Source organism: Podarcis cretensis, assembly GCF_951804945.1.
Source record: "Podarcis cretensis genome assembly, chromosome: 6".
NCBI classification, from domain to species: Eukaryota; Metazoa; Chordata; class Lepidosauria; order Squamata; family Lacertidae; genus Podarcis; species Podarcis cretensis.
The window spans coordinates 93,679,242-93,751,330 of NC_137175.1; positions in this window are offsets into that span (position 1 = coordinate 93,679,242).

Below are 72,089 nucleotides of genomic sequence, written 5' to 3' on the forward strand. Positions count from 1 at the left end.
GATGATAAAAACACATCTGTTTCCCTCGAAAAACCTTTCAGGGGATGGTTTGCAACACTTCAGCACCATTTTTGAGTGAATTGCAGAACGTCAGATTTTTGCTGTAATTGTGACCGCGCGGCTTAGGGATTTTTGCAAAAAAAAGTTGTTCAGATGTCGAGGGCTAATTCTGTTTCCGATGATAAAAACGCATCTGTTTCCACCGAAAAACCTTTCAGGGGATGGTTTGCAACAGTTTGGCACCATTTTTGAGTGAATTGCAGAACGTCAGAAATTTTGAATAAATTGTGACCGCGCGGCTTAGGGATTTTTGAAAAAAAAAGTTGTTCATACTTCAAGGGCTAATTCTGTTTCCGATGATAAAAACACATCTGTTTCCCTCGAAAAACCTTTCAGATGATGGTTTGCAACACTTCAGCACCATTTTTGAGTGAATTGCAGAACGTCATATTTTTGCTTAAATTGTGACCGCGCGGCTTAGGGATTTTTGCAAAAAAAAGTTGTTCAGACGTCGAGGGCTACTTTTGTTTCCGATGATAAAAACGCATCTGTTTCCACCGGAAAACCTTTCAGGGGATCGTTTGCAAGACTTCAGCACCATTTTTGAGTGAATTGCAGAATGTCAGATTTTTGCTGTAATTGTGACCGCGCGGCTTAGGGATTTTTGAAAAAAAAAGTTCTTCAGACGTCGAAGGATAATTCTATTTACGATTAAAAAAACGCATCTGTTTCCACCGAAAAACCTTTGAGGGGATCGTTTTCAACAGTATGGCACCATTTTTGAGTGAATTGCAGAAAGTCAGATTTTTGCTGTAATTGTGACCGCGCGGCTTAGGGATTTTTGAAAAAAAAGTTCTTCAGACGTCGAGGGATAATTCTATTTACGATTAAAAAAACGCATCTGTTTCCCTCGAAAAACCTTTCAGGGGATGGTTTGCAACACTTCAGCACCATTTTTGAGTGAATTGCAGAACGTCAGAAATTTTGAAGAAATTGTGACCGCGCGGATTAGTGATTTTTGCAAAAAAAAGTTGTTCAGATGTCGAGGGCTAATTCTGTTTCCGATGATAAAAACACATCTGTTTCCACCGAAAAACCTTTCAGGGGATCGTTTGCAACAGTTTGGCACCATTTTTGAGTGAATTGCAGAACGTCAGAAATTTTGAAGAAATTGTGACCGCGCGGCTTAGTGATTTTTGAAAAAAAAGGTTGTTCATACTTCAAGGGCTAATTCTGTTTCCGATGATAAAAACACATCTGTTTCCCTCGAAAAACCTTTCAGGGGATGGTTTGCAACACTTCAGCACCATTTTTCAGTGAATTGCAGAACGTCATATTTTTGCTGAAATTGTGACCGCGCGGCTTAGGGATTTTTGAAAAAAAAAGTTCTTCAGACGTCGAGGGATAATTCTATTTACGATTAAAAAAACGCATCTGTTTCCACCGAAAAACCTTTCAGGGGATCGTTTGCAAGACTTCAGCACCATTTTTGAGTGAATTGCAGAATGTCAGATTTTTGCTGTAATTGTGACCGCGCGGCTTAGTGATTTTTGAAAAAAAAAGTTCTTCAGACGTCGAGGGATAATTCTATTTACGATTAAAAAAACGCATCTGTTTCCACCGAAAAACCTTTCAGGGGATCGTTTGCAACAGTTTGGCACCATTTTTGAGTGAATTGCAGAACGTCAGAAATTTTGAAGAAATTGTGACCGCGCGGCTTAGGGATTTTTGCAAAAAAAGTTCTTCAGATGTCGAGGGCTAATTCTGTTTCCGATGATAAAAACGCATTTGTTTCCACCGAAAAACCTTTCAGGGGATCGTTTGCAAGACTTCAGCACCATTTTTGAGTGAATTGCAGAACGTCAGATTTTTGCTGTAATTGTGACCGCGCGGCTTAGGGATTTTTGAAAAAAAAAGTTCTTCAGACGTCGAGGGATAATTCTATTTACGATTAAAAAAACGCATCTGTTTCCACCGAAAAACCTTTCAGGGGATCGTTTGCAACAGTTTGGCACCATTTTTGAGTGAATTGCAGAACGTCAGATTTTTGCTGAAAATGTGATCGCGCGCCTTAGGGATTTTTGCAAAAAATAGTTGTTCAGATGTTGAGGGCTAATTTTGTTTCCGATGATAAAAACGCATCTGTTTCCACCAAACAACCTTTCAGGTGATCGTTTGCAACAGTTCAGCACCATTTTTGAATGTATTTCAGAATGTCAGATTTTTGCAGAAATTGTGACCGCGCGGCTTAGGGATTTTTGCAAAAAAAAGTTGTTCAGATGTCGAGGGCTAATTCTGTTTCCGATGATAAAAACGCATCTGTTTCCACCGAAAAACCTTTCAGGGGATCGTTTGCAACAGTTTGGCACCATTTTTGTGTGAATAGCAGAACGTAAGAAATTTTGAAGAAATTGTGACCGCGCGGCTTAGTGATTTTTGAAAAAAAAAGTTGTTCATACTTCAAGGGCTAATTCTGATTCCGATGATAAAAACACATCTGTTTCCCTCGAAAAACCTTTCAGGGGATGATTTGCAACACTTCAGCACCATTTTTGAGTGAATTGCAGAACGTCATATTTTTGCTGAAATTGTGACCGCGCGGCTTAGGGATTTTTGCAAAAAAAAGTTGTTCAGACGTCGAGGGCTACTTTTGTTTCCGATGATAAAAACGCATCTGTTTCCACCGGAAAACCTTTCAGGGGATCGTTTGCAAGACTTCAGCACCATTTTTGAGTGAAAAGCAGAAAGTCAGATTTTTACTGTAATTGTGACCGCGCGGCTTAGGGATTTTTGAAAAAAAAGTTCTTCAGACGTCGAGGGATAATTCTATTTACGATTAAAAAAACGCATCTGTTTCCACCGAAAAACCTTTCAGGGGATCGTTTGCAACAGTTTGGCACCATTTTTGAGTGAATTGCAGAACGTCAGAAATTTTGAAGAAATTGTGACCGCGCGGCTTAGGGATTTTTGAAAAAAAAAGTTCTTCAGACGTCGAAGGATAATTCTATTTACGATTAAAAAAAACGCATCCGTTTCCACCGAAAAACCTTTGAGGGGATCGTTTGCAACAGTATGTCACCATTTTTGAGTGAATTGCAGAACGTCAGAAATTTTGAAGAAATTGTGACCGCGCGGCTTAGGGATTTTTGCAAAAAAAAGTTGTTCAGATGTCGAGGGCTAATTCTGTTTCCGATGATAAAAACACATCTGTTTCCACCGAAAAACCTTTCAGGGGATCGTTTGCAACAGTTTGGCACCATTTTTGAGTGAATTGCAGAAAGTCAGATTTTTGCTGTAATTGTGACCGCGCGGCTTAGGGATTTTTGAAAAAAAAGTTCTTCAGACGTTGAGGGATAATTCTATTTACGATTAAAAAAACGCATCTGTTTCCCTCGAAAAACCTTTCAGGGGATGGTTTGCAACACTTCAGCACCATTTTTGAGTGAATTGCAGAACGTCAGAAATTTTGAAGAAATTGTGACCGCGCGGCTTAGTGATTTTTGCAAAAAAAAGTTGTTCAGATGTCGAGGGCTAATTCTGTTTCCGATGATAAAAACACATCTGTTTCCACCGAAAAACCTTTCAGGGGATCGTTTGCAACACTTCAGCACCATTTTTGAGTGAATTGCAGAAAATCAGATTTTTGCTGTAATTGTGACCGCGCGGCTTAGGGATTTTTGAAAAAAAAGTTCTTCAGACGTCGAGGGATAATTCTATTTACGATTAAAAAAACGCATCTGTTTCCACCGAAAAACCTTTCAGGGGATCGTTTGCAACAGTTTGGCACCATTTTTGAGTGAATTGCAGAACGTCAGAAATTTTGAAGAAATTGTGACCGCGCGGCTTAGTGATTTTTGAAAAAAAAAGTTGTTCATACTTCAAGGGCTAATTCTGTTTCCGATGATAAAAACACATCTGTTTCCCTCGAAAAACCTTTCAGGGGATGGTTTGCAACACTTCAGCACCATTTTTGAGTGAATTGCAGAACGTCATATTTTTGCTGAAATTGTGACCGCGCGGCTTAGGGATTTTTGAAAAAAAAAGTTGTTCAGATGTCGAGGGCTAATTCTATTTACGATTAAAAAAACGCATCTGTTTCCACCGAAAAACCTTTCAGGGGATCGTTTGCAAGACTTCAGCACCATTTTTGAGTGAATTGCAGAATGTCAGATTTTTGCTGTAATTGTGACCGCGCGGCTTAGGGATTTTTGAAAAAAAAAGTTCTTCAGACGTCGAGGGATAATTCTATTTACGATTAAAAAAACGCATCTGTTTCCACCGAAAAACCTTTCAGGGGATCGTTTGCAACAGTTTGGCACCATTTTTGAGTGAATTGCAGAACGTCAGAAATTTTGAAGAAATTGTGACCGCGCGGCTTAGGGATTTTTGCAAAAAAAGTTCTTCAGATGTCGAGGGCTAATTCTGTTTCCGATGATAAAAACGCATTTGTTTCCACCGAAAAACCTTTCAGGGGATCGTTTGCAAGACTTCAGCACCATTTTTGAGTGAATTGCAGAACGTCAGATTTTTGCTGTAATTGTGACCGCGCGGCTTAGGGATTTTTGAAAAAAAAAGTTCTTCAGACGTCGAGGGATAATTCTATTTACGATTAAAAAAACGCAACTGTTTCCACCGAAAAACATTTCAGGGGATCGTTTGCAACAGTTTGGCACCATTTTTGAGTGAATTGCAGAACGTCATATTTTTGCTGAAATTGTGACCGCGCGGCTTAGTGATTTTTGAAAAAAAAAGTTGTTCATACTTCAAGGGCTAATTCTGTTTCCGATGATAAAAACACATCTGTTTCCCTCGAAAAACCTTTCAGGGGATGGTTTGCAACACTTCAGCACCATTTTTGAGTGAATTGCAGAACGTCATATTTTTGCTGAAATTGTGACCGCGCGGCTTAGGGATTTTTGCAAAAAAAAGTTGTTCAGACGTCGAGGGCTACTTTTGTTTCCGATGATAAAAACGCATCTGTTTCCACCGAAAAACCTTTCAGGGGATCGTTTGCAAGACTTCAGCACCATTTTTGAGTGAATTGCAGAATGTCAGATTTTTGCTGTAATTGTGACCGAGCGGCTTAGGGATTTTTGAAAAAAAAAGTTCTTCAGACGTCGAGGGATAATTCTATTTACGATTAAAAAAACGCATCTGTTTCCAACAAAAAACCTTTCAGGGGATCGTTTGCAACAGTTTGGCACCATTTTTGAGTGAATTGCAGAACGTCAGAAATTTTGAAGAAATTGTGACCGCGCGGCTTAGGGATTTTTGAAAAAAAAAGTTGTTCAGATGTCGAGGGCTAATTCTGTTTCCGATGATAAAAACACATCTGTTTCCACCGAAAAACCTTTCAGGGGATCGTTTGCAACAGTTTGGCACCATTTTTGAGTGAATTGCAGAACGTCAGAAATTTTGAAGAAATTGTGACCGCGCGGCTTAGGGATTTTTGCAAAAAAAAGTTGTTCAGATGTCGAGGGCTAATTCTGTTTCCGATGATAAAAACACATCTGTTTCCACCGAAAAACCTTTCAGGGGATCGTTTGCAACAGTTTGGCACCATTTTTGAGTGAATTGCAGAACGTCAGAAATTTTGAAGAAATTGTGACCGCGCGGCTTAGGGATTTTTGCAAAAAAAGTTCTTCAGACTTCGAGGGCTAATTCTGTTTCCGATGATAAAAACGGATCTGTTTCCACCGAAAAAACTTTCAGGGGATCGTTTGCAACAGTTTGGCACCATTTTTGAGTGAATTGCAGAACGTCAGAAATTTTGAAGAAATTGTGATTGCGCGCCTTAGGGATTTTTGCAAAAAATAGTTGTTCAGATGTTGAGGGCTAATTCTGTTTCCGATGATAAAAACGCATCTGTTTCCACCGAAAAACCTTTCAGGGGATCGTTTGCAACAGTTTGGCACCATTTTTGAGTGAATTGCAGAACGTTAGAAATTTTGAAGAAATTGTGACCGTGCGGCTTAGGGATTTTTGCAAAAAAAAGTTGTTCAGATGTCGAGGGCTAATTCTGTTTCCGATGATAAAAACACATCTGTTTCCACCGAAAAACCTTTCAGGGGATCGTTTGCAACAGTTTGGCACCATTTTTGAGTGAATTGCAGAACGTCAGAAATTTTGAAGAAATTGTGACCGCGCGGCTTAGGGATTTTTGCAAAAAAAGTTCTTCAGACTTCGAGGGCTAATTCTGTTTCCGATGATAAAAATGGATCTGTTTCCACCGAAAAACCTTTCAGGGGATCGTTTGCAACCGTTTGGCACCATTTTTGAGTGAATTGCAGAACGTCAGAAATTTTGAAGAAATTGTGACCGCGCGGCTTAGTGATTTTTGAAAAAAAAAGTTGTTCATACTTCAAGGGCTAATTCTGTTTCCAATGATAAAAACACATCTGTTTCCCTCGAAAAACCTTTCAGGGGATGGTTTGCAACACTTCAGCACCATTTTTGAGTGAATTGCAGAACGTCATATTTTTGCTGAAATTGTGACCGCGCAGCTTAGGGATTTTTGCAAAAAAAAGTTGTTCATACTTCAAGGGCTAATTCTGTTTCCGATGATAAAAACGCATCTGTTTCCACCGAAAAACCTTTCAGGGGATCGTTTGCAACAGTTTGGCACCATTTTTGAGTGAATTGCAGAACGTCAGAAATTTTGAAGAAATTGTGACCGCGCGGCTTAGTGATTTTTGAAAAAAAAAGTTGTTCATACTTCAAGGGCTAATTCTGTTTCCGATGATAAAAACACATCTGTTTCCACCAAAAAACCTTTCAGGGGATCGTTTGCAACAGTTTGGCACCATTTTTGAGTGAATTGCAGAACGTCAGAAATTTTGAAGAAATTGTGACCGCGCGGCTTAGTGATTTTTGAAAAAAAAAGTTTTTCAGATGTCGAGGGCTAATTCTGTTTCCGATGATAAAAACACATCTGTTTCCACCGAAAAACCTTTCAGGGGATCGTTTGCAACAGTTCAGCACCATTTTTGAATGAATTGCAGAACGTCAGATTTTTGCTGAAAATGTGATCGCGCGCCTTAGGGATTTTTGCAAAAAATAGTTGTTCAGATGTTGAGGGCTAATTCTGTTTCCGATGATAAAAACGCATCTGTTTCCACCAAACAACCTTTCAGGTGATCGTTTGCAACAGTTCAGCACCATTTTTGAATGTATTTCAGATGTCAGATTTTTGCAGAAATTGTGACCGCGCGGCTTAGGGATTTTTGCAAAAAAAAGTTGTTCAGATGTCGAGGGCTAATTCTGTTTCCGATGATAAAAACGCATCTGTTTCCACCGAAAAACCTTTCAGGGGATCGTTTGCAACAGTTTGGCACCATTTTTAAGTGAATTGCAGAACGTCAGAAATTTTGAATAAATTGTGAGCGCGCGGCTTAGTGATTTTTGAAAAAAAAAGTTGTTCATACTTCAAGGGCTAATTCTGTTTCCGATGATAAAAACACATCTGTTTCCCTCGAAAAACCTTTCAGGGGATGGTTTGAAACACTTCAGCACCATTTTTGAGTGAATTGAAGAACGTCAGAAATTTTGAAGAAATTGTGACCGCGCGGCTTAGTGATTTTTGAAAAAAAAAGTTGTTCAGATGTCGAGGGCTAATTCTGTTTCCGATGATAAAAACACATCTGTTTCCACCGAAAAACCTTTCAGGGGATCGTTTGCAACAGTTTGGCACCATTTTTGAGTGAATTGCAGAATGTCAGATTTTTGCTGTAATTGTGACCGCGCGGCTGAGGGATTTTTGAAAAAAAAGTTCTTCAGACGTGGAGGGATATTTCTATTTACGATTAAAAAAACGCATCTGTTTCCAACAAAAAACCTTTCACGGGATCGTTTGCAACAGTTTGGCACCATTTTTGAGTGAATTGCAGAACGTCAGAAATTTTGAAGAAATTGTGACCACGCGGCTTACGGATTTTTGCAAAAAAAAGTTGTTCAGATGTCGAGGGCTAATTATGTTTCCGATGATAAAAACGCATCTGTTTCCACCGAAAAACCTTTCAGGGGATCGTTTGCAACAGTTCAGCACCATTTTTGAATGAATTGCAGAACGTCAGATTTTTGCTGAAAACGTGATTGCGCGCCTTAGGGATTTTTGCAAAAAAAAGTTGTTCAGATGTCGAGGGCTAATTATGTTTCCAATGATAAAAACGCATCTGTTTCCACCGAAAAACCTTTCAGGGGATCGTTTGCAACAGTTCAGCACCATTTTTGAATGAATTGCAGAACGTCAGATTTTTGCTGAAAACGTGATTGCGCGCCTTAGGGATTTTTGCAAAAAAAAGTTGTTCAGACGTCGAGGGCTACTTTTGTTTCCGATGATAAAAACGCATCTGTTTCCACCGAAAAACCTTTCAGGGGATCGTTTGCAACAGTTCAGCACCATTTTTGAATGAATTGCAGAACGTCAGATTTTTGCTGAAAATGTGATCGCGCGCCTTAGGGATTTTTGCAAAAAATAGTTGTTCAGATGTTGAGGGCTAATTCTGTTTCCGATGATAAAAACACATCTTTTTCCACCGAAAAACCTTTCAGGGGATCGTTTGCAACAGTTTGGCACCATTTTTGAGTGAATTGCAGAACGTCAGAAATTTTGAAGAAATTGTGACCGTGCGGCTTAGTGATTTTTGCAAAAAAAAGTTGTTCAGATGTCGAGGGCTAATTATGTTTCCGATGATAAAAACGCATCTGTTTCCACCGAAAAACCTTTCAGGGGATCGTTTGCAACAGTTCAGCACCATTTTTGAATGAATTGCAGAACGTCAGATTTTTGCTGAAAATGTGATCGCGCGCCTTAGGGATTTTTGCAAAAAATAGTTGTTCAGATGTTGAGGGCTAATTCTGTTTCCGATGATCAAAACCCATCTGTTTCCACCAAACAACCTTTCAGGTGATCGTTTGCAACAGTTCAGCACCATTTTTGAATGTATTTCAGAATGTCAGATTTTTGCAGAAATTGTGACCGCGCGGCTTAGGGATTTTTGCAAAAAAAAGTTGTTCAGATGTCGAGGGCTAATTCTGTTTCCGATGATAAAAACGCATCTGTTTCCACCGAAAAACCTTTCAGGGGATCGTTTGCAACAGTTTGGCACCATTTTTGAGTGAATTGCAGAACGTCAGAAATTTTGAATAAATTGTGACCGCGCGGCTTAGTGATTTTTGAAAAAAAAAGTTGTTCATACTTCAAGGGCTAATTCTGTTTCCGATGATAAAAACACATCTGTTTCCCTTGAAAAACCTTTCAGGGGATGGTTTGCAACACTTCAGCACCATTTTTGAGTGAATTGCAGAACGTCATATTTTTGCTGAAATTGTGACCGTGCGGCTTAGGGATTTTTGCAAAAAAAAGTTGTTCAGACGTCGAGGGCTACTTTTCTTTCCGATGATAAAAACGCATCTGTTTCCACCGAAAAACCTTTCAGGGGATCGTTTGCAAGACTTCAGCACCATTTTTGAGTGAATTGCAGAATGTCAGATTTTTGCTGTAATTGTGTCCGAGCGGCTTAGGGATTTTTGAAAAAAAAAGTTGTTCAGACGTCGAGGGATAATTCTATTTACGATTAAAAAAACGCATCTGTTTCCAACAAAAAACCTTTCAGGGGATCGTTTGCAACAGTTTGGCACCATTTTTGAGTGAATTGCAGAACGTCAGAAATTTTGAAGAAATTGTGACCGCGCGGCTTAGTGATTTTTGCAAAAAAAAGTTGTTCAGATGTCGAGGGCTAATTCTGTTTCCGATGATAAAAACACATCTGTTTCCACCGAAAAACCTTTCAGGGGATCGTTTGCAACAGTTTGGCACCATTTTTGAGTGAATTGCAGAACGTCAGAAATTTTGAAGAAATTGTGACCGCGCGGCTTAGGGATTTTTGAAAAAAAAAGTTGTTCATACTTCAAGGGCTAATTCTGTTTCCGATGATAAAAACACATCTGTTTCCCTTGAAAAACCTTTCAGGGGATGGTTTGCAACACTTCAGCACCATTTTTGAGTGAATTGCAGAACGTCATATTTTTGCTGAAATTGTGACCGCGCGGCTTAGGGATTTTTGCGAAAAAAAGTTGTTCAGACGTCGAGGGCTACTTTTCTTTCCGATGATAAAAACGCATCTGTTTCCACCGAAAAACCTTTCAGGGGATCGTTTGCAAGACTTCAGCACCATTTTTGAGTGAATTGCAGAATGTCAGATTTTTGCTGTAATTGTGTCCGAGCGGCTTAGGGATTTTTGAAAAAAAAAGTTGTTCAGACGTCGAGGGATAATTCTATTTACGATTAAAAAAACGCATCTGTTTCCAACAAAAAACCTTTCAGGGGATCGTTTGCAACAGTTTGGCACCATTTTTGAGTGAATTGCAGAACGTCAGAAATTTTGAAGAAATTGTGACCGCACGGCTTAGGGATTTTTGAAAAAAAAAGTTGTTCATACTTCAAGGGCTAATTCTGTTTCCGATGATAAAAACACATCTGTTTCCCTTGAAAAACCTTTCAGGGGATGGTTTGCAACACTTCAGCACCATTTTTGAGTGAATTGCAGAACGTCATATTTTTGCTGAAATTGTGACCGCGCGGCTTAGGGATTTTTGAAAAAAAAGTTCTTCAGACGTCGAGGGATAATTCTATTTACGATTAAAAGAACGCATCTGTTTCCACCCTAAAACCTTTCAGGGGATCGTTTGCAACAGTTTGGCACCATTTTTGAGTGAATTGCAGAACGTCAGAAATTTTGAAGAAATTGTGTCCGCGCGGCTTAGGGATTTTTGCAAAAAAAGTTGTTCAGATGTCGAGGGCTAATTCTGTTTCCGATGATAAAAACGCATCTGTTTCCACCGAAAAACCTTTCAGGGGATCGTTTGCAACAGTTTGGCACCATTTTTGAGTGAATTGCAGAACGTCAGAAATTTTGAAGAAATTGTGACCGCGCGGCTTAGGGATTTTTGCAAAAAAAAGTTGTTCAGACGTCGAGGGCTACTTTTGTTTCCGATGATAAAAACGCATCTGTTTCCACCGAAAAACCTTTCAGGGGATCGTTTGCAACAGTTCAGCACCATTTTTGAATGAATTGCAGAACGTCAGATTTTTGCTGAAAATGTGATCGCGAGCCTTAGGGATTTTTGCAAAAAATAGTTGTTCAGATGTTGAGGGCTAATTCTGTTTCCGATGATAAAAACGCATCTGTTTCCACCAAACAACCTTTCAGGTGATCGTTTGCAACAGTTCAGCACCATTTTTGAATGTATTTCAGAACGTCAGATTTTTGCAGAAATTGTGACCGCCGCGGCTTAGGGATTTTTGAAAAAAAAAGTTCTTAAGACGTCGAGGGATAATTCTATTTACGATTAAAAAAACGCATCTGTTTCCACCGAAAAACCTTTCAGGGGATCGTTTGCAACAGTTTGGCACCATTTTTGAGTGAATTGCAGAACGTCAGAAATTTTGAAGAAATTGTGAGCGCGCGGCTTAGTGATTTTTGAAAAAAAAAGTTGTTCATACTTCAAGGGCTAATTCTGTTTCCGATGATAAAAACACATCTGTTTCCCTCGAAAAACCTTTCAGGGGATGGTTTGAAACACTTCAGCACCATTTTTGAGTGAATTGAAGAACGTCAGAAATTTTGAAGAAATTGTGACCGCGCGGCTTAGTGATTTTTGAAAAAAAAAGTTGTTCAGATGTCGAGGGCTAATTCTGTTTCCGATGATAAAAACACATCTGTTTCCACCGAAAAACCTTTCAGGGGATCGTTTGCAACACTTCAGCACCATTTTTGAGTGAATTGCAGAATGTCAGATTTTTGCTGTAATTGTGACCGCGCGGCTGAGGGATTTTTGAAAAAAAAGTTCTTCAGACGTGGAGGGATATTTCTATTTACGATTAAAAAAACGCATCTGTTTCCAACAAAAAACCTTTCACGGGATCGTTTGCAACAGTTTGGCACCATTTTTGAGTGAATTGCAGAACGTCAGAAATTTTGAAGAAATTGTGACCACGCGGCTTACGGATTTTTGCAAAAAAAAGTTGTTCAGATGTCGAGGGCTAATTATGTTTCCGATGATAAAAACGCATCTGTTTCCACCGAAAAACCTTTCAGGGGATCGTTTGCAACAGTTCAGCACCATTTTTGAATGAATTGCAGAACGTCAGATTTTTGCTGAAAACGTGATTGCGCGCCTTAGGGATTTTTGCAAAAAAAAGTTGTTCAGATGTCGAGGGCTAATTATGTTTCCAATGATAAAAACGCATCTGTTTCCACCGAAAAACCTTTCAGGGGATCGTTTGCAACAGTTCAGCACCATTTTTGAATGAATTGCAGAACGTCAGATTTTTGCTGAAAACGTGATTGCGCGCCTTAGGGATTTTTGCAAAAAAAAGTTGTTCAGACGTCGAGGGCTACTTTTGTTTCCGATGATAAAAACGCATCTGTTTCCACCGAAAAACCTTTCAGGGGATCGTTTGCAACAGTTCAGCACCATTTTTGAATGAATTGCAGAACGTCAGATTTTTGCTGAAAATGTGATCGCGCGCCTTAGGGATTTTTGCAAAAAATAGTTGTTCAGATGTTGAGGGCTAATTCTGTTTCCGATGATAAAAACACATCTTTTTCCACCGAAAAACCTTTCAGGGGATCGTTTGCAACAGTTTGGCACCATTTTTGAGTGAATTGCAGAACGTCAGAAATTTTGAAGAAATTGTGACCGTGCGGCTTAGTGATTTTTGCAAAAAAAAGTTGTTCAGATGTCGAGGGCTAATTATGTTTCCGATGATAAAAACGCATCTGTTTCCACCGAAAAACCTTTCAGGGGATCGTTTGCAACAGTTCAGCACCATTTTTGAATGAATTGCAGAACGTCAGATTTTTGCTGAAAATGTGATCGCGCGCCTTAGGGATTTTTGCAAAAAATAGTTGTTCAGATGTTGAGGGCTAATTCTGTTTCCGATGATCAAAACCCATCTGTTTCCACCAAACAACCTTTCAGGTGATCGTTTGCAACAGTTCAGCACCATTTTTGAATGTATTTCAGAATGTCAGATTTTTGCAGAAATTGTGACCGCGCGGCTTAGGGATTTTTGCAAAAAAAAGTTGTTCAGATGTCGAGGGCTAATTCTGTTTCCGATGATAAAAACGCATCTGTTTCCACCGAAAAACCTTTCAGGGGATCGTTTGCAACAGTTTGGCACCATTTTTGAGTGAATTGCAGAACGTCAGAAATTTTGAATAAATTGTGACCGCGCGGCTTAGTGATTTTTGAAAAAAAAAGTTGTTCATACTTCAAGGGCTAATTCTGTTTCCGATGATAAAAACACATCTGTTTCCCTTGAAAAACCTTTCAGGGGATGGTTTGCAACACTTCAGCACCATTTTTGAGTGAATTGCAGAACGTCATATTTTTGCTGAAATTGTGACCGTGCGGCTTAGGGATTTTTGCAAAAAAAAGTTGTTCAGACGTCGAGGGCTACTTTTCTTTCCGATGATAAAAACGCATCTGTTTCCACCGAAAAACCTTTCAGGGGATCGTTTGCAAGACTTCAGCACCATTTTTGAGTGAATTGCAGAATGTCAGATTTTTGCTGTAATTGTGTCCGAGCGGCTTAGGGATTTTTGAAAAAAAAAGTTGTTCAGACGTCGAGGGATAATTCTATTTACGATTAAAAAAACGCATCTGTTTCCAACAAAAAACCTTTCAGGGGATCGTTTGCAACAGTTTGGCACCATTTTTGAGTGAATTGCAGAACGTCAGAAATTTTGAAGAAATTGTGACCGCGCGGCTTAGTGATTTTTGCAAAAAAAAGTTGTTCAGATGTCGAGGGCTAATTCTGTTTCCGATGATAAAAACACATCTGTTTCCACCGAAAAACCTTTCAGGGGATCGTTTGCAACAGTTTGGCACCATTTTTGAGTGAATTGCAGAACGTCAGAAATTTTGAAGAAATTGTGACCGCGCGGCTTAGGGATTTTTGGAAAAAAAAGTTGTTCATACTTCAAGGGCTAATTCTGTTTCCGATGATAAAAACACATCTGTTTCCCTTGAAAAACCTTTCAGGGGATGGTTTGCAACACTTCAGCACCATTTTTGAGTGAATTGCAGAACGTCATATTTTTGCTGAAATTGTGACCGCGCGGCTTAGGGATTTTTGCGAAAAAAAGTTGTTCAGACGTCGAGGGCTACTTTTCTTTCCGATGATAAAAACGCATCTGTTTCCACCGAAAAACCTTTCAGGGGATCGTTTGCAAGACTTCAGCACCATTTTTGAGTGAATTGCAGAATGTCAGATTTTTGCTGTAATTGTGTCCGAGCGGCTTAGGGATTTTTGAAAAAAAAAGTTGTTCAGACGTCGAGGGATAATTCTATTTACGATTAAAAAAACGCATCTGTTTCCAACAAAAAACCTTTCAGGGGATCGTTTGCAACAGTTTGGCACCATTTTTGAGTGAATTGCAGAACGTCAGAAATTTTGAAGAAATTGTGACCGCACGGCTTAGGGATTTTTGAAAAAAAAAGTTGTTCATACTTCAAGGGCTAATTCTGTTTCCGATGATAAAAACACATCTGTTTCCCTTGAAAAACCTTTCAGGGGATGGGTTGCAACACTTCAGCACCATTTTTGAGTGAATTGCAGAACGTCATATTTTTGCTGAAATTGTGACCGCGCGGCTTAGGGATTTTTGCAAAAAAAAGTTGTTCAGACGTCGAGGGCTACTTTTGTTTCCGATGATAAAAACGCATCTGTTTCCACCGAAAAACCTTTCAGGGGATCGTTTGCAACAGTTTGGCACCATTTTTGAGTGAATTGCCGAACGTCAGAAATTTTGCTGTAATTGTGACCGCGCGGCTTAGTGATTTTTGCAAAAAAAAGTTGTTCAGATGTCGAGGGCTAATTCTGTTTCCGATGATAAAAACACATCTGTTTCCACCGAAAAACGTTTCAGGGGATCGTTTGCAACAGTTTGGCACCACTTTTGAGTGAATTGCCGAACGTCAGAAATTTTGCTGTAATTGTGACCGCGCGGCTTAGGGATTTTTGCAAAAAAAAGTTGTTCAGATGTCGAGGGCTAATTCTGTTTCCGATGATAAAAACGCATCTGTTTCCACCGAAAAACCTTTCAGGGGATCGTTTGCAAGACTTCAGCACCATTTTTGAGTGAATTGCAGAATGTCATATTTTTGCTGTAATTGTGACCGCGCGGCTTAGGGATTTTTGAAAAAAAAAGTTCTTCAGACGTCGAGGGATAATTCTATTTACGATTAAAAGAACGCATCTGTTTCCACCGAAAAACCTTTCAGGGGATCGTTTGCAACAGTTTGGCACCATTTTTGAGTGAATTGCAGAATGTCAGATTTTTGCTGTAATTGTGACCGCGCGGCTTAGGGATTTTTGAAAAAAAAAGTTCTTCAGACGTCGAGGGATAATTCTATTTACGATTAAAAAAACGCATCTGTTTCCACCGAAAAACCTTTCAGGGGATCGTTTGCAACAGTTTGGCACCATTTTTGAGTGAATTGCAGAACGTCAGAAATTTTGAAGAAATTGTGAGCGCGCGGCTTAGTGATTTTTGAAAAAAAAAGTTGTTCATACTTCAAGGGCTAATTCTGTTTCCGATGATAAAAACACATCTGTTTCCCTCGAAAAACCTTTCAGGGGATCGTTTGAAACACTTCAGCACCATTTTTGAGTGAATTGCAGAACGTCATATTTTTGCTGAAATTGTGACCGCGCGGCTTAGGGATTTTTGCGAAAAAAAGTTGTTCAGACGTCGAGGGCTACTTTTCTTTCCGATGATAAAAACGCATCTGTTTCCACCGAAAAACCTTTCAGGGGATCGTTTGCAAGACTTCAGCACCATTTTTGAGTGAATTGCAGAATGTCAGATTTTTGCTGTAATTGTGACCGAGCGGCTTAGGGATTTTTGAAAAAAAAAGTTGTTCAGACGTCGAGGGATAATTCTATTTACGATTAAAAAAACGCATCTGTTTCCAACAAAAAACCTTTCAGGGGATCGTTTGCAACAGTTTGGCACCATTTTTGAGTGAATTGCAGAACGTCAGAAATTTTGAAGAAATTGTGACCGCGCGGCTTAGGGATTTTTGCAAAAAAAAGTTGTTCAGACGTCGAGGGCTACTTTTGTTTCCGATGATAAAAACGCATCTGTTTCCACCGAAAAACCTTTCAGGGGATCGTTTGCAACAGTTTGGCACCATTTTTGAGTGAATTGCAGAACGTCAGAAATTTTGAAGAAATTGTGACCGCGCGGCTTACGGATTTTTGCAAAAAAAAGTTGTTCAGACGTCGAGGGCTACTTTTCTTTCCGATGATAAAAACTCATCTGTTTCCACCGAAAAACCTTTCAGGGGATCGTTTGCAAGACTTCAGCACCATTTTTGAGTGAATTGCAGAATGTCAGATTTTTGCTGTAATTGTGTCCGAGCGGCTTAGGGATTTTTGAAAAAAAAAGTTGTTCAGACGTCGAGGGATAATTCTATTTACGATTAAAAAAACGCATCTGTTTCCAACAAAAAACCTTTCAGGGGATCGTTTGCAACAGTTTGGCACCATTTTTGAGTGAATTGCAGAACGTCAGAAATTTTGAAGAAATTGTGACCGCGCGGCTTAGGGATTTTTGAAAAAAAAAGTTGTTCATACTTCAAGGGCTAATTCTGTTTCCGATGATAAAAACACATCTGTTTCCCTTGAAAAACCTTTCAGGGGATGGTTTGCAACACTTCAGCACCATTTTTGAGTGAATTGCAGAACGTCATATTTTTGCAGAAATTGTGACCGCGCGGCTTAGGGATTTTTGCAAAAAAAAGTTGTTCAGACGTCGAGGGCTACTTTTCTTTCCGATGATAAAAACGCATCTGTTTCCACCGAAAAACCTTTCAGGGGATCGTTTGCAAGACTTCAGCACCATTTTTGAGTGAATTGCAGAATGTCAGATTTTTGCTGTAATTGTGACTGAGCGGCTTAGGGATTTTTGAAAAAAAAAGTTGTTCAGACGTCGAGGGATAATTCTATTTACGATTAAAAAAATTCATCTGTTTCCAACAAAAAACCTTTCAGGGGATCGTTTGCAACAGTTTGGCACCATTTTTGAGTGAATTGCAGAACGTCAGAAATCTTGAAGAAATTGTGACCGCGCGGCTTAGTGATTTTTGCAAAAAAAAGTTGTTCAGATGTCGAGGGCTAATTCTGTTTCCGATGATAAAAACACATCTGTTTCCACCGAAAAACGTTTCAGGGGATCGTTTGCAACAGTTTGGCACCATTTTTGAGTGAATTGCAGAACGTCAGAAATTTTGAAGAAATTGTGACCGCGCGGCTTAGGGATTTTTGCAAAAAAAAGTTGTTCAGATGTCGAGGGCTAATTCTGTTTCCGATGATAAAAACGCATCTGCTTCCACCGAAAAACCTTTCAGGGGATCGTTTGCAACAGTTTGGCACCACTTTTGAGTGAATTGCCGAACGTCAGAAATTTTGCTGTAATTGTGACCGCGCGGCTTAGGGATTTTTGCAAAAAAAAGTTGTTCAGATGTCGAGGGCTAATTCTGTTTCCGATGATAAAAACGCATCTGTTTCCACCGAAAAACCTTTCAGGGGATCGTTTGCAAGACTTCAGCACCATTTTTGAGTGAATTGCAGAATGTCATATTTTTGCTGTAATTGTGACCGCGCGGCTTAGGGATTTTTGAAAAAAAAAGTTCTTCAGACGTCGAGGGATAATTCTATTTACGATTAAAAGAACGCATCTGTTTCCACCGAAAAACCTTTCAGGGGTTCGTTTGCAACAGTTTGGCACCATTTTTGAGTGAATTGCAGAACGTCAGAAATTTTGAAGAAATTGTGACCGCGCGGCTTAGTGATTTTTGAAAAAAAAAGTTGTTGAGATGTCGAGGGCTAATTCTATTTACGATTAAAAAAACGCATCTGTTTCCACCGAAAAACCTTTCAGGGGATCGTTTGCAACAGTTTGGCACCATTTTTGAGTGAATTGCAGAACGTCAGAAATTTTGAAGAAATTGTGACCGCGCGGCTTAGGGATTTTTGCAAAAAAAAGTTGTTCAGACGTCGAGGGCTACTTTTGTTTCCGATGATAAAAACGCATCTGTTTCCACCGAAAAACCTTTCAGGGGATCGTTTGCAACAGTTTGGCACCATTTTTGAGTGAATTGCAGAATGTCAGATTTTTGCTGTAATTGTGACCGCGCGGCTTAGGGATTTTTGAAAAAAAAAGTTCTTCAGACGTCGAGGGATAATTCTATTTACGATTAAAAAAACGCATCTGTTTCCACCGAAAAACCTTTCAGGGGATCGTTTGCAACAGTTTGGCACCATCTTTGAGTGAATTGCAGAACGTCAGAAATTTTGAAGAAATTGTGACCGCGCGGCTTAGGGATTTTTGAAAAAAAAAGTTCTTAAGACGTCGAGGGATAATTCTATTTACGATTAAAAAAACGCATCTGTTTCCACCGAAAAACCTTTCAGGGGATCGTTTGCAACAGTTTGGCACCATTTTTGAGTGAATTGCAGAACGTCAGAAATTTTGAAGAAATTGTGAGCGCGCGGCTTAGTGATTTTTGAAAAAAAAAGTTGTTCATACTTCAAGGGCTAATTCTGTTTCCGATGATAAAAACACATCTGTTTCCCTCGAAAAACCTTTCAGGGGATCGTTTGAAACACTTCAGCACCATTTTTGAGTGAATTGAAGAACGTCAGAAATTTTGAAGAAATTGTGACCGCGCGGCTTAGTGATTTTTGAAAAAAAAAGTTGTTCAGATGTCGAGGGCTAATTCTGTTTCCGATGATAAAAACACATCTGTTTCCACCGAAAAACCTTTCAGGGGATCGTTTGCAACACTTCAGCACCATTTTTGAGTGAATTGCAGAATGTCAGATTTTTGCTGTAATTGTTACCGCGCGGCTTAGGGATTTTTGAAAAAAAAGTTCTTCAGACGTCGAGGGATAATTCTATTTACGATTAAAAAAACGCATCTGTTTCCAACAAAAAACCTTTCACGGGATCGTTTGCAACAGTTTGGCACCATTTTTGAGTGAATTGCAGAACGTCAGAAATTTTGAAGAAATTGTGACCACGCGGCTTACGGATTTTTGCAAAAAAAAGTTGTTCAGATGTCGAGGGCTAATTATGTTTCCGATGATAAAAACGCATCTGTTTCCACCGAAAAACCTTTCAGGGGATCGTTTGCAACAGTTCAGCACCATTTTTGAATGAATTGCAGAACGTCAGATTTTTGTTGAAAACGTGATTGCGCGCCTTAGGGATTTTTGCAAAAAAAAGTTGTTCAGATGTCGAGGGCTAATTATGTTTCCAATGATAAAAACGCATCTGTTTCCACCGAAAAACCTTTCAGGGGATCGTTTGCAACAGTTCAGCACCATTTTTGAATGAATTGCAGAACGTCAGATTTTTGCTGAAAACGTGATTGCGTGCCTTAGGGATTTTTGCAAAAAATAGTTGTTCAGATGTTGAGGGCTAATTCTGTTTCCGATGATAAAAACGCATCTGTTTCCACCGAAAAACCTTTCAGGGGATCGTTTGCAACAGTTTGGCACCATTTTTGAGTGAATTGCAGAACGTCAGAAATTTTGAAGAAATTGTGACCGCGCGGCTTAGGGATTTTTGCAAAAAAAAGTTGTTCATACTTCAAGGGCTAATTCTGTTTCCGATGATAAAAATGCATCTGTTTCCACCGAAAAACCTTTCAGGGGATCGTTTGCAAGACTTCAGCACCATTTTTGAGTGAATTGCAGAATGTCAGATTTTTGCTGAAATTGTGACCGCGCGGCTTAGGGATTTTTGCAAAAAAAAGTTGTTCAGACGTCGAGGGCTACTTTTGTTTCCGATGATAAAAACGCATCTGTTTCCACCGAAAAACCTTTCAGGGGATCGTTTGCAACAGTTCAGCACCATTTTTGAATGAATTGCAGAACGTCAGATTTTTGCTGAAAATGTGATCGCGCGCCTTAGGGATTTTTGCAAAAAATAGTTGTTCAGATGTTGAGGGCTAATTCTGTTTCCGATGATAAAAACGCATCTTTTTCCACCGAAAAACCTTTCAGGGGATCGTTTGCAACAGTTTGGCACCATTCTGAGTGAATTGCAGAACGTCAGAAATTTTGAAGAAATTGTGACCGCGCGGCTTTGGGATTTTTACAAAAAGAAGTTGTTCAGACGTCGAGGGCTACTTTTGTTTCCGATGATAAAAACGCATCTGTTTCCACCGAAAAACCTTTCAGGGGATCGTTTGCAACAGTTTGGCACCATTTTTGAGTGAATTGCAGAACGTCAGAAATTTTGAAGAAATTGTGACCGCGCGGCTTACGGATTTTTGCAAAAAAAAGTTGTTCAGATGTCGAGGGCTAATTATGTTTCCGATGATAAAAATGCATCTGTTTCCACCGAAAAACCTTTCAGGGGATCATTTGCAACAGTTCAGCACCATTTTTGAATGAATTGCAGAACGTCAGATTTTTGCTGAAAATGTGATCGCGCGCCTTAGGGATTTTTGCAAAAAATAGTTGTTCAGATGTTGAGGGCTAATTCTGTTTCCGATGATAAAAACCCATCTGTTTCCACCAAACAACCTTTCAGGTGATCGTTTGCAACAGTTCAGCACCATTTTTGAATGTATTTCAGAATGTCAGATTTTTGCAGAAATTGTGACCGCGCGGCTTAGGGATTTTTGCAAAAAAATGTTGTTCAGAAGTCGAGGGCTAATTCTGTTTCCGATGATAAAAACGCATCTTTTTCCACCGAAAAACCTTTCAGGGGATCGTTTGCAACAGTTTGGCACCATTTTTGAGTGAATTGCAGAACGTCAGAAATTTTGAATAAATTGTGACCGCGCGGCTTAGTGATTTTTGAAAAAAAAAGTTGTTCATACTTCAAGGGCTAATTCTGTTTCCGATGATAAAAACACATCTGTTTCCCTTGAAAAACCTTTCAGGGGATGGTTTGCAACACTTCAGCACCATTTTTGAGTGATAATAATAATAATAATAATTTATTATTTATACCCCGCCCATCTGGCTGAGTTTCCCCAGCCACTCTGGGCGGCTCCCAATCAGTGTTAAAAACAATACAGCATTACATATTAAAAACTTCCCTGAACAGGGCTGCCTTAAGATGTCTTCTGAATGACAGGTAATTCTTTATCTCTTTGACATCTGATGGGAGGGCGTTCCACAGGTCGGGCGCCACTACCGAGAAGGCCCTCTGCCTGGTTCCCTGTAGCCTCACTTCTCGCAATGAGGGAACCGCCAGAAGGCCCTCGGTGCTGGATCTCAGTGTCCGGGCTGAACGATGGGGGTGGAGATGCTCCTTCAGGTATACAGGACCGAGGCCGTTTAGGGCTTTAAAGGTCAGCACCAACACTTTGAATCGTGCTCGGAAACGTACTGGGAGCCAGTGCAGATCTCTCAGAACCGGTGTTATGTGGTCCCGGCGGCCACTCCCAGTCACCAGTCTAGCTGCCGCATTCTGGATTAATTGCAGTTTCCGGGTCACCTTCAAAGGTAGCCCCACGTAGAGCGCGTTGCAGTAGTCCAAGCGTGAGATAACCAGAGCATGCACCACTCTGGCGAGACAGTCCGCGGGAAGGTAGGGTCTTAGCCTGCGTACCAGGTGGAGCTGGTAGACAGCTGCCCTGGACACAGAGTTAACCTGCGCCTCCATGGACAGCTGTGAGTCCAAAATGACTCCCAGGCTGCGCACCTGGTCCTTCAGGGGCACAGTTACCCCATTCAGGACCAGGGAATCCTCCACACCTGCCCGCCTCCTGTCCCCCAAAAACAGTACTTCTGTCTTGTCAGGATTCAACCTCAATCTGTTAGCCGCCATCCAACCTCCAACCGCCTCCAGGCACTCACACAGGACCTTCACCGCCTTCACTGGTTCTGATTTAAAGGAGAGGTAGAGCTGGGTGTCATCTGCATACTGATGAACACCCAGTCCAAACCCCCTGATGATCTCTCCCAGCGGCTTCATATAGATGTTAAAAAGCATGGGGGAGAGGACGGAACCCTGAGGTACCCCACAAGTGAGGGCCCAAGGGTCTGAACACTCATCCCCCACCACCACTTTCTGAACACGGCCCAGGAGGAAGGAGCGGAACCACTGTATAACAGTGCCCCCAGCTCCCAGCCCCTCTAGACGGTCCAGAAGGATGTTATGGTCGATGGTGTCAAAGGCCGCTGAGAGATCCAGCAGAACTAGGAAACAGCTCTCACCTTTGTCCCTAGCCCGCCGGAGATCATCAACCAGCGCGACCAAGGCAGTTTCAGTCCCATGGTGAGGCCTGAATCCCGACTGGAAGGGATCCAAATGGTCCGTTTCCTCCAGGCGTGCTTGGAGTTGTTCAGCAACCACCCGCTCAATCACCTTGCCCAAGAATGGAAGATTTGAGACTGGGCGATAGTTGGCCAAATTGGCCGGGTCTAAAGATGTTTTTTTAAGAAGCGGTTTAATGACCGCCTCTTTCAGCGGGTCTGGGAAGGCTCCCTCACAGAGGGAAGCATTCACCACCCCGCAAAGCCCATCGCCCAGCCCTTCCCGGCTCGCTTTTATCAGCCAGGATGGGCAAGGATCAAGAAGACAGGTGGTCGGTTTCACTCGTCCAAGCAGCCTGTCCACATCCTCGGAGGTAACAGATTGGAATTGATCCCATATAACAGGACCAGACAGAACTCTAGCACTCTCCCGCCCTGGCCCTGCTCCCACTGTGGAGTCTACTTCCTTCTGAATCTGAGCGATTTTATCTGCAAAAAACTTTGCAAAAGCATTGCAGGAGATCTTGGGGTCCCTACCAGGCCCCGGTGGTACAGGTGGTTCCGATAAACTGCGAACCACCTGAAAAAGTCTCCTGCTGCTGTTTTCTGCAGATGCAATGGAGGCGGCGAAGAAGGCCCTCTTCGCCGTCGCCATTGCCACTTGGTAGGCTCGACGTTGAGCTCTAACCCGTGTCCGGTCTGATTCGGAATGAGTTTTCCGCCACCGGCGCTCTAGCCGTCTCAACGATTGTTTCATCACCCTCAGCTCCGGGGAGAACCACGGGGCTGTCCGGGCTCCATGCAATCGGAGAGGGCGCTTCGGAGCCAGACAGTCAATAGCCCCGGTTAACTCCGCATTCCAGCGTGCCACCAGGGAATCAGCTGAAAGGCCATCAACTTGGGATAAAGCATCCCCTACCACTCTCTGGAAGCCAATTGGATCCATTAAGTGGCGGGGGCGGACCATCCGAATCGGTCCCACCTCCCTGCGGAGGGGAAGGGTTGCGGAGAAGTCCAGTTGCACCAGGAAGTGATCTGACCATGGCACTTCTTTTGTTTCGCTTTTAGTTAATGTCAGATCACCAACATCCGTAGAGGTAAACACCAAGTCTATTGAATTGCAGAACGTCATATTTTTGCTGAAATTGTGACCGTGCGGCTTAGGGATTTTTGCAAAAAAAAGTTGTTCAGACGTCGAGGGCTACTTTTCTTTCCGATGATAAAAACGCATCTGTTTCCACCGAAAAACCTTTCAGGGGATCGTTTGCAAGACTTCAGCACCATTTTTGAGTGAATTGCAGAATGTCAGATTTTTGCTGTAATTGTGTCCGAGCGGCTTAGGGATTTTTGAAAAAAAAAGTTGTTCAGACGTCGAGGGATAATTCTATTTACGATTAAAAAAACGCATCTGTTTCCAACAAAAAACCTTTCAGGGGATCGTTTGCAACAGTTTGGCACCATTTTTGAGTGAATTGCAGAACGTCAGAAATTTTGAAGAAATTGTGACCGCGCGGCTTAGTGATTTTTGCAAAAAAAAGTTGTTCAGATGTCGAGGGCTAATTCTGTTTCCGATGATAAAAACACATCTGTTTCCACCGAAAAACCTTTCAGGGGATCGTTTGCAACAGTTTGGCACCATTTTTGAGTGAATTGCAGAACGTCAGAAATTTTGAAGAAATTGTGACCGCGCGGCTTAGGGATTTTTGAAAAAAAAAGTTGTTCATACTTCAAGGGCTAATTCTGTTTCCGATGATAAAAACACATCTGTTTCCCTTGAAAAACCTTTCAGGGGATGGTTTGCAATACTTCAGCACCATTTTTGAGTGAATTGCAGAACGTCATATTTTTGCTGAAATTGTGACCGCGCGGCTTAGGGATTTTTGCAAAAAAAAGTTGTTCAGACGTCGAGGGCTACTTTTCTTTCCGATGATAAAAACGCATCTGTTTCCACCGAAAAACCTTTCAGGGGATCGTTTGCAAGACTTCAGCACCATTTTTGAGTGAATTGCAGAATGTCAGATTTTTGCTGTAATTGTGACCGAGCGGCTTAGGGATTTTTGAAAAAAAAAGTTGTTCAGACGTCGAGGGATAATTCTATTTACGATTAAAAAAACACATCTGTTTCCAACAAAAAACCTTTCAGGGGATCGTTTGCAACAGTTTGGCACCATTTTTGAGTGAATTGCAGAACGTCAGAAATTTTGAAGAAATTGTGACCGCGCGGCTTAGGGATTTTTGCAAAAAAAAGTTGTTCAGACGTCGAGGGCTACTTTTGTTTCCGATGATAAAAACGCATCTGTTTCCACCGAAAAACCTTTCAGGGGATCGTTTGCAACAGTTTGGAACCATTTTTGAGTGAATTGCAGAACGTCAGAAATTTTGAAGAAATTGTGACCGCGCGGCTTACGGATTTTTGCAAAAAAAAGTTGTTCAGATGTCGAGGGCTAATTATGTTTCCGATGATAAAAACGCATCTGTTTCCACCGAAAAACCTTTCAGGGGATCGTTTGCAACAGTTCAGCACCATTTTTGAATGAATTGCAGAACGTCAGATTTTTGCTGAAAATGTGATCGCGCGCCTTAGGGATTTTTGCAAAAAATAGTTGTTCAGATGTTGAGGGCTAATTCTGTTTCCGATGATAAAAACCCATCTGTTTCCACCAAACAACCTTTCAGGTGATCGTTTGCAACAGTTCAGCACCATTTTTGAATGTATTTCAGAATGTCAGATTTTTGCAGAAATTGTGACCGCGCGGCTTAGGGATTTTTGCAAAAAAAAGTTGTTCAGATGTCGAGGGCTAATTCTGTTTCCGATGATAAAAACGCATCTGTTTCCACCGAAAAACCTTTCAGGGGATCGTTTGCAACAGTTTGGCACCATTTTTGAGTGAATTGCAGAACGTCAGAAATTTTGAAGAAATTGTGACCGCGCGGCTTAGGGATTTTTGAAAAAAAAAGTTGTTCATACTTCAAGGGCTAATTCTGTTTCCGATGATAAAAACACATCTGTTTCCCTTGAAAAACCTTTCAGGGGATGGTTTGCAACACTTCAGCACCATTTTTGAGTGAATTGCAGAACGTCATATTTTTGCTGAAATTGTGACCGCGCGGCTTAGGGATTTTTGCAAAAAAAAGTTGTTCAGACGTCGAGGGCTACTTTTCTTTCCGATGATAAAAACGCATCTGTTTCCACCGAAAAACCTTTCAGGGGATCGTTTGCAACAGTTTGGCACCATTTTTGAGTGAATTGCAGAATGTCAGATTTTTGCTGTAATTGTGACCGCGCGGCTTAGGGATTTTTGAAAAAAAAAGTTCTTCAGACGTCGAGGGATAATTCTATTTACGATTAAAAAAACGCATCTGTTTCCACCGAAAAACCTTTCAGGGGATCGTTTGCAACAGTTTGGCACCATCTTTGAGTGAATTGCAGAACGTCAGAAATTTTGAAGAAATTGTGACCGCGCGGCTTAGGGATTTTTGAAAAAAAAAGTTCTTAAGACGTCGAGGGATAATTCTATTTACGATTAAAAAAACGCATCTGTTTCCACCGAAAAACCTTTCAGGGGATCGTTTGCAACAGTTTGGCACCATTTTTGAGTGAATTGCAGAACGTCAGAAATTTTGAAGAAATTGTGACCGCGCGGCTTAGGGATTTTTGCAAAAAAAAGTTGTTCAGATGTCGAGGGCTAATTCTGTTTCCGATGATAAAAACGCATCTGTTTCCACCGAAAAACCTTTCAGGGGATCGTTTGCAACAGTTTGGCACCATTTTTGAGTGAATTGCAGAACGTCAGAAATTTTGAAGAAATTGTGACCGCGCGGCTTAGTGATTTTTGAAAAAAAAAGTTGTTCATACTTCAAGGGCTAATTCTGTTTCCGATGATAAAAACACATCAGTTTCCCTCGAAAAACCTTTCAGGGGATGGTTTGCAACACTTCAGCACCATTTTTGAGTGAATTGCAGAACGTCATATTTTTGCTGAAATTGTGACCGCGCGGATTAGGGATTTTTGCAAAAAAAAGTTTTTCAGACGTCGAGGGCTACTTTTGTTTCCGATGATAAAAACGCATCTGTTTCCACCGAAAAACCTTTCAGGGGATCGTTTGCAACAGTTTGGCACCATTTTTGAGTGAATTGCCGAACGTCAGAAATTTTGCTGTAATTGTGACCGCGCGGCTTAGTGATTTTTGCAAAAAAAAGTTGTTCAGATGTCGAGGGCTAATTCTGTTTCCGATGATAAAAACACATCTGTTTCCACCGAAAAACCTTTCAGGGGATAGTTTGCAACAGTTTGGCACCATTTTTGAGTGAATTGCCGAACGTCAGAAATTTTGCTGTAATTGTGACCGCGCGGCTTAGGGATTTTTGCAAAAAAAAGTTGTTCAGATGTCGAGGGCTAATTCTGTTTCCGATGATAAAAACGCATCTGTTTCCACCGAAAAACCTTTCAGGGGATCGTTTGCAAGACTTCAGCACCATTTTTGAGTGAATTGCAGAATGTCATATTTTTGCTGTAATTGTGACCGCGCGGCTTAGGGATTTTTGAAAAAAAAAGTTCTTCAGACGTCGAGGGATAATTCTATTTACGATTAAAAGAACGCATCTGTTTCCACCGAAAAACCTTTCAGGGGTTCGTTTGCAACAGTTTGGCACCATTTTTGAGTGAATTGCAGAACGTCAGAAATTTTGAAGAAATTGTGACCGCGCGGCTTATTGATTTTTGAAAAAAAAAGTTGTTGAGATGTCGAGGGCTAATTCTATTTACGATTAAAAAAACGCATCTGTTTCCACCGAAAAACCTTTCAGGGGATCGTTTGCAACAGTTTGGCACCATTTTTGAGTGAATTGCAGAACGTCAGAAATTTTGAAGAAATTGTGACCGCGGGGCTTAGGGATTTTTGCAAAAAAAAGTTGTTCAGACGTCGAGGGCTACTTTTGTTTCCGATGATAAAAACGCATCTGTTTCCACCGAAAAACCTTTCAGGGGATCGTTTGCAACAGTTTGGCACCATTTTTGAGTGAATTGCAGAACGTCAGAAATTTTGAAGAAATTGTGACCGCGCGGCTTACGGATTTTTGCAAAAAAAAGTTGTTCAGATGTCGAGGGCTAATTATGTTTCCGATGATAAAAACGCATCTGTTTCCACCGAAAAACCTTTCAGGGGATCGTTTGCAACAGTTCAGCACCATTTTTGAATGAATTGCAGAACTTCAGATTTTTGCTGAAAATGTGATCGCGCGCCTTAGGGATTTTTGCAAAAAATAGTTGTTCAGATGTTGAGGGCTAATTCTGTTTCCGATGATAAAAACCCATCTGTTTCCACCAAACAACCTTTCAGGTGATCATTTGCAACAGTTCAGCACCATTTTTGAATGTATTTCAGAATGTCAGATTTTTGCAGAAATTGTGACCGCGCGGCTTAGGGATTTTTGCAAAAAAAAGTTGTTCAGATGTCGAGGGCTAATTCTGTTTCCGATGATAAAAACGCATCTGTTTCCACCGAAAAACCTTTCAGGGGATCGTTTGCAACAGTTTGGCACCATTTTTGAGTGAATTGCAGAACGTCAGAAATTTTGAATAAATTGTGACCGCGCGGCTTAGTGATTTTTGAAAAAAAAAGTTGTTCAGACGTCGAGGGCTACTTTTCTTTCCGATGATAAAAACGCATCTGTTTCCCTTGAAAAACCTTTCAGGGGATGGTTTGCAAGACTTCAGCACCATTTTTGAGTGAATTGCAGAATGTCAGATTTTTGCTGTAATTGTGACCGAGCGGCTTAGGGATTTTTGAAAAAAAAAGTTGTTCAGACGTCGAGGGATAATTCTATTTACGATTAAAAAAACGCATCTGTTTCCACCGAAAAACCTTTCAGGGGATCGTTTGCAACAGTTTGGCACCATTTTTGAGTGAATTGCAGAACGTCAGAAATTTTGAAGAAATTGTGACCGCGCGGCTTAGGGATTTTTGCAAAAAAAAGTTGTTCAGATGTCGAGGGCTAATTCTGTTTCCGATGATAAAAACGCATCTGTTTCCACCGAAAAACCTTTCAGGGGATCGTTTGCAACAGTTTGGCACCATTTTTGAGTGAATTGCAGAACGTCAGAAATTTTGAAGAAATTGTGACCGCGCGGCTCAGTGATTTTTGAAAAAAAAAGTTGTTCATACTTCAAGGGCTAATTCTGTTTCTGATGATAAAAACACATCTGTTTCCCTTGAAAAACCTTTCAGGGGATGGTTTGCAACACTTCAGCACCATTTTTGAGTGAATTGCAGAACGTCATATTTTTGCTGAAATTGTGACCGCGCGGATTAGGGATTTTTGCAAAAAAAAGTTGTTCAGACGTCGAGGGCTAATTCTGTTTACGATTAAAAGAACGCATCTGTTTCCACCGAAAAACCTTTCAGGGGATCGTTTGCAACAGTTTGGCACCATTTTTGAGTGAATTGCAGAACGTCAGAAATTTTGAAGAAATTGTGACCGCGCGGCTTAGGGATTTTTGCAAAAAAAAGTTGTTCAGATGTTGAGGGCTAATTCTGTTTCCGATGATAAAAACGCATCTGTTTCCACCGAAAAACCTTTCAGGGGATCGTTTGCAACAGTTTGGCACCATTTTTGAGTGAATTGCAGAACGTCAGAAATTTTGAAGAAATTGTGACCGCGCGGCTTAGGGATTTTTGCAAAAAAAGTTGTTCAGATGTCGAGGGCTAATTCTGTTTCCGATCATAAAAACGCATCTGTTTCCACCGAAAAACCTTTCAGGGGATCGTTTGCAACAGTTTGGCACCATTTTTGAGTGAATTGCAGAACGTCAGAAATTTTGAAGAAATTGTGACCGCGCGGCTTAGTGATTTTTGCAAAAAAAAGTTGTTCAGATGTCGAGGGCTAATTCTGTTTCCGATGATAAAAACGCATCTGTTTCCACCGAAAAACCTTTCAGGGGATCGTTTGCAACAGTTTGGCACCATTTTTGAGTGAATTGCAGAACGTCAGAAATTTTGAAGAAATTGTGACCGCGCGGCTTCGTGATTTTTGAAAAAAAAAGTTGTTCATACTTCAAGGGCTAATTCTGTTTCCGATGATAAAAACACATCTGTTTCCCTCAAAAAACCTTTCAGGGGATGGTTTGCAACACTTCAGCACCATTTTTGAGTGAATTGCAGAACGTCATATTTTTGCTGAAATTGTGACCGCGCGGCTTAGGGATTTTTGCAAAAAAAAGTTGTTCAGACGTCGAGGGCTACTTTGGTTTCCGATGATAAAAACGCATCTGTTTCCACCGAAAAACCTTTCAGGGGATCGTTTGCAAGACTTCAGCACCATTTTTGAGTGAATTGCAGAATGTCAGATTTTTGCTGTAATTGTGACCGCGCGGCTTAGGGATTTTTGAAAAAAAAAGTTGTTCAGATGTCGAGGGCTAATTCTGTTTCCGATGATAAAAACACATCTGTTTCCACCGAAAAACCTTTCAGGGGATCGTTTGCAACACTTTGGCACCATTTTTGAGTGAATTGCAGAAGGTCAGAAATTTTGAAGAAATTGTGACCGCGCGGCTTAGTGATTTTTGAAAAAAAAAGTTGTTCATACTTCAAGGGCTAATTCTGTTTCCGATGATAAAAACACATCTGTTTCCCTCGAAAAACCTTTCAGGGGATGGTTTGCAACACTTCAGCACCATTTTTGAGTGAATTGCAGAACGTCAGAAATTTTGAAGAAATTGTGACCGCGCGGCTTAGTGATTTTTGAAAAAAAAAAGTTGTTCATACTTCAAGGGCTAATTCTGTTTCCGTTGATAAAAACACATCTGTTTCCACCGAAAAACCTTTCAGGGGATCGTTTGCAACACTTCAGCACCATTTTTGAGTGAATTGCAGAACGTCAGATTTTTGCTGTAATTGTGACCGCGCGGCTTAGGGATTTTTGAAAAAAAAGTTCTTCAGACGTCGAGGGATAATTCTATTTACGATTAAAAAAACGCATCTGTTTCCAACAAAAAACCTTTCAGGGGATCGTTTGCAACAGTTTGGCACCATTTTTGAGTGAATTGCAGAACGTCAGAAATTTTGAAGAAATTGTGACCGCGCGGCTTAGGGATTTTTGCAAAAAAAGTTGTTCAGATGTCGAGGGCTAATTCTGTTTCCGATCATAAAAACGCATCTGTTTCCACCGAAAAACCTTTCAGGGGATCGTTTGCAACAGTTTGGCACCATTTTTGAGTGAATTGCAGAACGTCAGAAATTTTGAAGAAATTGTGACCGCGCGGCTTAGTGATTTTTGCAAAAAAAAGTTGTTCAGATGTCGAGGGCTAATTCTGTTTCCGATGATAAAAACGCATCTGTTTCCACCGAAAAACCTTTCAGGGGATCGTTTGCAACAGTTTGGCACCATTTTTGAGTGAATTGCAGAACGTCAGAAATTTTGAAGAAATTGTGACCGCGCGGCTTCGTGATTTTTGAAAAAAAAAGTTGTTCATACTTCAAGGGCTAATTCTGTTTCCGATGATAAAAACACATCTGTTTCCCTCAAAAAACCTTTCAGGGGATGGTTTGCAACACTTCAGCACCATTTTTGAGTGAATTGCAGAACGTCATATTTTTGCTGAAATTGTGACCGCGCGGCTTAGGGATTTTTGCAAAAAAAAGTTGTTCAGACGTCGAGGGCTACTTTGGTTTCCGATGATAAAAACGCATCTGTTTCCACCGAAAAACCTTTCAGGGGATCGTTTGCAAGACTTCAGCACCATTTTTGAGTGAATTGCAGAATGTCAGATTTTTGCTGTAATTGTGACCGCGCGGCTTAGGGATTTTTGAAAAAAAAAGTTCTTCAGACGTCGAGGGATAATTCTATTTACGATTAAAAAAACGCATCTGTTTCCACCGAAAAACCTTTCAGGGGATCGTTTGCAACACTTTGGCACCATTTTTGAGTGAATTGCAGAACGTCAGAAATTTTGAAGAAATTGTGACCGCGCGGCTTAGTGATTTTTGAAAAAAAAAGTTGTTCATACTTCAAGGGCTAATTCTGTTTCCGATGATAAAAACACATCTGTTTCCCTCGAAAAACCTTTCAGGGGATGGTTTGCAACACTTCAGCACCATTTTTGAGTGAATTGCAGAACGTCAGAAATTTTGAAGAAATTGTGACCCCGCGGCTTAGTGATTTTTGAAAAAAAAAGTTGTTCAGATGTCGAGGGCTAATTCTGTTTCCGATGATAAAAACACATCTGTTTCCACCGAAAAACCTTTCAGGGGATCGTTTGCAACACTTTGGCACCATTTTTGAGTGAATTGCAGAAGGTCAGAAATTTTGAAGAAATTGTGACCGCGCGGCTTAGTGATTTTTGAAAAAAAAAGTTGTTCATACTTCAAGGGCTAATTCTGTTTCCGATGATAAAAACACATCTGTTTCCCTCGAAAAACCTTTCAGGGGATGGTTTGCAACACTTCAGCACCATTTTTGAGTGAATTGCAGAACGTCAGAAATTTTGAAGAAATTGTGACCGCGCGGCTTAGTGATTTTTGAAAAAAAAAAGTTGTTCATACTTCAAGGGCTAATTCTGTTTCCGTTGATAAAAACACATCTGTTTCCACCGAAAAACCTTTCAGGGGATCGTTTGCAACACTTCAGCACCATTTTTGAGTGAATTGCAGAACGTCAGATTTTTGCTGTAATTGTGACCGCGCGGCTTAGGGATTTTTGAAAAAAAAGTTCTTCAGACGTCGAGGGATAATTCTATTTACGATTAAAAAAACGCATCTGTTTCCAACAAAAAACCTTTCAGGGGATCGTTTGCAACAGTTTGGCACCATTTTTGAGTGAATTGCAGAACGTCAGAAATTTTGAAGAAATTGTGACCACGCGGCTTAGGGATTTTTGCAAAAAAAAGTTGTTCAGATGTCGAGGGCTAATTATGTTTCCGATGATAAAAACGCATCTGTTTCCACCGAAAAACCTTTCAGGGGATCGTTTGCAACAGTTCAGCACCATTTTTGAATGAATTGCAGAACGTCAGATTTTTGCTGAAAATGTGATCGCGCGCCTTAGGGATTTTTGCAAAAAATAGTTGTTCAGATGTTGAGGGCTAATTCTGTTTCCGATGATAAAAACGCAACTGTTTCCACCAAACAACCTTTCAGGTGATCGTTTGCAACAGTTCAGCACCATTTTTGAATGTATTTCAGAATGTCAGATTTTTGCAGAAATTGTGACCGCGCGGCTTAGGGATTTTTGCAAAAAAAAGTTGTTCAGATGTCGAGGGCTAATTCTGTTTCCGATGATAAAAACGCATCTGTTTCCACCGAAAAACCTTTCAGGGGATCGTTTGCAAGACTTCAGCACCATTTTTGAGTGAATTGCAGAATGTCAGATTTTTGCTGTAATTGTGACCGCGCGGCATAGGGATTTTTGAAAAAAAAAAGTTCTTCAGACGTCGAGGGATAATTCTATTTACGATTAAAAAAACGCATCTGTTTCCACCGAAAAACCTTTCAGGGGATCGTTTGCAACAGTTTGGCACCATTTTTGAGTGAATTGCAGAAAGTCAGAAATTTTGAAGAAATTGTGACCGCGCGGCTTAGGGATTTTTGCAAAAAAAAGTTGTTCAGATGTCGAGGGCTAATTCTGTTTCCGATGATAAAAACGCATCTGTTTCCACCGAAAAACCTTTCAGGGGATCGTTTGCAACAGTTTGGCACCATTTTTGAGTGAATTGCAGAACGTCAGAAATTTTGAAGAAATTGTGACCGCGCGGCTTAGTGATTTTTGAAAAAAAAAGTTGTTCAGATGTCGAGGGCAAATTCTGTTTCTGATGTAAAAACGCATCTGTTTGGACTGAAAAACCTTTCAGGGGATGGTTTGCAACACTTCAGCACCATTTTTGAGTGATTTGCAGAACGTCATATTTTTGCTGAAATTGTGACAGCGCGGCTTAGGGATTTTTGCAAAAAAAAGTTGTTCAGACGTCGAGGGCTACTTTTGTTTCCGATGATAAAAACGCATCTGTTTCCACCGAAAAACCTTTCAGGGGATCGTTTGCAAGACTTCAGCACCATTTTTGAGTGAAATGCAGAATGTCAGATTTTTGCTGTAATTTTGACCGCGCGGCTTAGGGATTTTTGAAAAAAAAGTTCTTCAGACGTCGAGGGATAATTCTATTTACGATCAAAAAAACGCATCTGTCTCCAACAAAAAACCTTTCAGGGGATCGTTTGCAACAGTTTGGCACCATTTTTGAGTGAATTGCAGAACGTCAGATTTTTGCTGTAATTGTGACCACGCGGCTTAGGGATTTTTGAAAAAAAAGTTCTTCAGACGTCGAGGGATAATTCTATTTACGATCAAAAAAACACATCTGTTTCCAACAAAAAACCTTTCAGGGGATCGTTTGCAACAGTTTGGCACCATTTTTGAGTGAATTGCAGAACGTCAGAAATTTTGAAGAAATTGTGACCGCGCGGCTTAGGGATTTTTGCAAAAAAAAGTTGTTCAGATGTCGAGGGCTAATTATGTTTCCAATGATAAAAACGCATCTGTTTCCACCGAAAAACCTTTCAGGGGATCGTTTGCAACAGTTCAGCACCATTTTTGAATGTATTTCAGAATGTCAGATTTTTGCAGAAATTGTGACCGCGCGGCTTAGGGATTTTTGCAAAAAAAAGTTGTTCAGATGTCGAGGGCTAATTCTGTTTCCGATGATAAAAACACATCTGTTTCCACCGAAAAACCTTTCAGGGGATGGTTTGCAACAGTTTGCATCTGTTTCCACCGAAAAACCTTTCTGGGGATGGTTTGCAACACTTCAGCACCATTTTTGAGTGAATTGCAGAACGTCATATTTTTGCTGAAATTGTGACCGCGCGGCTTAGGGATTTTTGCAAAAAAAAGTTGTTCAGACGTCGAGGGCTACTTTTGTTTCCGATGATAAAAACGCATCTGTTTCCACCGAAAAACCTTTCAGGGGATCGTTTGCAACAGTTTGGCACCATTTTTGAGTGAATTGCAGAACGTCATATTTTTGCTGAAATTGTGACCGCGCGGCTTAGGGATTTTTGCAAAAAAAAGTTGTTCAGACGTCGAGGGCTACTTTTGTTTCCGATGATAAAAACGCATCTGTTTCCACCGAAAAACCTTTCAGGGGATCGTTTGCAACAGTTTGGCACCATTTTTGAGTGAATTGCAGAACGTCAGATTTTTGCTGTAATTGTGACCGCGCGGCTTAGGGATTTTTGAAAAAAAAAGTTCTTCAGACGTCGAGGGCTAATACTATTTACGATTAAAAAAACGCATCTGTTTCCAACAAAAAACCGTTCAGGGGATCGTTTGCAACAGTTTGGCACCATTTTTGAGTGAATTGCAGAACGTCAGAAATTTTGAAGAAATTGTGACCGCGCGGCTTAGGGATTTTTGCAAAAAAAAGTTGTTCAGACGTCGAGGGCTACTTTTGTTTCCGAAGATAAAAACGCATCTGTTTCCACCGAAAAACCTTTCAGGGGATCGTTTGCAAGACTTCAGCACCATTTTTGAGTGAATTGCAGAATGTCAGATATTTGCTGTAATTGTGACCGCGCGGCTTAGGGATTTTTTTGAAAAAAAAAGTCCTTCAGACGTCGAGGGATAATTCTATTTACGATTAAAAGAACGCATCTGTTTCCACCGAAAAACCTTTCAGGGGATCGTTTGCAACAGTTTGGCACCATTTTTAAGTGAATTGCAGAATGTCAGAAATTTTGAAGAAATTGTGACCGCGCGGCTTAGGGATTTTTGCAAAAAAAAGTTGTTCAGATGTCGAGGGCTAATTCTGTTTCCGATGATAAAACACATCTGTTTCCACCGAAAAACCTTTCAGAGGATCGTTTGCAACAGTTTGGCACCATTTTTGAATGTATTTCAGAACGTCAGATTTTTGCAGAAATTGTGACCGCGCGGCTTTGGGATTTTTGAAAAAAAAGTTTTTCAGATGTCGAGGGCTAATTCTGTTTCCGATGATAAAAACACATCTGTTTCCACCGAAAAACCTTTCAGGGGATGGTTTGCAACAGTTTGCATCTGTTTCCACCGAAAAACCTTTCAGGGGATGGTTTGCAACACTTCAGCACCATTTTTGAGTCAATTGCAGAACGTCATATTTTTGCTGAAATTGTGACCACGCGGCTTAGGGATTTTTGCAAAAAAAAGTTGTTCAGACGTCGAGGGCTACTTTTGTTTCCGATGATAAAAACGCATCTGTTTCCACCGAGAAACCTTTCAGGGGATCGTTTGCAAGACTTCAGCACCATTTTTGAATGAATTGCAGAATGTCAGATTTTTGCTGTAATTGTGACCGCGCGGCTTAGGGATTTTTGAAAAAAAAAGTTCTTCAGACGTTGAGGGATAATTCTATTTACGATTAAAAAAACGCATCTGTTTCCAACAAAAAAACTTTCAGGGGATCGTTTGCAACAGTTTGGCACCATTTTTGAGTGAATTGCAGAACGTCAGAAATTTTGAAGAAATTGTGACCGCGTGGCTTAGGGATTTTTGAAAAAAAAGTTCTTCAGACGTCGAGGGATAATTCTATTTACGATTTAAAAAACGCATCTGTTTCCAACGAAAAACCTTTCAGGGGATCGTTTGCAACAGTTTGGCACCATTTTTGAGTGAATTGCAGAACGTCAGAAATTTTGAAGAAATTGTGACCGCGCGGCTTAGGGATTTTTGCAAAAAAAAGTTGTTCAGATGTCGAGGGCTAATTCTGTTTCCGATGATAAAAATGCATCTGTTTCCACCGAAAAACCTTTCAGCGGATCGTTTGCAACACTTCAGGACCATTTTTGAGTGAATTGCAGAACGTCAGATTTTTGCTGAAATTGTGACCGCGCGGCTTAGGGATTTTTGAAAAAAAAGTTTTTCAGATGTCGAGGGCTAATTCTGTTTCCGTTAATAAAACACATCTGTTTCCACCGAAAAACCTTTCAGGGGATGGTTTGCAACAGTTTACATCTGTTTCCACCGAAAAACCTTTCAGGGGATGGTTTGCAACACTTCAGCACCATTTTTGAGTGAATTGCAGAACGTCATATTTTTGCTGAAATTGTGACCGCGCGGCTTAGGGATTTTTGCAAAAAAAAGTTGTTCAGACGTCGAGGGCTACTTTTGTTTCCGATGATAAAAACGCATCTGTTTCCACCGAAAAACCTTTCAGGGGATCGTTTGCAACAGTTTGGCACCATTTTTGAGTGAATTGCAGAACGTCAGAAATTTTGAAGAAATTGTGACCGCGCGGCTTAGGGATTTTTGCAAAAAAAAGATGTTCAGATGTCGAGGGCTACTTTTGTTTCCGATGATAAAAACGCATCTGTTTCCACCGAAAAACCTTTCAGAGGATCGTTTGCAACAGTTTGGCACCATTTTTGAGTGAATTGCAGAACGTCAGATTTTTGCTGTAATTGTGACCGCGCGGCTTAGGGATTTTTGAAAAAAAAGTTCTTCAGACGTCGAGGGATAATTCTATTTACGATTAAAAAAACGCATCTGTTTCCAACAAAAAACCTTTCAGGGGATCGTTTGCAACAGTTTGGCACCATTTTTGAGTGAATTGCAGAACGTCAGAAATTTTGAAGAAATTGTGACCGCGCGGCTTAAAGATTTTTGCAAAAAAAAGTTGTTCAGATGTCGAGGGCTAATTATGTTTCCGTTGATAAAAACGTATCTGTTTCCACCAAACAACCTTTCAGGTGATCGTTTGCAACAGTTCAGCACCATTTTTGAATGTATTTCAGAACGTCAGATTTTTGCAGAAATTGTGACCGCGCGGCTTAGGGATTTTTGCAAAAAAAAGTTGTTCAGATGTCGAGGGCTAATTCTGTTTCCGATGATAAAAACACATCTGTTTCCACCGAAAAACCTTTCAGGGGATCGTTTGCAAGACTTCAGCACCATTTTTGAGTGAATTGCAGAATGTCAGATTTTTGCTGTAATTGTGACCGCGCGGCTTAGGGATTTTTGCAAAAAAAAGTTGTTCAGATGTCGAGGGCTAATTCTGTTTCCGATGATAAAAACACATCTGTTTCCACCGAAAAACCTTTCAGGGGATCGTTTGCAACAGTTTGGCACCATTTTTGAATGTATTTCAGAACGTCAGATTTTTGCAGAAATTGTGACCGCGCGGCTAAGGGATTTTTGAAAAAAAAGTTTTTCAGATGTCGAGGGCTAATTCTGTTTCCGATGATAAAACACATCTGTTTCCACCGAAAAACCTTTCAGGGGATGGTTTGCAACAGTTTACATCTGTTTCCACCGAAAAACCTTTCAGGGGATGGTTTGCAACACTTCAGGACCATTTTTGAGTGAATTGCAGAACGTCATATTTTTGCTGAAATTGTGACCGCGCGGCTTAGGGATTTTTGCAAAAAAAAGTTGTTCAGACGTCGAGGGCAACTTTTGTTTCCGTTGATAAAAACGCATCTGTTTCCACCGAAAAACCTTTCAGGGGATCGTTTGCAACACTTCAGCACCATTTTTGAATGAATTGCAGAACGTCAGAAATTTTGAAGAAATTGTGACCGCGCGGCTTAGGGATTTTTGCAAAAAAAAGATGTTCAGATGTCGAGGGCTAATTCTGTTTCCGATGATAAAAACGCATCTGTTTCCACCGAAAAACCTTTCAGAGGATCGTTTGCAACAGTTTGGCACCATTTTTGAGTGAATTGCAGAACGTCAGATTTTTGCTGTAATTGTGACCGCGCGGCTTAGGGATTTTTGAAAAAAAAGTTCTTCAGACGTCGAGGGATAATTCTATTTACGATTAAAAAAACGCATCTGTTTCCAACAAAAAACCTTTCAGGGGATCGTTTGCAACAGTTTGGCACCATTTTTGAGTGAATTGCAGAACGTCAGAAATTTTGAAGAAATTGTGACCGCGCGGCTTAGGGATTTTTGCAAAAAAAAGTTGTTCAGATGTCGAGGGCTAATTATGTTTCCGATGATAAAAACGCATCTGTTTCCACCAAACAACCTTTCAGGTGATCGTTTGCAACAGTTCAGCACCATTTTTGAATGTATTTCAGAACGTCAGATTTTTGCAGAAATTGTGACCGCGCGGCTTAGGGATTTTTGCAAAAAAAAGTTGTTCAGATGTCGAGGGTTAATTCTGTTTCCGATGATAAAAATGCATCTGTTTCCACCGAAAAACCTTTCAGGGGATCGTTTGCAACACTTCAGCACCATTATTGAGTGAATTGCAGAACGTCTGATTTTTGCTGAAATTGTGACCGCGCGGCTTAGGGATTTTTGAAAAAAAAGTTCTTCAGACGTCGAGGGTTAATTCTGTTTCCGATGATAAAAATGCATCTGTTTCCACCGAAAAACCTTTCAGGGGATCGTTTGCAACAGTTTGGCACCATTTTTGAGTGAATTGCAGAACGTCAAAAATTTTGAAGAAATTGTGACCGCGCGGCTTAGTGATTTTTGAAAAAAAAAGTTGTTCAGATGTCGAGGGCTAATTCTGTTTCCGATGATAAAAACGCATCTGTTTCCACCGAAAAACCTTTCAGGGGATCGTTTGCAACAGTTTGGCACCATTTTTGAGTGAATTGCAGAACGTCAGATTTTTGCTGTAATTGTGACCGCGCGGCTTAGGGATTTTTGAAAAAAAAGTTCTTCAGACGTCGAGGGATAATTCTATTTACGATTAAAAAAACGCATCTGTTTCCAACAAAAAAACCTTTCAGGGGATCGTTTGCAACAGTTTGGCAACATTTTTGAGTGAATTGCAGAACGTCAGAAATTTTGAAGAAATTGTGACCGCGCGGTTTAGGGATTTTTGCAAAAAAAAGTTGTTCAGATGTCGAGGGCTAATTCTGTTTCCGATGATAAAAACGCATCTGTTTCCACCGAAAAACCTTTCAGGGCATCGTTTGCAACAGTTTGGCACCATTTTTGAGTGAATTGCAGAACGTCAGAAATTTTGAAGAAATTGTGACCGCGCGGCTTAGGGATTTTTGCAAAAAAAAGTTGTTCAGATGTCGAGGGCTAATTCTGTTTCCGATGATAAAAACGCATCTGTTTCCACCGAAAAACCTTTCAGGTGATCGTTTGCAACAGTTCAGCACCATTTTTGAGTGTATTTCAGAACGTCAGATTTTTGCAGAAATTGTGACCGCGCGGCTTAGGGATTTTTGCAAAAAAAAGTTGTTCAGATGTTGAGGGCTAATTCTGTTTCCGATGATAAAAATGCATCTGTTTCCACCGAAAAACCTTTCAGGGGATCGTTTGCAACACTTCAGCACCATTTTTGAGTGAATTGCAGAACGTCAGATTTTTGCTGAAATTGTGACCGCGCGGCTTAGGGATTTTTGAAAAAAAAGTTCTTCAGACGTCGAGGGTTAATTCTGTTTCCGATGATAAAAACGCATCTGTTTCCACCGAAAAACCTTTCAGGGGATCGTTTGCAACAGTTTGGCACCATTTTTGAGTGAATTGCAGAACGTCAGAAATTTTGAAGAAATTGTGACCGGGCGGCTTAGGGATTTTTGAAAAAAAAAGTTGTTCATACTTCAAGGGCTAATTCTGTTTCCGATGATAAAAACACATCTGTTTCCCTTGAAAAACCTTTCAGGGGATGGTTTGCAACACTTCAGCACCATTTTTGAGTGAATTGCAGAACGTCATATTTTTGCTGAAATTGTGACCGCGCGGCTTAGGGATTTTTGCAAAAAAAAGTTGTTCAGACGTCGAGGGCTACTTTTGTTTCCGATGATAAAAACGCATCTGTTTCCACCGAAAAACCTTTCAGGGGATCGTTTGCAAGACTTCAGCACCATTTTTGAATGAATTGCAGAATGTCAGATTTTTGCTGTAATTGTGACCGCGCGGCTTAGGGATTTTTGAAAAAAAAAGTTCTTCAGACGTCGAGGGATAATTCTATTTACGATTAAAAGATCGCATCTGTTTCCAACAAAAAACCTATCAGGGGATCGTTTGCAACAGTTTGGCACCATTTTTGAGTGAATTGCAGAACGTCAGAAATTTTGAAGAAATTGTGACCGCGCGGCTTAGTGATTTTTGCAAAAAAAAGTTGTTCAGATGTCGAGGGCTAATTCTGTTTCCGATGATAAAAACGCATCTGTTTCCACCGAAAAACCTTTCAGGGGATCGTTTGCAAGACTTCAGCACCATTTTTGAGTGAATTGCAGAATGTCAGATTTTTGCTGTAATTGTGACCGCGCGGCTTAGGGATTTTTGAAAAAAAAAGTTCTTCAGACGTCGAGGGATAATTCTATTTACGATTAAAAGAACGCATCTGTTTCCACCGAAAAACCTTTCAGGGGATCGTTTGCAACAGTTTGGCACCATTTTTGAGTGAATTGCAGAACGTCAGAAATTTTGAAGAAATTGTGACCGCGCGGCTTAGTGATTTTTGAAAAAAAAAGTTGTTCAGATGTCGAGGGCTAATTCTGTTTCCGATGATAAAAACGCATCTGTTTCCAACAAAAAACCTTTCAGGGGATCGTTTGCAACAGTTTGGCACCATTTTTGAGTGAATTGCAGAACGTCAGAAATTTTGAAGAAATTGTGACCGCGCGGCTTAGTGATTTTTGAAAAAAAAAGTTGTTCAGATGTCGAGGGCTAATTCTGTTTCCGATGATAAAAACGCATCTGTTTCCACCGAAAAACCTTTCAGGGGATCGTTTGCAACAGTTTGGCACCATTTTTGAGTGAATTGCAGAACGTCAGATTTTTGCTGTAATTGTGACCGCGCGGCTTAGGGATTTTTGCAAAAAAAAGTTGTTCAGATGTCGAGGGCTAATTCTGTTTCCGATGATAAAAACACATCTGTTTCCACCGAAAAACCTTTCAGGGGATCGTTTGCAACACTTCAGCACCATTTTTGAGTGAATTGCAGAACGTCATATTTTTGCTGAAATTGTGACCGCGCGGCTTAGGGATTTTTGAAAAAAAAAGTTGTTCATACTTCAAGGGCTAATTCTGTTTCCGATGATAAAAACACATCTGTTTCCCTCGAAAAACCTTTCAGGGGATGGTTTGCAACAGTTTGGCACCATTTTTGAGTGAATTGCAGAACGTCAGAAATTTTGAAGAAATTGTGACCGCGGGGCTTAAAGATTTTTGCAAAAAAAAGTTGTTCAGATGTCGAGGGCTAATTCTGTTTCCGATGATAAAAACGCATCTGTTTCCACCGAAAAACCTTTCAGGGGATCGTTTGCAACAGTTTGGCACCATTTTTGAGTGAATTGCAGAACATCAGATTTTTGCTGTAATTGTGACCGCGCGGCTTAGGGATTTTTGAAAAAAAAAGTTCTTCAGACGTCGAGGGCTAATTCTGTTTCCGATGATAAAAACGCATCTGTTTCCACGGAAAAACCTTTCAGGGGATCGTTTGCAACAGTTTGGCACCATTTTTGAGTGAATTGCAGAACGTCAGAAATTTTGAAGAAATTGTGACCGCGCGGCTTAAAGATTTTTGCAAAAAAAAGTTGTTCAGATGTCGAGGGCTAATTCTGTTTCCGATGATAAAAACGCATCTGTTTCCACCGAAAAACCTTTCAGGGGATCGTTTGCAACAGTTTGGCACCATTTTTGAGTGAATTGCAGAATGTCATATTTTTGCTGAAATTGTGACCGCGAGGCTTAGGGATTTTTGCAAGAAAAAGTTGTTCAGACGTCGAGGGCTACTTTTGTTTCCGATGATAAAAACGCATCTGTTTCCACCGAAAAACCTTTCAGGGGATGGTTTGCAACAGTTTGGCACCATTTTTGAGTGAATTGCAGAACGTCAGAAATTTTGAAGAAATTGTGACCGCGCGGCTTAGGGATTTTTGCAAAAAAAAGTTGTTTAGATGTCGAGGGCTATTTATGTTTCCGATGATAAAAACGCATCTGTTTCCACCGAAAAACCTTTCAGGGGATCGTTTGCAAGACTTCAGCACCATTTTTGAGTGAATTGCAGAATGTCAGATTTTTGCTGTAATTGTGACCGCGCGCCTTAGGGATTTTTGAAAAAAAAACTTCTTCAGAGGTCGAGGGATAATTCTATTTACGATTAAAAAAACGCATCTGTTTCCAACAAAAAACCTTTCAAGGGATCGGTTGCAACAGTTTGGCACCATTTTTGAGTGAATTGCAGAATGTCAGAAATTTTGAAGAAATTGTGACTGCGCGGCTTAGGGATTTTTGCAAAAAAAAGTTGTTCAGATGTCGAGGGCTAATTCTGTTTCCGATGATAAAAACGCATCTGTTTCCACCGAAAAACCTTTCAGGGGATCGTTTGCAACAGTTCAGCACCATTTTTGAATGTATTTCAGAACGTCAGAAATTTTGAAGAAATTGTGACCGCGCGGCTTAGTGATTTTTGAAAAAAAAAGTTGTTCATACTTCAAGGGCTAATTCTGTTTCCGATGATAAAAACACATCTGTTTCCCTCGAAAAACCTTTCAGGGGATGGTTTGCAACACTTCAGCACCATTTTTGAGTGAATTGCAGAACGTCATATTTTTGCTGAAATTGTAACCGCGGGGCTTAGGGATTTTTGCAAAAAAAAGTTGTTCAGATGTCGAGGGCTACTTTTGTTTCCGATGATAAAAACGCATCTGTTTCCAACAAAAAACCTTTCAGGGGATCGTTTGCAACAGTTTGGCACCATTTTTGAGTGAATTGCAGAACGTCAGAAATTTTGAAGAAATTGTGACCGCGCCGCTTAGGGATTTTTGCAAAAAAAAGTTGTTCAGATGTCGAGGGCTAATTCTGTTTCCGATGATAAAAACTCATCTGTTTCCACCGAAAAACCTTTCAGGGGATCGTTTGCAACAGTTTGGCACCATTTTTGAGTGAATTGCAGAACGTCAGAAATTTTGAAGAAATTGTGACCGCGCGGCTTAGGGATTTTTGCAAAAAAAAGTTATTCAGATGTCGAGGGCTAATTCTGTTTCCGATGATAAAAACGCATCTGTTTCCACCGAAAAACCTTTCAGGGCATCGTTTGCAACAGTTTGGCACCATTTTTGAGTGAATTGCAGAACGTCAGAAATTTTGAAGAAATTGTGACCGCGCGGCTTAGGGATTTTTGCAAAAAAAAGTTGTTCAGATGTCGAGGGCTAATTCTGTTTCCGATGATAAAAACACATCTGTTTCCACCGAAAAACCTTTCAGGGGATCGTTTGCAAGACTTCAGCACCATTTTTGAGTGAATTGCAGAATGTCAGATTTTTGCTGTAATTGTGACCGCGCGGCTTAGGGATTTTTGAAAAAAAAAGTTCTTCAGACGTCGAGGGATAATTCTATTTACGATTAAAAAAACGCATCTGTTTCCAACAAAAAACCTTTCAGGGCATCGTTTGCAACAGTTTGGCACCATTTTTGAGTGAATTGCAGAACGTCAGAAATTTTGAAGAAATTGTGACCGCGCGGCTTAAAGATTTTTGCAAAAAAAAGTTGTTCAGATGTCGAGGGCTAATTCTGTTTCCGATGATAAAAACGCATCTGTTTCCACCGAAAAACCTTTCAGGGGATCGTTTGCAACAGTTTGGCACCATTTTTGAGTGAATTGCAGAACGTCAGATTGTTTCTGAAATTGTGACCGCGCGGCTTAGGGATTTTTGCAAAAAAAAGTTGTTCAGATGTTGAGGGCTAATTCTGTTTCCGATGATAAAAACGCATCTGTTTCCACCGAAAAACCTTTCAAGGGATCGTTTGCAAGACTTCAGCACCATTTTTGAGTGAATTGCAGAATGTCAGATTTTTGCTGTAATTGTGACCGCGCGGCTTAGTGATTTTTGAAAAAAAAAGTTGTTCATACTTCAAGGGCTAATTCTGTTTCCGATGATAAAAACACATCTGTTTCCCTCGAAAAACCTTTCAGGGGATGGTTTGCAACACTTCAGCACCATTTTTGAGTGAATTGCAGAACGTCATATTTTTGCTGATATTGTGACCGCGCGGCTTAGGGATTTTTGCAAAAAAAAGTTGTTCAGACGTCGAGTGCTACTTTTGTTTCCGATGATAAAAATGCATCTGTTTCCACCAAAAAACCTTTCAGGGGATGGTTTGCAACAGTTTGGCATCATTTTTGAGTGAATTGCAGAACGTCAGAAATTTTGAAGAAATTGTGACCGCGCGGCTTAGGGATTTTTGAAAAAAAAAGTTGTTCATACTTCAAGGGCTAATTCTGTTTCCGATGATAAAAACACATCTGTTTCCCTCGAAAAACCTTTCAGGGGATGGTTTGCAACACTTCAGCACCATTTTTGAGTGAATTGCAGAACGTCATATTTTTGCTGAAATTGTGACCTTGAGGCTTAGGGATTTTTGCAAAAAAAAGTTGTTCAGACGTCGAGGGCTACTTTTGTTTCCGATGATAAAAACGCATCTGTTTCCACCGAAAAACCTTTCAGGGGATCGTTTGCAAGACTTCAGCACCATTTTTGAGTGAATTGCAGAATGTCAGATTTTTGCTGTAATTGTGACCGCGCGGCTTAGTGATTTTTGTAAAAAAAAGTTGTTCAGATGTCGAGGGCTAATTCTGTTTCCGATGATAAAAATGCATCTGTTTCCACCGAAAAACCTTTCAGGGGATGGTTTGCAACAGTTTGGCACCATTTTTGAGTGAATTGCAGAACGTCAGAAATTTTGAAGAAATTGTGACCGCGCGGCTTAGTGATTTTTGAAAAAAAAAGCTGTTCATACTTCAAGGGCTAATTCTGTTTCCGATGATAAAAACACATCTGTTTCCCTCGAAAAACCTTTCAGGGGATGGTTTGCAACACTTCAGCACCATTTTTGAGTGAATTGCAGAACGTCATATTTTTGCTGATATTGTGACCGCGCGGCTTAGGGATTTTTGCAAAAAAAAGTTGTTCAGACGTCGAGGGCTACTTTTGTTTCCGATGATAAAAACGCATCTGTTTCCACCGAAAAACCTTTCAGGGGATGGTTTGCAACAGTTTGGCATCATTTTTGAGTGAATTGCAGAACGTCAGAAATTTTGAAGAAATTGTGACTGCGCGGCTTAGGGATTTTTGCAAAAAAAAGTTGTTTAGATGTCGAGGGCTAATTATGTTTCCGATGATAAAAACACATCTGTTTCCCTCGAAAAACATTTCAGGGGATGGTTTGCAACACTTCAGCACCATTTTTGAGTGAATTGCAGAACGTCATATTTTTGCTGAAATTGTGACCGCGCGGCTTAGGGATTTTTGCAAAAAAAAGTTGTTCAAATGTCGAGGGCTAATTCTGTTTCCGATGATAAAAATGCATCTGTTTCCACCGAAAAACCTTTCAGGGGATGGTTTGCAACAGTTTGGCACCATTTTTGAGTGAATTGCAGAACGTCAGAAATTTTGAAGAAATTGTGACCGCGCGGCTTAGTGATTTTTGAAAAAAAAAGCTGTTCATACTTCAAGGGCTAATTCTGTTTCCGATGATAAAAACACATCTGTTTCCCTCGAAAAACCTTTCAGGGGATGGTTTGCAACACTTCAGCACCATTTTTGAGTGAATTGCAGAACGTCATATTTTTGCTGATATTGTGACCGCGCGGCTTAGGGATTTTTGCAAAAAAAAGTTGTTCAGACGTCGAGGGCTACTTTTGTTTCCGATGATAAAAACGCATCTGTTTCCACCGAAAAACCTTTCAGGGGATGGTTTGCAACAGTTTGGCATCATTTTTGAGTGAATTGCAGAACGTCAGAAATTTTGAAGAAATTGTGACTGCGCGGCTTAGGGATTTTTGCAAAAAAAAGTTGTTTAGATGTCGAGGGCTAATTATGTTTCCGATGATAAAAACACATCTGTTTCCCTCGAAAAACATTTCAGGGGATGGTTTGCAACACTTCAGCACCATTTTTGAGTGAATTGCAGAACGTCATATTTTTGCTGAAATTGTGACCGCGCGGCTTAGGGATTTTTGCAAAAAAAAGTTGTTCAAATGTCGAGGGCTAATTCTGTTTCCGATGATAAAAACGCATCTGTTTCCACCGAAAAACCTTTCAGGGGATCGTTTGCAACAGTTTGGCACCATTTTTGAGTGAATTGCAGAACATCAGATTTTTGCTGTAATTGTGACCGCGCGGCTTAGGGATTTTTGAAAAAAAAGTTCTTCAGACGTCGAGGGATAATTCTATTTACGATTAAAAAAACGCATCTGTTTCCAACAAAAAACCTTTCAGGGGATCGTTTGCAACAGTTCAGCACCATTTTTGAATGAATTGCAGAACGTCAGAAATTTTGAAGAAATTGTGACCGCGCGGCTTAGGGATTTTTGCAAAAAAAAGTTGTTCAGATGTTGAGGGCTAATTATGTTTCCGATGATAAAAACGCATCTGTTTCCAACAAAAAAACCTTTCAGGGGATCGTTTGCAACAGTTCAGCACCATTTTTGAATGAATTGCAGAACGTCAGATTTTTGCTGAAAATGTGATCGCGCGCCTTAGGGATTTTCAAAAAAAAAGTTGTTCAGATGTCGAGGGCTAATTTTGTTTCCGATGATAAAAACGCATCTGTTTCCACCGAAAAACCTTTCAGGGGATCGTTTGCAAGACTTCAGCACCATTTTTGAGTGAATTGCAGAACGTCATATTTTTGCTGAAATTGTGACTGCGCGGCTTAGGGATTTTTGCAAAAAAAAGTTGTTTAGATGTCGAGGGCTAATTATGTTTCCGATGATAAAAACACATCTGTTTCCCTCGAAAAACATTTCAGGGGATGGTTTGCAACACTTCAGCACCATTTTTGAGTGAATTGCAGAACGTCAGATTTTTGCTGAAATTGTGACCGCGCGGCTTAGGGATTTTTGCAAAAAAAAGTTGTTCAGACGTCGAGGGCTACTTTTGTTTCCGATGATAAAAACGCATCTGTTTCCACCGAAAAACCTTTCAGGGGATCGTTTGCAACACTTCAGCACCATTTTTGAGTGAATTGCAGAATGTCAGATTTTTGCTGTAATTGTGACCGCGCGGCTTAGGGATTTTTGAAAAAAAAAGTTCTTCAGACGTCGAGGGATAATTCTATTTACGATTAAAAAAACGCATCTGTTTCCAACAAAAAACCTTTCAGGGGATCGTTTGCAACAGTTTGGCACCATTTTTGAGTGAATTGCAGAACGTCAGAAATTTTGAAGAAATTGTGACCGCGCGGCTTAAAGATTTTTGCAAAAAAAAGTTGTTCAGATGTCGAGGGCTAATTCTGTTTCCGATGATAAAAACGCATCTGTTTCCACCGAAAAACCTTTCAGGGGATGGTTTGCAACAGTTTGGCACCATTTTTGAGTGAATTGCAGAACGTCAGAAATTTTGAAGAAATTGTGACCGCGCGGCTTAGTGATTTTTGAAAAAAAAGTTCTTCAGACGTCGAGGGATAATTCTATTTACGATTAAAAAAACGCATCTGTTTCCAACAAAAAACCTTTCAGGGGATCGTTTGCAACAGTTTGGCACCATTTTTGAGTGAATTGCAGAACGTCAGAAATTTTGAAGAAAATGTGATCGCGCGCCTTAGGGATTTTTGCAAAAAAAAGTTGTTCAGATGTCGTGGGCTAATTCTGTTTCCGATGATAAAAACGCATCTGTTTCCACCGAAAAACCTTTCAGGGGATCGTTTGCAAGACTTCAGCACCATTTTTGAGTGAATTGCAGAATGTCAGATTTTTGCTGTAATTGTGACCGCGCGGCTTAGTGATTTTTGAAAAAAAAGTTCTTCAGACGTCGAGGGATAATTCTATTTACGATTAAAAAAACGCATCTGTTTCCAACAAAAAACCTTTCAGGGGATCGTTTGCAACAGTTTGGCACCATTTTTGAGTGAATTGCAGAACGTCAGAAATTTTGAAGAAATTGTGACCGCGCGGCTTAAAGATTTTTGCAAAAAAAAGTTGTTCAGATGTCGAGGGCTAATTCTGTTTCCGATGATAAAAACGCATCTGTTTCCACCGAAAAACCTTTCAGGGGATGGTTTGCAACAGTTTGGCACCATTTTTGAGTGAATTGCAGAACGTCAGAAATTTTGAAGAAATTGTGACCGCGCGGCTTAGTGATTTTTGAAAAAAAAGTTCTTCAGACGTCGAGGGATAATTCTATTTACGATTAAAAAAACGCATCTGTTTCCACCGCAAAACCTTTCAGGGGATCGTTTGCAACAGTTTGGCACCATTTTTGAGTGAATTGCAGAACGTCAGAAATTTTGAAGAAATTGTGACCGCGCGGCTTAGGGATTTTTGCAAAAAAAAGTTGTTCAGATGTCGAGGGCTAATTCTGTTTCCGATGATAAAAACGCATCTGTTTCCACCGAAAAACCTTTCAGGGGATCGTTTGCAACAGTTTGGCACCATTTTTGAGTGAATTGCAGAACATCAGATTTTTGCTGTAATTGTGACCGCGCGGCTTAGGGATTTTTGAAAAAAAAAGTTCTTCAGACGTCGAGGGATAATTCTATTTACGATTAAAAAAACGCATCTGTTTCCAACAAAAAACCTTTCAGGGGATCGTTTGCAACAGTTTGGCACCATTTTTGAGTGAATTGCAGAACGTCAGAAATTTTGAAGAAATTGTGACCGCGCGGCTTAGGGATTTCCGGAGGCGGCGCGAACGGCAATGGCTGCCCTTTCCTAGCCGGGAAGGGAAGCTCCGCCGAAAAAGGGTCTCCCGCTGCGGCGAAGCGGGGGCCCATTCTGGAAAACCACAGGCAGCAGAAGCCTGTGGTCTTGGGGTCCGGCGGGCGCCAGGAGCAGCCCCCAAAACGTTGAAGGAACCCCGTAAGGGGCTCCGGATCGCGGAGGGGGTTGCGGCGCTGTGGATCGTTCCGCAATCGGCGGAGTGAAGCCGCGTTGCTGCTGCCGGTGAGCGCTGTCCTTTCTTCCTAAACTACAGATTCGGAAAACAACAACCCGTGAGTAAACGGACTTTAAAAGTTTCGGGACTTTAAGTACTTAATTTGGCTGAAAGCGGAGTGACGAAAAATAGGAAGTCCGTCTTCCGCTGTCATTGAATCATTAAGCAAAGAGCCGGAGGAGTGGAGGCAAAGAGTGAACTTTCAATCCAACTGATCTGGACATCCGTGGAAATTATTTTTAAGCAGAATAAGGACTTTAAGTAATTGATTATATGACTTTTATGTGGACTTTGATACCTTTCTTCTATTTGGATTATAATTAAAGCAAGAATCCCAGGTGCTGGAACTGCCTGAGTAATTGAGTAGCCAGCTTGCAGGGCTGGATACTTTTGAACTTAAACTTTGAAACAATCTGAGGGAGTTTGAACTGGTTACTTTGAAGCATCTTTTGGAATACCAGCAAGCACTGTTTGAAACATTGTGACTTTTTAAACACTAACTCTGCTAAAAATTACCTTATTGAAGGCTCTCGGACATTAAATGGGATTATAATATTTTTATTGAAATTGTCTTCTTTCCTAAAGACATTTTAAGTTCCCCCTAGAGGATTTGGGATTAATAGCAGTGACATTGTTTTACTTTCCTTTTCCCGGCCTCCTGTTTGACTATTACCATCTGGGCCGCTGCTTTCTCATGGGAACAACTCAGCTTGACCTTGAATTTTAGATAACTCTGGAATGAGTGGCGCAAGAAAAAAGGGACCGAGAACCAGACAAACAACTCTAACCGCAGTCTCCCAGGCACGCAGATCATCTGTGCCTACTGTGCTTACTTTGCCTACTCTGACTTCTGAGAAAGAAGCTGCTTCTCTGCCACGGGCAGAAACTGAGGAATTCCAATTGGAAGAGATGGCCTCAGGAGAAATCAGTTCTACTTTAGAGAAAATTCTTGAAAAACTGGAATCTTTGGATAAAAAAGTGGAATCTTTGGATAAAAAAGCTGATCAGCAAACAGCTAAAATTGAACAAAATACTGAATGTTTAAATAGACTAACTGGACAAGTTGCACAAAATGTGCAAGCAATTGGAGAACTGAAGGAGACTGCAGGTGAAAATCGGAAATTGGCTGAAGATACCAGCCAAAGATTGGGAAATTTAGAGAAAGAGGTAAGGCCACTCAGCAAACAAGTAGGTGAACATCAGACCTATCTTTCTATGATAGAACTACAGAATAGACAGACTAATTTAAGGATAAGGTCGATACCAGAGGTGGAAGAAGGCAACTTAGCTGAGTTCCTGACTAAAGAATTTTCCAAGTTTTGGAACCTAGAGGAAAAAGACTTTAAAATTACATCAGCCTTCAGACTTGGAAGACTTATAAAGAGAGAGAAGCCCAGAGATTGTTTAATAATACTGAGATCGAAGGAGGAAAGGGACAAGATTTTGGGTTTACATTACGGAAAGTCACTGGACATTCTGGACAGAAGAATCGAAATTTTTAAGGATATTCCTAAACAACTGTTGGACCTTAGATCTGATTATTTGGAACTAACAAGATTGTTAAGGAGCAACACGATTATCTTCAGGTGGGATTTTCCTCAAGGATTATCTTTTACTTTTAGAGGGAAGAAGATTAAAATCAGATCACTGGAAGATAGAGACAAATTTCTGACTGCGCACGGAGAGGACCTTCAAAAAGGACTGGAACTACCCTCGGGGCCTGTAGTACCAGAGGTGCCCGCACCCTCGGATTCTGAAGACCCAGCGAACAAGGTACTACCCCTAGAAAAATAACCAGACTTATCCAGGATGTCTCTGCAACTTTTGAGCTGGAATATAAATGGCTGTAACATTCCGGAAAAAAGAAGGAAAATTTTTCATATATTGAAAAAGGAACAATTGGACATTATTTGCTTACAAGAAACACATGTGACTAGGCTCCACCGGAAAGTACTAATAAATAAAAGACTTGGTCAGGAATTTATATCTTCAGACAAAGTAAAGAAGAGAGGCGTGGTGATATATGCAAAAGAGAGCCTGTCACCTAAATTCTTATTTAAAGATGAATATGGAAGAATTTTGGCAATTGAAATACAACATCAAGGAGAAAGGATTCTGATATTAGGAATTTATGCACCAAATGAAGGGAAGTCGGAATTTTTCAAGAAGTTGCATGAGACTATGCTGGAATATCTGGATTATGACAACATCATCATGATGGGAGACATGAACGGGGTCGTATCAACTAACATGGATAAGTCACAAAGCCAGAATGTCACTAAAGATGGCAGACTACCAAAGACCTTTTTTGAACTGACTGACAATATGGACTGGATTGACATTTGGAGAACGAAGAATCCCTTGGGAAAAGAAGGAACATTCTTCTCTGAAGCTCAGCTGACCTGGACAAGAATCGACCAAATATGGATAACTAGAGGTCTGGCACCGAAGGTCAGAAAGGTGGAAATCTGCCCAAAAACCTGCTCCGACCATAACGCACTGAAAATGGATATGATACTATTACCAACTGGCTCCTTTAGATGGAAGATGAATGACAATTTGTTTAGAGATCAGGAGATTACTAAGAAGGCCCAGAAAGCATTGAAGGATTACTTTGAGATAAATATGAACACTGCGGTGGAAAAAAGAATTATTTGGGATGCAAGTAAAGCTGTGATGAGGGGGTTCTTGATACAACAGAATGCGGCAAGGAAGAGGATACAAAATGACAGAAAAGATAAGATTTTGGAGAAAATAAAAGAATTAGAGAAGAAGTTAAGATCAAACCCGAAGTCCCTGCCGATCTTGAGAGAAATCAAACTCTATCAAGCACAGTATTCTAAACTGATAAATCAGGAAATAGAGTGGAAGATTAAATTAATGAAACAAAAAACTTTTGAATCGGCAAACAAATGTGGGAAACTGCTAGCTTGGCAGTTGAAGAAGAGACAAAAATTGAATACAGTTACAAATTTGGAAATTGAAGGAAGAAATATTCAGAACCCCACGGAGATTAGAAAGTGTTTCCAGAAATACTTCAAAAAATTATATACCCAAGGGCCGCAGAATGAGGACGAGATAAAACAATTTTTGGAGAAAAATGGACTTAAAAGGTTGTCACAAGAAAATAGATCTCTCCTGAACAGTAAAATAACATGTCAAGAAATTGAACAAGCCATTCAAAACATGAAACCGGGCAAATCTCCAGGGCCAGACGGGCTAACCTCCAAGTATTATAAGATATTAAAAGACCATTTGATTCAACCACTGATGGAGGTTAGCAATGAAATTATGGAGGGGAGGAGGGCGCCGGAATCGTGGAAGGAAGCTTTCATCACATTGATACCAAAATCGGAAGCTGAAAAGACGCAACTTAAGAACTACCGTCCCATCTCCCTTTTAAATGTGGATTACAAAATTTTTGCAGATGTTTTGGCAAGTAGATTAAAAAAAGTTCTAAATGAAGTAATTCATAAAGACCAGGCAGGCTTTCTCCCAGGTAGACACATGTTTGCTAATACAAGGAACATTATTGACATTTTGGAACTTTTGCAAACTGATATAAATACAAAAGCAGTGTTAATCTTTATAGATGCGGAGAAGGCCTTTGATAATATCTCTTGGAAATTTATGAAGGGAAATTTAAAAGAAATGGGAGTGGGTCGGGGTTTTGAGAATGGGATTGATGCAATATATTCAGAACAAAAGGCTAAATTGATAGTAAACAATGTGGTTACTGAAGAGTTTAAAATTGAAAAAGGAACACGACAAGGCTGCCCGATTTCCCCTTTGTTATTTATATCAGTTCTGGAGGTGCTCTTGAATATGATTAGAGGGGACCGGTTGGTGGAAGGGATTCAGGTCGGAGCGAAACAATATAAACTTAAAGCTTTTGCAGATGACCTAGTTTTGACCCTGCAGGAGCCAGAATCTAGTACAAAAAGAGTATTACAACTGATCCAAGATTTTGGTCGGGTGGCAGGATTTAAACTAAATAAACAGAAAACTAAGGTGTTGGGGAAAAATCTGACAGATGCAGAGTCGGAACAGTCTCAGAGAGAAACGGAACTAACTGTGGTTAAAAAAGTAAAGTACCTAGGGGTAAACATAACAGCAAAAAATCTGAGTCTATTTAAGGATAATTACGAAAAATGTTGGTCTGAAATTAAGAGAGATTTGGATAGTTGGACAAAATTGAAGCTTTCTCTGTTAGGCCGAATCGCTGCTGTTAAGATGAATGTATTGCCAAAGATGTTGTTTTTGTTTCAAACATTGCAGATTGTGGACAAGACAGAGTGCTTCCGGAAGTGGCAGAGAGATATATCTAGATTTGTCTGGCAGGGCAAAAAGCCCAGAATTAAGTTTAAGATACTAACTGATGCGAAAGAAAGAGGGGGCTTTGCCCTGCCAGACCTAAAGTTGTATTATGAAGCCGCAGCTTTTTGCTGGCTAAAAGACTGGCTACTTCTCGAAGACACTGACGTATTGGATTTGGAAGGGTTTAACAATGCCTTTGGTTGGCATGCATATCTATGGTACGATAAGGTTAAGATTAATAAGGTCTTTAAGAACCATATTGTCAGGAAAGCAGTTTTTAAAGTCTGGACAAAATACAAAGACTTACTGGAAAATAAAACCCCGAGGTGGCTTTCACCCCTGGAAGCTAAGGCCCGAAAAAGACCCAATATGGAGGCCAACTGGCCAAAATATTGGGAAATATTAGAAAAAGACGGAGACAATTGGAAATTGCAGAGTTTGGAGAAAATGAAGGATAAAGTGCGAGACTGGTTACATTACGCTCAGATTAAAGAAGTTTTTAAAAATGACAAAAAGGTAGGGTTCCAGGTGGAGAAATCGAAGTTGGAAACAGAATTGCTAGAACCAAAAACTAAGGTATTATCAAGAATGTATAACTTGCTGCTGAAGTGGAATACACAAGACGAAATGGTTAAATCGGTTATGATAAAGTGGGCTCAGGATATTGGGCATAATATTATGTTCGAGGACTGGGAAAGGTTGTGGACCACCGGGCTGAACTTCACTGCATGTAGCGCTTTGAAGGAAAATGTAATGAAAATGATATATAGATGGTACATGACCCCAGTTAAACTTGCCAAAATATACCATTTGTCTGATAATAAATGTTGGAAATGTAAAGAACACGAAGGAACATTCTTTCACCTCTGGTGGACTTGCCCTAGAGTGAAGGCCTTCTGGGAAATGATTTATAATGAGTTGAAAAAGGTATTTAAGTATACCTTTACTAAGAAACCAGAGGCCTTCCTTCTGGGCATTGTCGGCCAGAAGGTGTTAAAGAAGGACCGAACATTTTTTATGTATGCAACAACGGCAGCAAGGATACTCATTGCCAAGAGTTGGAAAACTCAAGATCTACCCACACTGGAAGAGTGGCAGATGCAGCTGATGGACTATATGCAACTGGCCGAGATGACTGGCAGAATTCGAGACCTGGGAGAAGAGAGGGTTGAAGAAGACTGGAAGAAATTCAAGATTTATCTACAAAAGTATTGTAATTTGGTTGAAGGCTAAGAAGGATGCTAGATCATAAATAATTGCCTACCACTGAATTAGATTTGAAATTGACGATAAGTGAGATTGAGGGAAATATAAAATTTGTGGAGAATAGATTAAATTAACTGAACAAAATTTAAGAATATAAACAAGATGATAAATTGCTGGGAAAAATTTATAACGATGTAAGTGGGAGTGGGAGACGTGAGGGAGTCCAAAGAAGTTCTGAAAAATGTGTTATGATTTATGTTATATTGTTTATTATTTTTGCATTTTGTACTTTAAAAAATCTTAATAAATATTTATAAAAAATAAAAAATAAAAAAACGCATCTGTTTCCAACAAAAAACCTTTCAGGGGATCGTTTGCAACAGTTTGGCACCATTTTTGAGTGAATTGCAGAACGTCAGAAATTTTGAAGAAATTGTGACCGCGCGGCTTAGGGATTTTTGCAAAAAAAAAGTTGTTCAGATGTCGAGGGCTAATTATGTTTCCAATGATAAAAACGCATCTGTTTCCACCGAAAAACCTTTCAGGGGATCGTTTGCAACAGTTCAGCACCATTTTTGAATGAATTGCAGAACGTCAGATTTTTGCTGAAAATGTGATCGCGCGCCTTAGGGATTTTTGCAAAAAATAGTTGTTCAGATGTCGAGGGCTAATTCTGTTTCCGATGATAAAAACGCATCTGTTTCCACCGAAAAACCTTTCAGGGGATCGTTTGCAAGACTTCAGCACCATTTTTGAGTGAATTGCAGAATGTCAGATTTTTGCTGTAATTGTGACCGCGCGGCTTAGGGATTTTTGAAAAAAAAGTTCTTCAGACGTCGAGGGATAATTCTATTTACGATTAAAAAAACGCATCTGTTTCCAACAAAAAACCTTTCAGGGGATCGTTTGCAACAGTTTGGCACCATTTTTGAGTGAATTGCAGAACGTCAGAAATTTTGAAGAAATTGTGACCGCGCGGCTTAGGGATTTTTGCAAAAAAAAGTTGTTCAGATGTCGAGGGCTAATTATGTTTCCGATGATAAAAAACGCATCTGTTTCCACCGAAAAACCTTTCAGGGGATCGTTTGCAACAGTTCAGCACCATTTTTGAATGAATTGCAGAACGTCAGATTTTTGCTGAAAATGTGATTGCGCGCCTTAGGGATTTTTGCAAAAAAAAGTTGTTCAGATGTCGAGGGCTAATTCTGTTTTCGATGATAAAAACGCATCTGTTTCCACCGAAAAACCTTTCAGGGGATCGTTTGCAACACTTCAGCACCATTTTTGAGTGAATTGCAGAATGTCAGATTTTTGCTGTAATTGTGACCGCGCGGCTTAGTGATTTTTGTAAAAAAAAGTTGTTCAGATGTCGAGGGCTAATTCTGTTTCCGATGATAAAAACGCATCTGTTTCCACCGAAAAACCTTTCAGGGGATGGTTTGCAACAGTTTGGCACCATTTTTGAGTGAATTGCAGAACGTCAGAAATTTTGAAGAAATTGTGACCGCGCGGCTTAGTGATTTTTGAAAAAAAAAGTTGTTCATACTTCAAGGGCTAATTCTGTTTCCGATGATAAAAACACATCTGTTTACCTCGAAAAACCTTTCAGGGGATGGTTTGCAACACTTCAGCACCATTTTTGAGTGAATTGCAGAACGTCATATTTTTGCTGAAATTGTGACCGCGAGGCTAAGGGATTTTTGCAAAAAAAAGTTGTTCAGACGTCGAGGGCTACTTTTGTTTCCGATGATAAAAACGCATCTGTTTCCACCGAAAAACCTTTCAGGGGATCGTTTGCAAGACTTCAGCACCATTTTTGAGTGAATTGCAGAATGTCAGATTTTTGCTGTAATTGTGACCGCGCGGCTTAGTGATTTTTGTAAAAAAAAGTTGTTCAGATGTCGAGGGATAATTCTATTTACGATTAAAAAAACGCATCTGTTTCCAACAAAAAACCTTTCAGGGGATCGTTTGCAACAGTTTGGCACCATTTTTGAGTGAATTGCAGAACGTCAGAAATTTTGAAGAAATTGTGACCGCGCGGCTTAGGGATTTTTGCAAAAAAAAGTTGTTCAGATGTCGAGGGCTAATTATGTTTCCGATGATAAAAAACGCATCTGTTTCCACCGAAAAACCTTTCAGGGGATCGTTTGCAACAGTTCAGCACCATTTTTGAATGAATTGCAGAACGTCAGATTTTTGCTGAAAATGTGATTGCGCGCCTTAGGGATTTTTGCAAAAAAAAGTTGTTCAGATGTCGAGGGCTAATTCTGTTTCCGATGATAAAAACGCATCTGTTTCCACCGAAAAACCTTTCAGGGGATCGTTTGCAACACTTCAGCACCATTTTTGAGTGAATTGCAGAATGTCAGATTTTTGCTGTAATTGTGACCGCGCGGCTTAGTGATTTTTGTAAAAAAAAGTTGTTCAGATGTCGAGGGCTAATTCTGTTTCCGATGATAAAAACGCATCTGTTTCCACCGAAAAACATTTCAGGGGATGGTTTGCAACAGTTTGGCACCATTTTTGAGTGAATTGCAGAACGTCAGAAATTTTGAAGAAATTGTGACCGCGCGGCTTAGTGATTTTTGAAAAAAAAAGTTGTTCATACTTCAAGGGCTAATTCTGTTTCTGATGATAAAAACACATCTGTTTCCCTCGAAAAACCTTTCAGGGGATGTTTTGCAACACTTCAGCACCATTTTTGAGTGAATTGCAGAACGTCATATTTTTGCTGATATTGTGACCGCGCGGCTTAGGGATTTTTGCAAAAAAAAGTTGTTCAGACGTCGAGGGCTACTTTTGTTTCCGATGATAAAAACGCATCTGTTTCCACCGAAAAACCTTTCAGGGGATCGTTTGCAAGACTTCAGCACCATTTTTGAGTGAATTGCAGAATGTCAGATTTTTGCTGTAATTGTGACCGCGCGGCTTAGTGATTTTTGTAAAAAAAAGTTGTTCAGATGTCGAGGGATAATTCTATTTACGATTAAAAAAACGCATCTGTTTCCAACAAAAAACCTTTCAGGGGATCGTTTGCAACAGTTTGGCACCATTTTTGAGTGAATTGCAGAACGTCAGAAATTTTGAAGAAATTGTGACCGCGCGGCTTAGGGATTTTTGCAAAAAAAAGTTGTTCAGATGTCGAGGGCTAATTATGTTTCCGATGATAAAAAACGCATCTGTTTCCACCGAAAAACCTTTCAGGGGATCGTTTGCAACAGTTCAGCACCATTTTTGAATGAATTGCAGAACGTCAGATTTTTGCTGAAAATGTGATTGCGCGCCTTAGGGATTTTTGCAAAAAAAAGTTGTTCAGATGTCGAGGGCTAATTCTGTTTCCGATGATAAAAACGCATCTGTTTCCACCGAAAAACCTTTCAGGGGATCGTTTGCAACACTTCAGCACCATTTTTGAGTGAATTGCAGAATGTCAGATTTTTGCTGTAATTGTGACCGCGCGGCTTAGTGATTTTTGTAAAAAAAAGTTGTTCAGATGTCGAGGGCTAATTCTGTTTCCGATGATAAAAACGCATCTGTTTCCACCGAAAAACATTTCAGGGGATGGTTTGCAACAGTTTGGCACCATTTTTGAGTGAATTGCAGAACGTCAGAAATTTTGAAGAAATTGTGACCGCGCGGCTTAGTGATTTTTGGAAAAAAAAGTTGTTCATACTTCAAGGGCTAATTCTGTTTCCGATGATAAAAACACATCTGTTTCCCTCGAAAAACCTTTCAGGGGATGTTTTGCAACACTTCAGCACCATTTTTGAGTGAATTGCAGAACGTCATATTTTTGCTGATATTGTGACCGCGCGGCTTAGGGATTTTTGCAAAAAAAAGTTGTTCAGACGTCGAGGGCTACTTTTGTTTCGGATGATAAAAACGCATCTGTTTCCACCGAAAAACCTTTCAGGGGATCGTTTGCAAGACTTCAGCACCATTTTTGAGTGAATTGCAGAATGTCAGATTTTTGCTGTAATTGTGACCGCGCGGCTTAGGGATTTTTGAAAAAAAAAGTTCTTCAGACGTCGAGGGATAATTCTATTTACGATTAAAAAAACGCATCTGTTTCCAACAAAAAACCTTTCAGGGGATCGTTTGCAACAGTTTGGCACCATTTTTGAGTGAATTGCAGAACGTCAGAAATTTTGAAGAAATTGTGACCGCGCGGATTAGGGATTTTTGCAAAAAAAAGTTGTTCAGATGTCGAGGGCTAATTTTGTTTCCGATGAATAAAACGCATCTGTTTCCACCGAAAAACCTTTCAGGGGATCGTTTGCAACAGTTCAGCACCATTTTTGAATGAATTGCAGAACGTCAGATTTTTGCTGAAAATGTGATCGCGCGCCTTAGGGATTTTTGCAAAAAAAAGTTGTTCAGATGTCGAGGGCTAATTCTGTTTCCGATGATAAAAACGCATCTGTTTCCACCGAAAAACCTTTCAGGGGATCGTTTGCAAGACTTCAGCACCATTTTTGAGTGAATTGCAGAATGTCAGATTTTTGCTGTAATTGTGACCGCGCGGCTTAGTGATTTTTGTAAAAAAAAGTTGTTCAGATGTCGAGGGATAATTCTATTTACGATTAAAAAAACGCATCTGTTTCCAACAAAAAACCTTTCAGGGGATCGTTTGCAACAGTTTGGCACCATTTTTGAGTGAATTGCAGAACGTCAGAAATTTTGAAGAAATTGTGACCGCGCGGCTTAGGGATTTTTGCAAAAAAAAGTTGTTCAGATGTCGAGGGCTAATTATGTTTCCGATGATAAAAAACGCATCTGTTTCCACCGAAAAACCTTTCAGGGGATCGTTTGCAACAGTTCAGCACCATTTTTGAATGAATTGCAGAACGTCAGATTTTTGCTGAAAATGTGATTGCGCGCCTTAGGGATTTTTGCAAAAAAAAGTTGTTCAGATGTCGAGGGCTAATTCTGTTTCCGATGATAAAAATGCATCTGTTTCCACCGAAAAACCTTTCAGGGGATCGTTTGCAACACTTCAGCACCATTTTTGAGTGAATTGCAGAATGTCAGATTTTTGCTGTAATTGTGACCGCGCGGCTTAGTGATTTTTGTAAAAAAAAGTTGTTCAGATGTCGAGGGCTAATTCTGTTTCCGATGATAAAAACGCATCTGTTTCCACCGAAAAACATTTCAGGGGATGGTTTGCAACAGTTTGGCACCATTTTTGAGTGAATTGCAGAACGTCAGAAATTTTGAAGAAATTGTGACCGCGCGGCTTAGTGATTTTTGAAAAAAAAAGTTGTTCATACCTCAAGGGCTAATTCTGTTTCCGATGATAAAAACACATCTGTTTCCCTCGAAAAACCTTTCAGGGGATGTTTTGCAACACTTCAGCACCATTTTTGAGTGAATTGCAGAACGTCATATTTTTGCTGATATTGTGACCGCGCGGCTTAGGGATTTTTGCAAAAAAAAGTTGTTCAGACGTCGAGGGCTACTTTTGTTTCGGATGATAAAAACGCATCTGTTTCCACCGAAAAACCTTTCAGGGGATCGTTTGCAAGACTTCAGCACCATTTTTGAGTGAATTGCAGAATGTCAGATTTTTGCTGTAATTGTGACCGCGCGGCTTAGGGATTTTTGAAAAAAAAAGTTCTTCAGACGTCGAGGGATAATTCTATTTACGATTAAAAAAACGCATCTGTTTCCAACAAAAAACCTTTCAGGGGATCGTTTGCAACAGTTTGGCACCATTTTTGAGTGAATTGCAGAACGTCAGAAATTTTGAAGAAATTGTGACCGCGCGGATTAGGGATTTTTGCAAAAAAAAGTTGTTCAGATGTCGAGGGCTAATTTTGTTTCCGATGAATAAAACGCATCTGTTTCCACCGAAAAACCTTTCAGGGGATCGTTTGCAACAGTTCAGCACCATTTTTGAATGAATTGCAGAACGTCAGATTTTTGCTGAAAATGTGATCGCGCGCCTTAGGGATTTTTGCAAAAAAAAGTTGTTCAGATGTCGAGGGCTAATTCTGTTTCCGATGATAAAAACGCATCTGTTTCCACCGAAAAACCTTTCAGGGGATCGTTTGCAAGACTTCAGCACCATTTTTGAGTGAATTGCAGAATGTCAGATTTTTGCTGTAATTGTGACCGCGCGGCTTAGTGATTTTTGTAAAAAAAAGTTGTTCAGATGTCGAGGGCTAATTCTGTTTCCGATGATAAAAACGCATCTGTTTCCACCGAAAAACCTTTCAGGGGATGGTTTGCAACAGTTTGGCACCATTTTTGAGTGAATGGCAGAACGTCAGAAATTTTGAAGAAATTGTGACTGCGCGGCTTAGTGATTTTTGAAAAAAAAAGTTGTTCATACTTCAAGGGCTAATTCTGTTTCCGATGATAAAAACACATCTGTTTCCCTCGAAAAACCTTTCAGGGGATGGTTTGCAACACTTCAGCACCATTTTTGAGTGAATTGCAGAACGTCATATTTTTGCTGATATTGTGAACGCGCGGCTTAGGGATTTTTGCAAAAAAAAGTTGTTCAGACGTCGAGGGATAATTCTATTTACGATTAAAAAAACGCATCTGTTTCTAACAAAAAACCTTTCAGGGGATCGTTTGCAACAGTTTGGCACCATTTTTGAGTGAATTGCAGAACGTCAGAAATTTTGAAGAAATTGTGACCGCGCGGCTTAGGGATTTTTGCAAAAAAAAGTTGTTTAGATGTCGAGGGCTAATTATGTTTCCGATGATAAAAACACATCTGTTTCCCTCGAAAAACATTTCAGGAGATGGTTTGCAACACTTCAGCACCATTTTTGAGTGAATTGCAGAACGTCATATTTTTGCTGAAATTGTGACCGCGCGGCTTAGGGATTTTTGAAAAAAAAAGTTCTTCAGACGTCGAGGGATAATTCTATTTACGATTAAAAAAACGCATCTGTTTCTAACAAAAAACCTTTCAGGGGATCGTTTGCAACAGTTTGGCACCATTTTTGAGTGAATTGCAGAACGTCAGAAATTTTGAAGAAATTGTGACCGCGCGGCTTAGGGATTTTTGAAAAAAAAAGTTGTTCATACCTCAAGGGCTAATTCTGTTTCCGATGATAAAAACACATCTGTTTCCCTCGAAAAACCTTTCAGGGGATGTTTTGCAACACTTCAGCACCATTTTTGAGTGAATTGCAGAACGTCATATTTTTGCTGATATTGTGACCGCGCGGCTTAGGGATTTTTGCAAAAAAAAGTTGTTCAGACGTCGAGGGCTACTTTTGTTTCGGATGATAAAAACGCATCTGTTTCCACCGAAAAACCTTTCAGGGGATCGTTTGCAAGACTTCAGCACCATTTTTGAGTGAATTGCAGAATGTCAGATTTTTGCTGTAATTGTGACCGCGCGGCTTAGGGATTTTTGAAAAAAAAAGTTCTTCAGACGTCGAGGGATAATTCTATTTACGATTAAAAAAACGCATCTGTTTCCAACAAAAAACCTTTCAGGGGATCGTTTGCAACAGTTTGGCACCATTTTTGAGTGAATTGCAGAACGTCAGAAATTTTGAAGAAATTGTGACCGCGCGGATTAGGGATTTTTGCAAAAAAAAGTTGTTCAGATGTCGAGGGCTAATTTTGTTTCCGATGAATAAAACGCATCTGTTTCCACCGAAAAACCTTTCAGGGGATCGTTTGCAACAGTTCAGCACCATTTTTGAATGAATTGCAGAACGTCAGATTTTTGCTGAAAATGTGATCGCGCGCCTTAGGGATTTTTGCAAAAAAAAGTTGTTCAGATGTCGAGGGCTAATTCTGTTTCCGATGATAAAAACGCATCTGTTTCCACCGAAAAACCTTTCAGGGGATCGTTTGCAAGACTTCAGCACCATTTTTGAGTGAATTGCAGAATGTCAGATTTTTGCTGTAATTGTGACCGCGCGGCTTAGTGATTTTTGTAAAAAAAAGTTGTTCAGATGTCGAGGGCTAATTCTGTTTCCGATGATAAAAACGCATCTGTTTCCACCGAAAAACCTTTCAGGGGATGGTTTGCAACAGTTTGGCACCATTTTTGAGTGAATGGCAGAACGTCAGAAATTTTGAAGAAATTGTGACTGCGCGGCTTAGTGATTTTTGAAAAAAAAAGTTGTTCATACTTCAAGGGCTAATTCTGTTTCCGATGATAAAAACACATCTGTTTCCCTCGAAAAACCTTTCAGGGGATGGTTTGCAACACTTCAGCACCATTTTTGAGTGAATTGCAGAACGTCATATTTTTGCTGATATTGTGAACGCGCGGCTTAGGGATTTTTGCAAAAAAAAGTTGTTCAGACGTCGAGGGATAATTCTATTTACGATTAAAAAAACGCATCTGTTTCTAACAAAAAACCTTTCAGGGGATCGTTTGCAACAGTTTGGCACCATTTTTGAGTGAATTGCAGAACGTCAGAAATTTTGAAGAAATTGTGACCGCGCGGCTTAGGGATTTTTGCAAAAAAAAGTTGTTTAGATGTCGAGGGCTAATTATGTTTCCGATGATAAAAACACATCTGTTTCCCTCGAAAAACATTTCAGGAGATGGTTTGCAACACTTCAGCACCATTTTTGAGTGAATTGCAGAACGTCATATTTTTGCTGAAATTGTGACCGCGCGGCTTAGGGATTTTTGAAAAAAAAAGTTCTTCAGACGTCGAGGGATAATTCTATTTACGATTAAAAAAACGCATCTGTTTCTAACAAAAAACCTTTCAGGGGATCGTTTGCAACAGTTTGGCACCATTTTTGAGTGAATTGCAGAACGTCAGAAATTTTGAAGAAATTGTGACCGCGCGGCTTAGGGATTTTTTCCAAAAAAAAGTTGTTCAGATGTCGAGGGCTAATTCTGTTTCCGATGATAAAAACGCATCTGTTTCCACCGAAAAACCTTTCAGGGGATGGTTTGCAACAGTTTGGCACCATTTTTGAGTGAATTGCAGAACGTCAGAAATTTTGAAGAAATTGTGACCGCGCGGCTTAGTGATTTTTGAAAAAAAAAGTTGTTCAGACTTCGAGGGCTACTTTTGTTTCCGATGATAAAAACGCATCTGTTTCCACCGAAAAACCTTTCAGGGGATGGTTTGCAACAGTTTGGCACCATTTTTGAGTGAATTGCAGAACGTCAGAAATTTTGAAGAAATTGTGACCGCGCGGCTTAGGGATTTTTGCAAAAAAAAGTTGTTTAGATGTCGAGGGCTAATTATGTTTCCGATGATAAAAACGCATCTGTTTCCACCGAAAAACCTTTCAGGGGATCGTTTGCAAGACTTCAGCACCATTTTTGAGTGAATTGCAGAATGTCAGATTTTTGCTGTAATTGTGACCGCGCGGCTTAGGGATTTTTGGAAAAAAAAGTTCTTCAGACGTCGAGGGATAATTCTATTTACGATTAAAAAAACGCATCTGTTCCCAACAAAAAACCTTTCAGGGGATCGTTTGCAACAGTTTGGCACCATTTTTGAGTGAATTGCAGAAGGTCAGAAATTTTGAAGAAATTGTGACCGCGTGGCTTAGTGATTTTTGTAAAAAAAAGTTGTTCAGATGTCGAGGGCTAATTCTGTTTCCGATGATAAAAACGCATCTGTTTCCACCGAAAAACCTTTCAGGGGATCGTTTGCAACAGTTCAGCACCATTTTTGAGTGAATTGCAGAACGTCAGATTTTTGCTGAAAATGTGATCGCGCGCCTTAGGGATTTTTGCAAAAAATAGTTGTTCAGATGTCGAGGGCTAATTCTGTTTCCGATGATAAAAACGCATCTGTTTCCACCAAAGAACCTTTCAGGTGATCGTTTGCAACAGTTCAGCACCATTTTTGAATGTATTTCAGAACGTCATATTTTTGCTGAAATTGTGACCGCGCGGCTTAGGGATTTTTGCAAAAAAAAGTTGTTCAGATGTCGAGGGCTAATTCTGTTTCCGATGATAAAAACACATCTGTTTCCCTCGAAAAACCTTTCAGGGGATGGTTTGCAACAGTTTGGCACCATTTTTGAATGTATTTCAGAACTTCAGATTTTTGCAGAAATTGTGACCGCGCGGCTTAGGGATTTTTGCAAAAAAAAGTTGTTCAGATGTCGAGGGCTAATTCTGTTTCCGATGATAAAAACACATCTGTTTCCCTCGAAAAACCTTTCAGGGGATGGTTTGCAACACTTCAGCACCATTTTTGAGTGAATTGCAGAACGTCAGATGTTTGCTGTAATTGTGACCGCGCGGCTTAGTGATTTTTGTAAAAAAAAGTTTTTCAGATGTCGAGGGCTAATTCTGTTTCCGATGATAAAAACGCATCTGTTTCCACCGAAAAACCTTTCAGGGGATGGTTTGCAACAGTTTGGCACCATTTTTGAGTGAATTGCAGAACGTCAGAAATTTTGAAGAAATTGTGACCGCGCGGCTTAGGGATTTTTGAAAAAAAAAGTTGTTCATACTTCAAGGGCTAATTCTGTTTCCGATGATAAAAACACATCTGTTTCCCTCGAAAAACCTTTCAGGGGATGGTTTGCAACACTTCAGCACCATTTTTGAGTGAATTGCAGAACGTCATATTTTTGCTGATATTGTGACCGCGCGGCTTAGGGATTTTTGCAAAAAAAAGTTGTTCAGACGTCGAGGGCTACTTTTGTTTCCGATGATAAAAACGCATCTGTTTCCACCGAAAAACCTTTCAGGGGATGGTTTGCAACACTTCAGCACCATTTTTGAGTGAATTGCAGAACGTCAGATTTTTGCTGTAATTGTGACCGCGCGGCTTAGGGATTTTTGAAAAAAAAAGTTCTTCAGACGTTGAGGGATAATTCTATTTACGATTAAAAAAACGCATCTGTTTCCAACAAAAAAACTTTCAGGGGATCGTTTGCAACAGTTTGGCACCATTTTTGAGTGAATTGCAGAACGTCAGATTTTTGCTGAAAATGTGAACGCGAGGCTTAGGGATTTTTGCAAAAAAAAGTTGTTCAGACGTCGAGGGCTAATTCTGTTTCCGATGATAAAAACGCATCTGTTTCCACCGAAAAACCTTTCAGGGGATCGTTTGCAAGACTTCAGCACCATTTTTGAGTGAATTGCAGAATGTCAGATTTTTGCTGTAATTGTGACCGCGCGGCTTAGTGATTTTTGTAAAAAAAAGTTGTTCAGATGTCGAGGGCTAATTCTGTTTCCGATGATAAAAACGCATCTGTTTCCACCGAAAAACCTTTCAGGGGATGGTTTGCAACAGTTTGGCACCATTTTTGAGTGAATGGCAGAACGTCAGAAATTTTGAAGAAATTGTGACTGCGCGGCTTAGTGATTTTTGAAAAAAAAAGTTGTTCATACTTCAAGGGCTAATTCTGTTTCCGATGATAAAAACACATCTGTTTCCCTCGAAAAACCTTTCAGGGGATGGTTTGCAACACTTCAGCACCATTTTTGAGTGAATTGCAGAACGTCATATTTTTGCTGATATTGTGAACGCGCGGCTTAGGGATTTTTGCAAAAAAAAGTTGTTCAGACGTCGAGGGATAATTCTATTTACGATTAAAAAAACGCATCTGTTTCTAACAAAAAACCTTTCAGGGGATCGTTTGCAACAGTTTGGCACCATTTTTGAGTGAATTGCAGAACGTCAGAAATTTTGAAGAAATTGTGACCGCGCGGCTTAGGGATTTTTGCAAAAAAAAGTTGTTTAGATGTCGAGGGCTAATTATGTTTCCGATGATAAAAACACATCTGTTTCCCTCGAAAAACATTTCAGGAGATGGTTTGCAACACTTCAGCACCATTTTTGAGTGAATTGCAGAACGTCATATTTTTGCTGAAATTGTGACCGCGCGGCTTAGGGATTTTTGAAAAAAAAAGTTCTTCAGACGTCGAGGGATAATTCTATTTACGATTAAAAAAACGCATCTGTTTCTAACAAAAAACCTTTCAGGGGATCGTTTGCAACAGTTTGGCACCATTTTTGAGTGAATTGCAGAACGTCAGAAATTTTGAAGAAATTGTGACCGCGCGGCTTAGGGATTTTTTCCAAAAAAAAGTTGTTCAGATGTCGAGGGCTAATTCTGTTTCCGATGATAAAAACGCATCTGTTTCCACCGAAAAACCTTTCAGGGGATGGTTTGCAACAGTTTGGCACCATTTTTGAGTGAATTGCAGAACGTCAGAAATTTTGAAGAAATTGTGACCGCGCGGCTTAGGGATTTTTGCAAAAAAAAGTTGTTTAGATGTCGAGGGCTAATTATGTTTCCGATGATAAAAACGCATCTGTTTCCACCGAAAAACCTTTCAGGGGATCGTTTGCAAGACTTCAGCACCATTTTTGAGTGAATTGCAGAATGTCAGATTTTTGCTGTAATTGTGACCGCGCGGCTTAGGGATTTTTGGAAAAAAAAGTTCTTCAGACGTCGAGGGATAATTCTATTTACGATTAAAAAAACGCATCTGTTCCCAACAAAAAACCTTTCAGGGGATCGTTTGCAACAGTTTGGCACCATTTTTGAGTGAATTGCAGAAGGTCAGAAATTTTGAAGAAATTGTGACCGCGTGGCTTAGTGATTTTTGTAAAAAAAAGTTGTTCAGATGTCGAGGGCTAATTCTGTTTCCGATGATAAAAACGCATCTGTTTCCACCGAAAAACCTTTCAGGGGATCGTTTGCAACAGTTCAGCACCATTTTTGAGTGAATTGCAGAACGTCAGATTTTTGCTGAAAATGTGATCGCGCGCCTTAGGGATTTTTGCAAAAAATAGTTGTTCAGATGTCGAGGGCTAATTCTGTTTCCGATGATAAAAACGCATCTGTTTCCACCAAAGAACCTTTCAGGTGATCGTTTGCAACAGTTCAGCACCATTTTTGAATGTATTTCAGAACGTCATATTTTTGCTGAAATTGTGACCGCGCGGCTTAGGGATTTTTGCAAAAAAAAGTTGTTCAGATGTCGAGGGCTAATTCTGTTTCCGATGATAAAAACACATCTGTTTCCCTCGAAAAACCTTTCAGGGGATGGTTTGCAACAGTTTGGCACCATTTTTGAATGTATTTCAGAACTTCAGATTTTTGCAGAAATTGTGACCGCGCGGCTTAGGGATTTTTGCAAAAAAAAGTTGTTCAGATGTCGAGGGCTAATTCTGTTTCCGATGATAAAAACACATCTGTTTCCCTCGAAAAACCTTTCAGGGGATGGTTTGCAACACTTCAGCACCATTTTTGAGTGAATTGCAGAACGTCAGATGTTTGCTGTAATTGTGACCGCGCGGCTTAGTGATTTTTGTAAAAAAAAGTTTTTCAGATGTCGAGGGCTAATTCTGTTTCCGATGATAAAAACGCATCTGTTTCCACCGAAAAACCTTTCAGGGGATGGTTTGCAACAGTTTGGCACCATTTTTGAGTGAATTGCAGAACGTCAGAAATTTTGAAGAAATTGTGACCGCGCGGCTTAGGGATTTTTGAAAAAAAAAGTTGTTCATACTTCAAGGGCTAATTCTGTTTCCGATGATAAAAACACATCTGTTTCCCTCGAAAAACCTTTCAGGGGATGGTTTGCAACACTTCAGCACCATTTTTGAGTGAATTGCAGAACGTCATATTTTTGCTGATATTGTGACCGCGCGGCTTAGGGATTTTTGCAAAAAAAAGTTGTTCAGACGTCGAGGGCTACTTTTGTTTCCGATGATAAAAACGCATCTGTTTCCACCGAAAAACCTTTCAGGGGATGGTTTGCAACACTTCAGCACCATTTTTGAGTGAATTGCAGAACGTCAGATTTTTGCTGTAATTGTGACCGCGCGGCTTAGGGATTTTTGAAAAAAAAAGTTCTTCAGACGTTGAGGGATAATTCTATTTACGATTAAAAAAACGCATCTGTTTCCAACAAAAAAACTTTCAGGGGATCGTTTGCAACAGTTTGGCACCATTTTTGAGTGAATTGCAGAACGTCAGATTTTTGCTGAAAATGTGAACGCGAGGCTTAGGGATTTTTGCAAAAAAAAGTTGTTCAGACGTCGAGGGCTAATTCTGTTTCCGATGATAAAAACGCATCTGTTTCCACCGAAAAACCTTTCAGGGGATCGTTTGCAAGACTTCAGCACCATTTTTGAGTGAATTGCAGAATGTCAGATTTTTGCTGTAATTGTGACCGCGCGGCTTAGTGATTTTTGTAAAAAAAATGTTGTTCAGATGTCGAGGGCTAATTCTGTTTCCGATGATAAAAACACATCTGTTTCCACCGAAAAACCTTTCAGGGGATGGTTTGCAACATTTCAGCACCATTTTTGAGTGAATTGCAGAACGTCAGAAATTTTGAAGAAATTGTGACCGCGCGGCTTAGTGATTTTTGAAAAAAAAAGTTGTTCAGACGTCGAGGGCTAATTCTGTTTCTGATGATAAAAACGCATCTGTTTCCACCGAAAAACCTTTCAGGGGATCGTTTGCAACACTTCAGTACCATTTTTGAGTGAATTGCAGAACATCAGATTTTTGCTGTAATTGTGACCGCGCGGCTTAGGGATTTTTGGAAAAAAAAGTTGTTCAGATGTCGAGGGCTAATTATGTTTCCGATGATAAAAACGCTTCTGTTTCCACCGAAAAACCTTTCAGGGGATCGTTTGCAACAGTTCAGCACCATTTTTGAATGACATGCAGAACGTGAGATTTTTGCTGAAAATGTGATCGCGCGCCTTAGGGATTTTTGCAAAAAAAAGTTGTTCAGATGTCGAGGGCTACTTTTGTTTCCGATGATAAAAACGCATCTGTTTCCACCGAAAAACCTTTCAGGGGATCATTTGCAAGACTTCAGCACCATTTTTGAGTGAATTGCAGAATGTCAGATTTTTGCTGTAAGTGTGACCGCGCGGCTTAGGGATTTTTGAAAAAAAAAGTTCTTCAGACGTCGAGGGATAATTCTATTTACGATTAAAAAAACGCATCTGTTTCCAACAAAAAACCTTTCAGGGGATCGTTTGCAACAGTTTGGCACCATTTTTGAGTGAATTGCAGAACGTCAGAAATTTTGAAGAAATTGTGACCGCGCGGATTAGGGATTTTCGCAAAAAAAAGTTGTTCAGATGTCGAGGGCTAATTTTGTTTCCGATGAATAAAACGCATCTGTTTCCACCGAAAAACCTTTCAGGGGATCGTTTGCAACAGTTCAGCACCATTTTTGAATGAATTGCAGAACGTCAGATTTTTGCTGAAAATGTGATCGCGCGCCTTAGGGATTTTTGCAAAAAAAAGTTGTTCAGATGTCGAGGGCTAATTCTGTTTCCGATGATAAAAACGCATCTGTTTCCACCGAAAAACCTTTCAGGGGATCGTTTGCAAGACTTCAGCACCATTTTTGAGTGAATTGCAGAATGTCAGATTTTTGCTGTAATTGTGACCGCGCGGCTTAGTGATTTTTGTAAAAAAAAGTTGTTCAGATGTCGAGGGCTAATTCTGTTTCCGATGATAAAAACGCATCTGTTTCCACCGAAAAACCTTTCAGGGGATGGTTTGCAACAGTTTGGCATCATTTTTGAGTGAATTGCAGAACGTCAGAAATTTTGAAGAAATTGTGACCGCGCGGCTTAGGGATTTTTGCAAAAAAAAGTTGTTTAGATGTCGAGGGCTAATTATGTTTCCGATGATAAAAACACATCTGTTTCCCTCGAAAAACATTTCAGGGGATGGTTTGCAACACTTCAGCACCATTTTTGAGTGAATTGCAGAACGTCATATTTTTGCTGAAATTGTGACCGCGCGGCTTAGGGATTTTTGAAAAAAAAAGTTCTTCAGACGTCGAGGGATAATTCTATTTACGATTAAAAAAACGCATCTGTTTCTAACAAAAAACCTTTCAGGGGATCGTTTGCAACAGTTTGGCACCATTTTTGAGTGAATTGCAGAACGTCAGAAATTTTGAAGAAATTGTGACCGCGCGGCTTAGGGATTTTTTCCAAAAAAAAGTTGTTCAGATGTCGAGGGCTAATTCTGTTTCCGATGATAAAAACGCATCTGTTTCCACCGAAAAACCTTTCAGGGGATGGTTTGCAACAGTTTGGCACCATTTTTGAGTGAATTGCAGAACGTCAGAAATTTTGAAGAAATTGTGACCGCGCGGCTTAGTGATTTTTGAAAAAAAAAGTTGTTCAGACTTCGAGGGCTACTTTTGTTTCCGATGATAAAAACGCATCTGTTTCCACCGAAAAACCTTTCAGGGGATGGTTTGCAACAGTTTGGCACCATTTTTGAGTGAATTGCAGAACGTCAGAAATTTTGAAGAAATTGTGACCGCGCGGCTTAGGGATTTTTGCAAAAAAAAGTTGTTTAGATGTCGAGGGCTAATTATGTTTCCGATGATAAAAACGCATCTGTTTCCACCGAAAAACCTTTCAGGGGATCGTTTGCAAGACTTCAGCACCATTTTTGAGTGAATTGCAGAATGTCAGATTTTTGCTGTAATTGTGACCGCGCGGCTTAGGGATTTTTGGAAAAAAAAGTTCTTCAGACGTCGAGGGATAATTCTATTTACGATTAAAAAAACGCATCTGTTCCCAACAAAAAACCTTTCAGGGGATCGTTTGCAACAGTTTGGCACCATTTTTGAGTGAATTGCAGAAGGTCAGAAATTTTGAAGAAATTGTGACCGCGTGGCTTAGTGATTTTTGTAAAAAAAAGTTGTTCAGATGTCGAGGGCTAATTCTGTTTCCGATGATAAAAACGCATCTGTTTCCACCGAAAAACCTTTCAGGGGATCGCTTGCAACAGTTTGGCACCATTTTTGAGTGAATTGCAGAACGTCAGATTTTTGCTGTAATGGTGACCGCGCTGCTTAGGGATTTTTGAAAAAAAAGTTCTTCAGACGTCGAGGGATAATTCTATTTACGATTAAAAAAACGCATCTGTTTCCAACAAAAAACCTTTCAGGGGATCGTTTGCAACAGTTCAGCACCATTTTTGAGTGAATTGCAGAACGTCAGATTTTTGCTGAAAATGTGATCGCGCGCCTTACGGATTTTTGCAAAAAATAGTTGTTCAGATGTCGAGGGCTAATTCTGTTTCCGATGATAAAAACGCATCTGTTTCCACCAAAGAACCTTTCAGGTGATCGTTTGCAACAGTTCAGCACCATTTTTGAATGTATTTCAGAACGTCATATTTTTGCTGAAATTGTGACCGCGCGGCTTAGGGATTTTTGCAAAAAAAAGTTGTTCATACTTCAAGGGCTAATTCTGTTTCCGATGATAAAAACACATCTGTTTCCCTCGAAAAACCTTTCAGGGGATGGGTTGCAACACTTCAGCACCATTTTTGAGTGAATTGCAGAACGTCATATTTTTGCTGAAATTGTAACCGCGGGGCTTAGGGATTTTTGCAAAAAAAAGTTGTTCAGACGTCGAGGGCTACTTTTGTTTCCGATGATAAAAACGCATCTGTTTCCAACAAAAAACCTTTCAGGGGATCGTTTGCAACAGTTTGGCACTATTTTTGAGTGAATTGCAGAACGTCAGAAATTTTGAAG